Source organism: Argopecten irradians, chromosome 8 (assembly GCF_041381155.1).
Source record: "Argopecten irradians isolate NY chromosome 8, Ai_NY, whole genome shotgun sequence".
NCBI classification, from domain to species: Eukaryota; Metazoa; Mollusca; class Bivalvia; order Pectinida; family Pectinidae; genus Argopecten; species Argopecten irradians.
In genome coordinates, this window is record NC_091141.1 from 35330100 (window position 1) to 35401947 (window position 71848).

Sequence of the window (71848 nt, forward strand, 5' to 3'; positions counted from 1 at the left end):
TTGAATAAACAATCACAGAATGTCTGAAACAATGTATATCATATCTGAAAACATACTCCCACACAAATGAATCCTTTCATAATCTCATACCAACTTACTTTAGTATTTCGTATTCAAATAAAACGTTCTAAATAATATTTTGAAATAAAAACATGTTAGATATGACCAAAAACCCACATGCAGGTTTCTTGGTATAACTAAAACTATTCAGATCTCCTTCTTTTCTTGAAATATGACTAGTGCTTGTAACAAAAATGCACTTTGCTTTCAACCTGAGGATATGCATCCAAAGACGTTCATCATTTATAATACATATCAAATGCATCAAAGACACAAAACGGAGCACCATGAAATTTAATACCGATTCGTATTACGATTGTCATTTGCTCTTCTCTATCAGATGAATCCTGTCATTCATTTAATCAGCCAAATATTCACCTCCTTCGATGAATTGAAAAACTTATCAATATAAGTATACACACAGAAAACTACAAAAATGACAATTTTTATCAGGCTTATACACTATTGCGTCAACCTCACATGAGGTCAATATGGTTTTCGTGAATGATACGAGAATGTATGATCAATGTACAATTTCGGGTGTTAAACACACTCATATTTACACGTAAATGAGATCACAGATGACTTTCATATTACATATATAACAAGAGGCCCAGAGGGCCTGTATCGCTCACCTGGTTTTTTGTTTGTAATTATCACAAGACTCTGACAATTAGAAAAATAAGCAAAATTGACTCCCAAAGTTTAATTTTGAATCACAACCATACAATGATGCTATTGATACCATACAAATATGCTATCCAATACATAGGTTCAGAGACAAAGTAATTTATATGAAAATAGTAGCCTAATTGACCTAATGACCTCGCATCTATTGCCGTCTAAGGCCCCGGGGGTCAGCCCTATCATTTGTACAATTTCAAATCCCAACCTTATAAGGATGCTACCATTGCACTATAAGTGCTCTTCCATTCTTAGTTGCAGAGAAGAAGTCATTTATATGGAAATAGCTAAATTGACCCCTTTTGACCCCACCCTTCAGGCCCCCGGGGGGTCAGCCCCATCATTTGCAAAATTTTGAATCCAAACCCTATAAGGATGTAACCATTGCATTATGAGCGTAATCCCATGTAAAGTTGCAGAGAAAAAGTCATATATATATGGAAATTGACCACTTTTGACCCCGCCCCTCAGGCCCCCGGGGGGTCAGCCCTATCATTTGCACAATTTTGAATCCCCACACTATAAGGATACTACCATTGAATTATGGGTGCTATACCATGCTTAGTTTTCAGAGAAGAAGTCGTTTAAATGGAAATAGCCAAATTGGCCACTTTCGACCCCGCCCCTCAGGCCCCCTGGGGGTCAGCCCCATCATTTGCACAATTTTGAATCCCCACCCTATAAAGATGCCACCATTGCATTATGAGTGCTATCCCATGCTTAGTTTCAGAGAAGAAGTCGTTTATATGGAAATAGCCAAATTGACCCCATTTGACCCCGCCCCTCAGGCCCCCGGGGGGTCAGCCCCATCATTTGTACAATTTTTAATCCCCACCCTATAAGGATGCTACCATTGCATTATGGGTGCTATCCCATGCTTGGTTTCAGAGAAGAAGTCGTTTATATGGAAATAGCCAAATTGACCCCTTTTGACCCCGCCCCTCAGGCCCCCGGGGGTTCAGCCACATCATTTGTACAATTTTTAATCCCCACCCTATAACGATACTACCATTGCATTATGAGTGCTATCTCATGCTTAGTTTCAGAGAAGAAGTTGTTTATATGGAAATAGCCAAATTGACCCCATTTGACCCCGCCCCTCAGGCCCCCGGGGGGTCAGCCCCATCATTTGTACAATTTTGAATCCCCACCCTATAAGGATGCTACCATTGCATTATGGATGCTATCCCATGCTTGGTTTCAGAGAAGAAGTCGTTTATATGGAAATAGCCAAATTGACCCCTTTTGGCCCCGCCCCTCAGGCCCCTGGGGGGTCAGCCCCATCATTTGTACAATTTTGAATCCCCACCCTATAAGGATGCTACCATTGCATTATTGGTGCTATCCCATGCTTGGTTTCAGAGAAGAAGTCGTTTATATGGAAATAGCCAAATTGACCCCTTTTGACCCCGCCCCTCAGGCCCCTGGGGGGGTCAGCCACATCATTTGTACAATTTTTCAGTTAGTAGCCCATAAGGATGCTACCAGTCAAATTTTGTTGAAATCCGACCAGCGGTTATGGAGAAGAAGTCGATTGTTGACGGACGGACGGACGGACGGACGACGGACGACGGACGACGGACGACGGACGACGGACGCCGGACTTTCATTATTACATATATAAAAATACATTCTTTAAATTACTCGTGCATAACCATTAATAGGACACCGCAGATAAACATATATTAATTAGTGAGAGTTTGAGAACAGTCTTGATATGGCAAGAAAAACTCCTAATACATGTACTATACACAATTCATTGTAACATGAATAAACTTACCATCTCATTTATAAGTTATTCTATACATATATCACATAAAAAAATCAAGTTTTTGGTCTTGTGTAAATAAACATGTCAAAATCTATAAAACTGTCATTATTGCAAAAGTGATACAATTGTTACATGGCAATCTAATTAAAATTCGATATTCATTATCTACTCCGTAGTTATGTGATAAAAGTATCTTCAATAACGTTATACTCTTCAACTCTCCTGAATTTTCATTTCAGCTTGCCACTGTTCGCAAAAAAAAATTAAAAACAACAAAAAAAACAAAAAAAAACTTCTATTCTTTTCATAAATCTCACATCAAATGAACACTCGCTTAAGATGCTATATAAATGTATGTGTCGAAATACACATGTAATAACAATATAACTTACCATTATACAATCTTAAACATAAAATTGCAGGGGAAAAGTCAGCAAAATCACCTCAAAGTTAGAATGTTAAAGTATATGAAGAGGTAATCCAAAATAATGAATCTCAAAACTCAAAATATAAATCTTTGCTGATTAAATAATGTTGTAATAAAGTAATATTGGTCAAGGTTAAATAAAATTTAAAGAAAAAGTATACTCAAATGCAATGAACTGTGCATTTGTTACAAAAATAAAATTAAAAATAATAAAATAAATAATGGAGATTCTTAATTCATTATTCCAAACGTAAAAAAAATAAATGCATCATCAAGCTTTGATTTCATAAGAATGACACCATAACACCATTTTAACCAGGTATTCAATTGAAGTATGAAAGTTTACAAAGTGTTATATCAATTTATTTTGTTTAATTCTTCGTTACAGCAGAAAAATATTCACTTAATGGTCATACTGAATTAAAAATGAGGTTTTAGTTGTTTTTAATTGTCCTTTCAACGTTTAACTTGACATTATTTAGCTTAACAGAATCCCTGCAGGAAATATTGAATATAACGTGGAGATTTTGTTAAGTTATTATTCTGTATTCACATTTTATAGAGTTATCAACGGGTATGTATCGATTGTGTCGTCATGTGTTTGTGGGTGTAACGTCATATTTTTCATAGAAAACAACAGGAGTTTCACTTACAAAATAATACCACCACAAAGAATAACTACTCGCAAGGGAGTTATGTGTAAAATGGAAAGACGGAATACCAATCATAAATATAAAATAAATGAATGGTTGATTGTTGATTGTTTTGACATTATATAGCTACCAACAGTAAAACAAGAGGCTAAAAGGTCATCCAAATATTCACTCTTTTGACCCCTGGATGTGTGCAAAGACCAATTTACATGTATGTAAGTATCACACATCTGTATGATATACATTTCAATATCCAGCATCTAAACCGAAGATCAGATAAAACCAATCTGACATATTGTTCAACTGATATCCATGTAATTCTCACAAGTATATGTCTAATATTCAAGTGCCATCTCATACGTGTAATTCTCACAAGGATATGACTAATATTCAAGTGCCATCTCATACGTGTAATTCTCACAAGGATATGACTAATATTCATGTGCCATCTCATACGTGTAATTCTCACAAGGATATGACTAATATTCAAGTGCCATCTCACACGTGTAATTCTCACAAGGATATGACTAATATTCTAGTGCCATCTCACACGTGTAATTCTCACAAGGATATGACTAATTTTCAAGTGCCATCTCAATATCCAAGTGCCATCTCATACAGATAATTCTCACCAATTATACATGTATGACTAACTGTATATTAGAACAGATCACATATATTAAATGTTAAAATACCTGTTTTCCTTATACATGGCACATTCAAATCATTCACACTATGAAGGGTGTATCATCAATTGGAAATTTACACTTATTACACTGTTTACCACGAACGTTTCCCCTTTACACGTAGATTGTAATTATGAAACTGAGTTGCAAAAAATAACAACGCTAAATATTTACACGTAAAAATCATGAAAATAAACATCCGCTAATATATCCAAGTCAACAGTATCTGAGTTGATATTGTTTAGTTATTTTTGTTATTATACATTGTAAGTCAATTAACCCGTTTCGATCCCTTTCTATGTAGACCCCAGGGTTATTCATAACTTTTCAATACAATTAATGACCACACAACCTTCAATTTACAAAAATATTTTTATAATCATGGAAATAAGATTGTTTGAAATATTTCATTCATCAGTTAATCTCTTCTTATGACTCTTGGGGTGTTAATCTGATCAAATATCGATCTCACTATTTCCAACGGGGAACAGGGGGTTGCGACTTATAACCCGGAACATACAATAACGGGACTATTTCACGTACCACGAGATACCTGATAATATTTGAGCGGGAACATTGTCTCTTGGTGATGGAATGACGTCAAAGATGATATTTAGATTACAAATCGCTACGTTCCACTGGAGATACTAGTACCGCACAAACATTGTCAAGTATCACGTGGTATATGAATTAATCTGATTGATTGACGTGATAAGGTCATAGAACAATGTTTCTGGAAAATTTCATTGAATCTATGATTAATGGTAGTTTAGATGAAGTTGAATATTAATGTTTATTGACTTAAAGGATAGAAAATACGAGCCGTATCATATAACAAGGGAGGGGGGGACAAAACGAAATTAGAATAGGTCATATAATAAAAACACAAAATAGTCCAAGAAAAGTAAAGCAAACAATATTTAAACAATTGAAGCATAAAAAAATAAAATTTTCAATCATGTAATTAATAATGCTAACATAAACAAAGTTTTCTCTCATGAAAAACCTTTTGGGGAATTAATCAATAATTTTTGTTAAGTGATGTAGATGAGCTGCTTTTTTGACAGACATTACAAGATGAGGTGCTAATCAAACTAATTAATTTGATTATTCTTATAGTTACATCTCAACATGTTTTTCATCATAACATTTTGAATCTCAATGTATTATCAAGTGTCACAAAACCGATACAGATTCTATGGGACATCGTAACAACTTCCAGATCTCAACAAAATAGTTCTACCGGTTAATTAAAAAATGGCATCATCTTTCATTTGGTGTCCATAATATATGTCACAATTCCAATATTGATTTGATTTGTACCTCTTTTTGATTGTGAACAAATTTACAAAATTTGAAATTAGGAAATGTATTCCTACACGTTAGAATAACGTCCAGGCAATAATGACATCAAATATGCTGGTTATAATACTTATATATATCTACATGCTCTATCGAAAAGTAAATATTCTTGATTAACTCAAAATCGGTAGCCCATTATAAAACTGAATTATCAGCACACTAAAGCATATTTGAATAAATGGTGAACAAATTATATACATTTGTACTTAAAATATGGTCTTTGAGTTATCAAATACGAATTCTGAATTAGCAAAGTTCGCCTGTAATTATTAAAGTAAATATTTCCAAGTTTATCAGTAATTTCATCGGCAATCAGATTTAAAAAAAATAATGTATCATGTAGGACTAGAACAGACCAGGCAGAATTGTGTTGCCCAAAAAATTCCGAAATGAAATGATAAGCAAAGCTACTTCAGGTAAATGGTTTGTCTAAAAATAAAACAGTTGCATATTGATAAAAAGCAAAGCTAGTTCAGAACATATGATATCATAAAATATTTAATCTAATTGTCTATATAGCCAATATTCCTATATGTGTGTTGCTACAAATAAGTAGTGAAATAGGCTCTGGGTTTCTATCTGTAATAAAAACTAAACCTATGAAAATACAATATTGCAAAATATATTAACAACAAAATGAATTAAACAAAGGCACATCAAGTAACAAAACTTACACCAACAAAAAATGCACATTGTATAATATACACCCACTTTGTAATACCTGGTTTGAATTTGTATCCACTTTCAAATTCTGTGTCAACATAAATAGCTTTCATTAACTGCATAAAATAAAAAATAATTACAGAGGAAATGTCAAAGACAAGTTATTCTATATTTGCATATTATCTGTCCATGCGGGTACGTACTGATTGTGACACCATACAATGTATGTTTGCGAGCGTAACGTCATACTCGTCTAAGAAAACGACATTATTTGTGCTCATAAAGAAAAGACGTCACAATCGATACCTACCGGCAAAATAATCATTCATTGGCCCCAATACACAGTTTAGACTTTACCATCAAACATAATGTTACAAAATATTATTTCATTTTATTGGCAAAGGTTAAGTCTAAGATCGTTTCCAGATCCTGCTCTCTGATTTCCTGAAGGCCTTTTTTAATTGAAACTGTTTTGAATCTTGTTTTGGTTAATCTTAATAATCAATATTAAAGACAACACTTCATTTTAGCTCCCACTTAACACAAGATTAATCTTTTCATTGTTCAAAATTGATCTCTCCGCCATACAAAGTCATTAAGAGTATGACAGCAAAACCTAGGATCAAGCCGAGATTCTGAAGTATAAATATCCGAGCGGTCCCTAAAATCCGTTTGTTCTCCTCATTCTCTGCCTCACTGTTCATCTCTGGCATCTACACAACAATAATAAAACAATTCTTAATAAATGATTTAAATAAAAAAAAAAATAAGATAGAATGTCAGTAACTGGATGATTGTCTACCAATTTTACTTTTATCAATCAAAGGTGTACACATTAATGTACCAAAAAATACAAATTTAGTTGATGTATGTAAAAACGTTGTGATGCATCATCATTATCATCATCATCATCATCATTATCATCAACACTGTCTTTAACATCATCACCACCTTAATTATCTTCATCATCACCAATTTCATCATCACAGTCAATGTTGTCACCATTGCCGTCGTCATAATTATCAACAGTTTCATCATCAGCATCAGCATCATCGACGTCGTCATCAGGAAATTAAGACAAAAGACAAAAACCTTTTCTAATAATCCAACATTAACATCCTTGAGTAACACAATCATTATGACGATCGCTGAAATCATTATTAACAAGAAACTTTAACACATTAACCACTACATACCATATCAACCAATGAGATATAGAGAAACATCCCGCCAGCAATGCCGAAGATCCAGTCGTGTGCCGAGGTGTTTTCTCCTAACAGTGTTCCCACAATCAAACCAAGGTAACACATACACGCAGAAAGAAAGTTGTACATCAAAGCCTTTTTCATACTCATTCCAGCATTGATTAAAATAGCAAAGTCACCTACAAGAAATGATCCAAAAAATTTTGAGTGATCTGTTATGTATAATTGAATGTATTTATAAAAGTGTCAAAAACATGCATTCATAACACAGCTAGCTAGCCTACATTATACATATTTGTTTTTTTCAAGTGAAATTTAGCATGAGGGCAAAAGTGAATTCAAAACATAAAATATATACATAATAAATCCCACAGTAATCAACATAATCGATCTGTATTTCCATAATCGATCAGTATTTATATAATTGATCTGTAATTCTATAATCGATCTGTATTTCTATAATCGATCAGTATTTATATAATTGATCTGTATTTCTATAATCGATCCGTATTTCTATAATCGATCTGTATTTCTATAATCGATCTGTGTTTCTATAATTGATCTGTATTTCTATAATCGATCTGTATTTCTATAATTGATCTGTATTTATATAATCGATCTGTGTTTCTATAATCGATCTGTATTTATATGATCGATCTGTATTTCTATAATCGATCTGTATTTCCATAAGCTCATTATTTTTTTTATTTCTTGCATCACTTTGAAGGACATATACAGTATACACCTGTACATGTGCAATGTCACCTGTCTCTGATCTGGAGCCCTAACTATTCCAGTCTAATGGTATGAATTTTACTAATTCACCCCTGAAAAATTCATAATGAGCTATTCCAGCTTTGAATTGGAAGAATTCAAATGTGTCTTCAGGGGTGAATCAGTTAGTTAAACTTATAAAAAATAAAATCTGTAGAATGTATATGTATCCTCCAAAAACCTGTCTTGCAAGTTCCAATGACATCTGGTTTGGACATCTTGTATACTTAATACAAAATTATTTTTCTTTCCATTAGAATGCAGATGTTTTTACAATATATGCAAAAGACTGTTGAAGCAAACTTTTTACTTTTACAATTATTTCAAAGGAACTGGAGTATATTCAGACCAGGATTTAGACATGATCGATGTTTAAGCCACTTCATTGAATGGAAAGTTTCCGTGACACCAGATTAATGAAAAAATTACAGTCAAAACTGCCTATGAAGATCAGCTAAGTAGGAGCAAAAACAAATTTAATGGTCTTTTTAGCAAGACGGTCACAGTTCAAATCCTGTTGAAATATGTCACTAAGGCAGATTTGACTTTTCTGTTGTAAATCTACACACAGGTAATTACTCTGTTACCTAATTCATGTGGAAGATTTCCACAGATGATGGCCAGAGATACATGTATATATAGTGATGCCATTGATGTAATACTATACACAGTCTCAAATAAAACTTACCTAGTTCGTGAGGAAGTTCTTCGCAGATGATGGCTAGTGATATACTGATGCCTGCTAGGATGCTCTCGGTAAAGGCAGCTCCAATGGACAGTCCGTCGATAAAGTTATGGATACCGTCACCAAATATAATCATCCACGCCACAGTAGCTACGGGACGATCTGTGTGAGCTACTGCACCATTCTGAGGTTTGATCTGAATCAAGAAATTAAATATCTCAATAAGTCCCAATGATAAACATAATATTTCATCAAGCAATTCAATATCTCAGTAAGTCCCAATACTAAACATTATATTTCATGAGCTGTTGCACAATTCTGAGGTTTGATCTCAATCAAGAAATTAATATCTCAACAAGTCCCAATAATAAACATAATGTTTCATGTAAATCTTAAGAAACTTGCAAAGTATATTGTATAGTTCCTTTTAACTCCATGAGGAGCCGCCTTGGGGTCACATATCCTGGGAAATAGGGGAGGGGACAGGGGATTGTCTAGTTAATTATCAATTAAGATACCCTCCTTCTCTACATTGACATAGAGCACATATCCTGGGAGATGGGGGGAGGGGAGGGGTGCTGGGGTCGTCTATCTAGTTATCAAATTAAGATACTTTACCTCCTCTACATTGACAGAGAAAAACCAGCACGGTCTACCTATCCTGGGATTCAACCGCATCCAGTGGGGGGGGGTGCTGGGTCGTCTTTCTAGTTATCAAATTAGGAGGGGCGGTTTATATTTTACCTCCTCTACATTGACAGAGAGCACATTATCCTGGGAGATGGGGGGAGGGGAGGCGTGCTGGGGTCGTCTTTCTAGTTATCAAATTAGGATATTTTACCTCCTCTACACTGACAGAGAGCACATTATCCTGGAAGCTATCATCGTTGATTGGAGTCTCACTGTTGGATGTTGGCAGAGTACTTGGTAAGTTTTTCGGGTCTTTATAGCGCTGCGTTGTTGTGATCGGCGTCTTTGATTTGATGGAAGAGTACATATCTTCATCAGCGTCTGCTTCATTTTCTTGGTATTTAATCTCCTGTCTTTTCTGAAACCATCAACAAATTGTGTATTATAGAAATATGTCCTTTACAGACACTAGTGCTATTTGAAGGTTTAATTCAGAAATAACAGTGGAGCATGTCGTTACTCACTTGGATAACTTTGATTCTGTGGCTGATGCATTAACAACCAGTGTTTCAATACACAATCTGATTAAAATACAGATCCTTATAACCACTCCGTTATATAGAGGATCTGAAAACATCCAATAAAGGGTCATGTTCAGATGACCTTGATACCATGTGTACTTCAGATCACTTTCATTTTCTACACATTGCTACGTCAATTAATACCGTCATTTCATCAGTTTTTGTAGAGTACTGAAATCTGTCAATAATTACAAAATACATTTTACATGGCATTAATAAATGAATAAATTGGATGGAGTTACCTCCCTTCAAACTATATTGTGTATTAGAATTTACAATTCTTATATCTGTTGTTTATCAAGAAAACATTAAAACAGATGTCTTTTTATCTTTTTTTTCCAAATCATTTTTACAATTGTGGAATGCAAATCAGTCTTTCTGGTATTGGAAAGGTCAAATTTTAATAAACTTTGTTACAACATTAATAAATGTCATATTGTGAGGTCAATGAATATTGAAAAGTTTTTGACATAAGTTTGTTTAAAGAAATCAGGACCAGGCTACCATTTAACAATAACAAACACACCTGTCGATATCCTAGGACCATCTTGAGGAAGCGTTCTATGAGGAAGAACAGGTAAATCCCACCGAGAACAGTCGTTGTTTTCCACACATAGTTCCAGCTGATTTCATGATCGTTGATGTACATCAGTCCTAGTGTCTGAGGAAAATATTTATCAAGTGATAAAATATTAGTGCTGTGTATTGCGAGGTAAGTGACGATACCATACATATCACGATACAGGGTTCACGATACGATATGTATCGCGATATTTTGATAGACACTTCAAATGTTGTGGTGTCGTTGTAAATTTGTTGTTAGGTTGGTTGCATTTCTGGAATATTTTAACTTTTCCATACACTCAACTGAACACAAGTTTTGTTCATTTCCCATGTTTTGTTACTAGATTTTATAGACAGAAACTTAAAATAATTCCAGCAAGCGGCCTTATAGGCCACAGGCGCTGACACAAGTTTAGTGTTTTGCTCCTTGTGGATTTCCGCCATTTTGTAACTAACAAACGTTGGCCAAGGGAGATAATCCAATGTTCAATTTTTATTTTTAAGTATCACGATACTAATAAATTGCACACGATGCATCGATGCACCACCAAACGATGCAAAACATTGAAGCATCGATGAATCTTTATACCTCTAGTCTATGAAACATCAAAAACAGAATAGTAAACAAATTCATTTTTGTCTGTATCTGCATGGATTGATACACCAATATACGAGTACCAAATCAGTATCTAACAGCATTAACACAACATCATCATATAACATTGCTATATATCCTTTAACAATTACAAACTTAGATGAACAAAAAGAAAAACTCCAGAATTAAGAACCAACGTCCTGCTATAAGTTCATGTGTGTTGTGGTTCATCTTCTGGTCATCAGGAGGATCCTAATGAATACAGAGCCCTCTTAAAAACATAGTATGATCATCGAAAAAGTAGGAGATGCAACTCCTGAGCCAGGTACTAAATGGTTTATTCTAGGTTCATCTGGTGCTGCTGGTTGCTGACATGTTTCGGCCTTAAAGGCAGGCCGTCATCAGGGCACAGCTTACATGGTGTACAAATAGTACAGTATGACAATAGAGGTCATGTGATAACATGGACTTACAAACTTAATTATTCTCATTAAATATTCCTTTGAAATTTTGAGGTTTACCATTATTATCTCTTTAATAATTTCATTGAATTCCTCTTTAAAACACAAAACCAATACTGTATATCCTGAAATATTCATACCTTCATTCGCATTTTGAAGCTTTGATATCATTTATGGATAGCAATTTTTATGGCTAGTCGATTGAGCGATAGTGAAAATTACAAAAAAAAAAAAAAATTTATTGTTTTAATATTTGTGATTTCACAGCAACCATGAATACAACAAAAAATTTTATCTACACAACAAAATTTTCATGTCATACTGTATAAGAAGACCATTTGCTGTCAGACATGTGAATGTATTACCAATCAAATATTGATAATTTTACCTCTGGTATAAGTACGAGGAGTCCATTGGCTGCCAGACAGCCGACTGCCAGACCAATCATAAAGATCAACATCTGCTTATAAACAGACTTCTTCATAAACGGTAGAACCATAGCCCCAGCAAGGGAACAGATATTGATGATTGTCACAAATAGAAATCCATAGCCCCAAGCTGAAATGTACAAAAAAATGTCAATAAATAAATAAAAACAATTTCATATGAACATGTTACAGATATTAGTGCTCTTGTTGGCACAGATAAATAAAAATAAAACTTGATCTTAAACTTAACTCTTGAAAGGAAATGTAAAGCAATACTTGCAAAATCAATGTATTATATGCAATCCCAAGAAATCTCATCCCCAATACTCCTGGGGTTCCAATCACTCAACATCCCTGGACTATCTCATAATAGCAAAATTGAAGACCCTGGGTCTATCAGATGATCCAAGGGTGTAGAGATTGTAAGTGATAGGAACCCCTGGAGTATCGGAGATGAGGAAACTAAACAATATGAATTTTACTTTAGTTTTTTGGTACATGAAGTAACCTTTCAAAATCGGAACAGATGCCTGGATGAGTCCTGAACTTACGATTTTCCTGTGGGACTCACCAAGATTTGGAGAACCCACTATGTTTCCTTGTACGGTACAAAATTTGAAAGTTAAGTGTTCTGGACTCGCCTTAAAAATCCTACATAAATTGCTTATTAGAAAGTTGTGTTTGTACCTAAAGCTTAGCTTTATAAAACTAAAATTTTTGTATTGAAGGATCTGTGCTCACTCTATGGATAGCATTTTAGGCATTTTCCTAATAGAAGACACTTATTGCTAAGCCCTTTTTTTGGCTGAAGAAAGAAAATAAATTTGTAGGTTCATTTGTTTTTTTTTTTCATTTTAAATACCTGAGCTATCAAATCCATATGATTCAAGATGGAATTAAAGTTCCTAAACATTTGTCATTCCAATTGTTACGCTTTCTTTATCTAGAGTTACCAGAGAATATTTTTGTTTTTGTCTCAAGCGTTCTAAAACTGACCTTTTCCCATAGGGGGCCTGTGTCTCCTTTCTGAATTCTCTTTCTGAGACATGGTATGACAGGACTTAGCCCTGATGATGTCAGACAGAAAGGAAGATAACTGTTGCATATCATCTTGTGAGAGTGTGGAAGTGACGTTCAAGCCATGGAGTTGTAGGATGTCTTGGAATGTCAGGCACTTATCAAAATAAAAACATAAAATGAAATACAAAAATATGATATTTAAATAAAAAATTCTATAATAGACAAAATCATAAGTTATATTCTATATTTGCCTATTTGAGAGATGTTTTGCTGGGTAGGTAATGATTATAAACTTCATGAATTTGCCAGCACAGGATACAATTTAATATTTTACCTTTTGTAATATTTAAAGCAAACAGATACCAATGGGATTGTCTCCCTTGACACTGATCAGTGAACAGTACAATCAAATGTTTTAACTCAAAACCTTGTGAACTGTTTTAAAAGTAAAAAGATTTCTTCGTAAATTATCTCCCTGACAATAATTGGAGAGCTAGGACAATAAAATATTTTACCTTGTTAAATAAACAGTTTGTGGTGTTATTTCCCTGACACTGGTCAGAGATATTCCCAGGACCAATAAGTATCCACTCAGACACAGTTTGATAAACATCAATGGCTGTCAATCCACCTTGTTTTTTCTGTGCTTCATTTTCCAGCTCGGTGAAAATGTTTGAAATGTTTGTCTCGCATTCTGCTGTCTGTCCCAGATGAATGTTGGCAAGGAACACAACCAGCCATAATGTTATTTCTGCTTTAATCATTATGTCCTCCTGTAATTTTAAACAATGATTTACAAATATTATGATATATCTATTAAAATAATGGAGCAAATTACAAGTAAGAGCCACTCAAAAGTAAATTAAATGACACCAACATATATGTACATGTATAGAAAGTTTACTGATAAAATCAGATGAAATGACACATGGTACATGTATATGCATTGCCAATATGTGCAAAAACTAACAAGGTCAATTTGGAAAAAAAAAAACCACACATACACAAGAGAAATTTGATAATCTCTTTAAACCAGACAATGTACACTAAAAGTCTGTTTATATCATGATCATTATATTATGTAGCTTGTAATTAATCAACTAACTAAAATATCTACATGTAGTTGAAATTGAAATCAAATGATATTTACTACGTCATTTTCTGCAGGAAAATGCAATTTGTTTCAAATGAAAAGAAAAATGAGGCATGCGCTTGTGTAGAAGAACTAACAGAAAAATAAAAATTACTATTACATACTTTAACTACTTGGAATCGAACCTGCAAGTCTCTGGCGAAATCCACCAAAGTAAGAGTTGAGTAACGACTGAGGGAAAGGAGATATGCTCCGCCACCTGTATGAGATATACAGATACCAAATTTACTATTTAACACTCACAAGCTACAATGATCTGCCCCTTTTACACTTGTACTGTATATGTTAAATTATCACACAGTTGTCATAAATCATGACCAATGAATTACTCCCTGTCATAATAAACCTGTCATATCATTTGTTACAACCTGATCACAAGAGGAGATCTAGACTGACAAGGGACTATTTAGCTGAAGGGCATATAGAGTAATGTAGCCATGGGCGCATGACGGTCAAATAGATTATTCACCATCTGAATTAGCCACATGTTTTCACAATTTTGCATGTGCTGATTGTGCTCTGATCAAAATGACATTTAAACAGTACAGTAATTTATGAAGGTATCACAAATATAAACTAATTTAATGTTTGATTTTTTTAATCGACTTTAATTTATGACACTGTCCACAGTAGCACACGCTCACGGGATTGAAAAGTAGGTCCCACACGTGCACGGCGTGTTCATTTTACAGTGCTTTACATTTTATGTTCTCGTTAAATGATGAACTGATATCACTAATTAGATCAAAGTAATAATGTAGAATAATGCTTGCTCACCTGTAAGACGGACGAGTATTATTTTGGCGATTTCTTCTGCTCTGTGGACAGGTACGAAGAAGGACACCTTCAATATTCACAGACGACAAATCTAGAAACTATGACACCGGAACCGGAAGTGATAACACGTTGATGTTCACACTAAAATACGAAATGGGATCCGGAAAGAATCATTAACGTAACGATCGCAGGTTTTTACAGTAGTGTAGATTTCTAGTAATAATTAAATATCACGAAATGGAAAGTGAATGTAATTTATTTTCAAGAATAAAAAATGAAATTATGAAATTAAATACTAAAATCATTTCAGCACACATGTTGGTAAAATAATGTTTATCGTTCCGTGATCCGGTCTCCGTTTCATGATTCAACTTCTTTAATATAATAAATAATTCCGCTTTCCGTTTCTATAGCTACTTTCGGTTTTACTTGGCGGTATATATAAGTGACGGTACACACGTGTACGTTACTGTACGTAATGTTATGTATTAAGCAAATGTTTTGTGTATATTTCTGACCATGAACAACTTCCTTTCTTCTTTCTTTTTTGTTTTTTTTATTTTTTTAATTATGCTCTATATGGGCGATTGAACATCTTTAGAGATAAAAGATCATTAATAAATTAATTTATATATTTCTTAATTACAAGTGAAAAAATATGAAATAAAAATAAAGACAAAATAAGTGACCAACATTACCCCAAATATCTACATTGTGTTTACATACATTTTGTAAATTGTACCATGGTATCATTTTTTTCATACTTGAATCATATATTAAAGCGCCTTTGATATTTTATTCACCACTCAAAAGTTACCAAGATTTTGAGAATGGAGATACTTTTAATCCATAGATTTTTATTTAAAGCACGCATAGGTACAGTGTATGTAGACTGAATTATGCCATCTTCACCTTCTCGCGTTAAAAAAAACGAGTAAAAGCGAAAATTTAACATTGTTTTTATTTTCGTGGTTTTTTTTTTCAATACGAAAAGCCTAAAAAGGCACCATTATACACATATACAGTGCAGTGAAAACCTACAATTTATACGCCGGTCAGACCATGAATTTGTGGTATACAGTTTCATTTCAGTTATACATCTAAACAAAGTAGGCCTATTACATTAAAAAATAAGAAACAAGAATTTACAGTCCGTAAATACTATGTTGTTTACGAGACATCGTACATAATTATCTGTCCATTTGAATGTTTGCAATAGATTACAGAAGAAGACAAAAAACATGTCAAATTTCCACCCAGTTATATGGCACAAATAACTTTAAAATATCCATACAACCCTTTGGAATCGTTCTCCTTTCTTGTGCACGCGTTTCTCTCGTGTCGTCTCAACATCGAAAAAAATCTACAAGTATGTCATACTTTAAGTTTTGAAATAGATATACATATACTACATGTAAACACTACCAACAGTATATGTAGCTGTTGAAGTTATGAGGAGGAGAAGAAATGTTGAGGTGTGGTGGGCTGGGGTGTTGTTAGAATTTGTCTTTTTTTTTATTTGAATTTTTTTTTTTTTTATTTTCCATATATTATGGTACAGAGACCCGTTACAAAAGACATCATTTTCTCATTCACTTTCACAGTTGTAAGAAGTACTAGTTTGTTTAACCTGTTTTGGACGCTAAAAAAAATCAATTGCCTTGCATGTTGGATATGAGTTACAAAAAAATAATATTGTATGTATAAATGTCCAAAAAATCGTTTTTCTTTGTTCAGTATAGAACTTGCATGTAAAATCAGAACCGATGGACGTCAAAAATGGGAGTGTCACAGTTGCAGTGCTGGTCTGTAATTTTATCAAAGTTCTCTTTTTAAAATTAATGAATTGCCACGGTTACTCAAACGTGCGAAAGTCGAATAGTATCAAGTAGAAAATTACATTCTTAAAAAAACTTTTTTTTCTCACAATTACGAGAAAGGGCATATAGAGTAATGTAGCCATGGGCGCATGACGGTCAAATAGATTATTCACCATCTGAATTAGCCACATGTTTTCACAATTTTGCATGTGCTGATTGTGCTCTGATCAAAATGACATTTAAACAGTACAGTAATTTATGAAGGTATCACAAATATAAACTAATTTAATGTTTGATTTTTTAATCGACTTTAATTTATGACACTGTCCACAGTAGCACACGCTCACGGGGTTGAAAAGTATTGTCCCACACGTGCACGGCGTGTTCATTTTACAGTGCTTTACATTTTCTGTTCTCGTTAAATGATGAACTGAGATCACTAATTAGATCAAAGTAATAATGTAAAATAATGCTTGCTCACCTGTAAGACGGACGAGTATTATTTTGGCGATTTCTTCTGCTCTGTGGACAGGTACGAAGAAGGACACCTTCAATATTCACAGACGACAAATCTAGAAACTATGACACCGGAACCGGAAGTGATAACACGTTGATGTTCACACTAAAATACGAAATGGGATCCGGAAAGAATCATTAACGTAACGATCGCAGGTTTTTACAGTAGTGTAGATTTCTAGTAATAATTAAATATCACGAAATGGAAAGTGAATGTAATTTATTTTCAAGAATAAAAAATGAAATTATGAAATTAAATACTAAAATCATTTCAGCACACATGTTGGTAAAATAATGTTTATCGTTCCGTGATCCGTTCTCCGTTTCATGATTCAACTTCTTGAATATAATAAATAATTCCGCTTTCCGTTTCTATAGCTACTTTCGGTTTTACTTGCAATTGGCGGTATATATAAGTGACGGTACACACGTGTACGTTACTGTACGTAATGTTAAGCATTAAGCAAATGTTTTGTGTATATTTCTGACCATGAACAACTTCCTTTCTTCTTTCTTTTTTTTTTTTTTTTTTTTAATTATGCTCTATATGGGCGATTGAACATCTTTAGAGATAAAAGATCATTAATAAATTAATTTATATATTTCTTAATTACAAGTGAAAAATATGAAATAAAATAAAGACAAAATAAGTGACAACATTACCCCAAATATCTACATTGTGTTACATAAATTTTGTAAATTTTACCATTATATCATTTTTTTCATACTTGAATCATATATTAAAGCGCCTTTGATATTTTATTCACCACCAAAAGTTACCAAGATTTTGAGAATTGAGATACTTGCAATGCATAGATTTTTTATTTAAAGCACGCATAGGTACAGTGTACGTAGACTGAATTGTGCCATCTTCACCTTCTCGCGTTAAAAAAAACGAGTAAAAGCGAAAATTTAACATTGTTTTTATTTTCGTTTTTTTTTTTTTTTTTGTTTTTTTTTTTTTTTCAATACGAAAAGCCTAAAAAGGCACCATTATACACATATACAGTGCAGTGAAAACCTACATTTATACGCCGGTCAGACCATGAATTTGTGGTATACAGTTTCATTTCAGTTATACATGTAAACAAAGTAGGCCTATTACATTAAAAAACAGGAAACAAGAATTTACAGTCCGTAAATACTATGTTGTTTACGAGACATCGTACATAATTATCTGTCCATTTGAATGTTTGCAATAGATAACAGAAGAAGAAAAAACATGTCAAATTTCCACCCAGTTATATGGCACAAATAACTTTAAAATATCCATACAACCCTTTGGAATCTTTCTCCTTTCTTGTGCACGCGTTTCTCTCGTGTCGTCTCAACATCGAAAAAAATCTACAAGTATGTCATACTTTAAGTTTTGAAATAGATGTACATATACTACATGTAAACACTACCAACAGTATATGTAGCTCTTGAAGTTATGAGGAGGAAAAGAAATGTTGAGGTGCGGTGGGCTGGGGTGCGGTGGGCTGGGGTGTTGTTAGAATTTGTCTTTTTTTTATTTGAAAACATTTTTTATTTTTATTTTCCATATATTATGGTACAGAGACCCGTTACAAAAGACATCATTTTCTCATTCACTTTCACAGTTGTAAGAAGTACTAGTTTGTTAACCTGTTTTGGACGCAAAAAAAATCAATTGCCTTGCATGTTGGATATGAGTTACAAAGAAAATAACATTGTATGTATAAATGTCCAAAAAATCGTTTTTCTGTGTTCAGTATAGAACTTGCATGTAAAATCAGAACCGATGGACGTCAAAAATGGGAGTGTCACAGTTGCAGTGCTGGTCTGTAATTTAATCAAAGTTCTCTTTTTAAAATTAATGAATTGCCACGGTTACTCAAACGTGCGAAAGTCGAATAGTATCAAGTAGAAAATTACATTCTTAAAAAAACTTGTTTTTCTCACAATTACGAGAAAATTATATTGTTGTTTCCAGTTTTCTTTCGGCTTTATACTATTTAGCTTTCGAATAAACGAGCATGTGAAATACATATAGTTTATACATATCTATTGCCATATTAGCAACAGGATCAGGGCACAATTTAATTCTAACTTACAAACGCCATTTCCATTACATTTTTTTCAACACATATAATTATACAATAGTCGGGCAAAGAAAACCAGTCTAAGTGCATTCATTGGCCTTCCAAATGTTCTCACATATTAAAACGACGGTCAAGTTCTGCTTACGTTGCCCAGTTCTGACCATTGAAATAACTCTTTGAAAGCTAGGCTGCGTGGAAATGTAACCAAGGACATAGTCAGTCGGGAGGACATTTTAGGATTCCTAAACTATAAATTAATTTCTTCGCATGCAGAGAGGTTTTGACGGGGGATTTTATTTTTCTATTCCATAAGAAATTATGCCGGATACATTCACTCCATTTTTACAAACTTTAACTTTCCTTGCCCGACTGTTCACTTTAAGATGGCTTTTTATTATTAAAAAATATATCATTATTATTTTCTTAAAGGGAAACAGATAAGAGAGAAGAAAGAGACATGTTATTTACAGTCATTGAGACATGTTTCATATACAGTATACTAAAGTAATTAAAAAGAAACTTTGCACCATCCAGTACAGTCGACAATTCAAAAAAAACTATAACAATTAAAAACTTTCAACTTGTCTAATACCTATGTATAACATGATTTCTTTCGCTGTAAAATATAGTTTTGTAACAATATGTACACTAAATCTGTGATAAACTCCGAAAAGGAAATGATTTGTCTGACGTTTAGCGTTAGTTGAATCAACTGTCTTATTGTATAAAGAAAGATACTAGACGATAATATAGTATGCTGACAAAAGCATAGTAAATGCACAGGGACTTGTAACGTAGGTTGTGAGAAAGTCTGTTGTGTAACATGTGTACTAGGCCTATATACTATATAAAAGGACAAGGGAACCAACGGCTCGCTTGGAAGAGGTTAACTGCCTCTACAAAAGTCGCCCGTATTCGTCAAACATTGATAAATATGTACATAAATTTTTGACATGGAAAACACTACTTCAAACACGAAATAATATATTAACATACCTTTATTTCACTATTTAGGCCTAGTACACATGTATACACAACAGACTTTCTCACAACCTACGTTACAAGTCCCTGTGAGTAAATTAGGAAACTTCATTCAGATCTATAGTTACTTCCCTTAGTCTTCCCTTAGTATCACCGGCACAGGTTAGCAGTTTCAGAAGTCAAAGCACCATTTATCACAAAATGTGAAGAGTCAAAACATATTACGAATAGACATGTGCTTAAAATCCAAGAGTCAAATATGATTTTTGAGAGTAAAAACCACACTCTCTGTTGCCATTGGATGCCCTGAGGTCAAAATAAGGACGATTTAGATATAGCTACAATTTTACTTTTATTTTCAATATCAACGCCTCATCAACAATTTGAATCGATGTTTTCTCCCATACGATTACTGTTTACAAAACTTACCTAGCTAATTACATGTAGAGGATCTTACATAAGTGGCTTGATATGATAAATGTGAAAATGATTAAACGAGTTCAATAATATTGATAATGACGTCATAACTACTGTCCAAGTGACGTCGTAATAGTGTTATATTACACTTGCGTCTTACGATAATTATGACATGGCATGGTTGGACAAGCCAGCAATGAGATAAATCTACATGTATATAATATAATTACAACAGTTGAGAGAAAAAATAAGGCCTCAATTTTAGATGGATTAATATATATGGTGAACCACATATCTGCCCAAGATTTTATTATGACCTGGCCCCGCTTATATCATTAATGTTTTTTTTTTAATACACTTGAGGGATTTATTCATAAAGAAAATACGCCATCGTAGTTTGGATATGTCATTAATATATATATTAAATTGATATATTAATGGCATACATATTAATTTGATATTATGAATAGAAGTGGACCTAGGAGAGAACCTTGGGATACCCCAAGTAGATTTTATAGAAAACTAGCCTGATACTTTATATGTACATGTCCCAGACCAGGTCTACGCGCAACTCCTAATATATTAATTACGAACCAATGTTTCTTTTTTCTGAACAAACAGGTCACATTACATTATAAACCGAATGGACCTCTGGTTATGACGTTATCAAGATGGCGGAAATGGTCAATTTTGACCAAAAATAAAATAATAGAATGACTTTTTTTCGAATCGCTTTTTGTCAGTGGTCCGCATCCGTGCGTTTAAAAGTCATATTACCAATGTTTCTAAGAAAATACATAAGGGATACCTTTCATGCACACATTTGTATGTTCCCCTAGGACCATTGTATTGTGCATAATGCATTTTGGGATAGATTCGTCACCAAGATGGCCGACAGGCAGTTGGCATCTTGGATTTTGATAATTGAAGATTGTTATCGGTACTAATGAATCTGTCTCAAATTTCATATGTAGGCTCATCATGATCCCTATTTGTGCATACATGTATTGAATTTTGGGACTGATCCGTCAAGAAGATGGCTGCCATGTATTTTTAAATTTCGATATTTCAAATTGTTACCACTATTTTTCAGAAAGTACTGAAGAGAAACATATATACATAGAGATTGGAAACTCCTTCTTTGTCTTTGTTGACAGGCAGAAGGACCTCCGGTTTATAGGCATTTTGCCTTGGCTAACTACTTTTAAGTGTATTCTTTTAAACATGATTTTTTTGCATCAACATAAAGTTTAAACATTATATCATGGTTTGATGTGATCAGTTTTCCCGATTGCTGCTATTTAATATGATTTTTGAAAGCACGAAAATAAGCAATTTTACCTGGTTTTTCGAAAATCAGGCATTTAAAACCGGAAGTGCATTTTGTTTTATCAATAAATAAGTTAAAATATTATTTTTTCTATCCAATATCGTACTCAAACCATCTGAAAATTATTGAACTTTTACAACATATCAAAGTTATTCTTTTATATTCAACTATTTATGAGTTTATCTAAAAAACCCTAAGCACATACAGAGGTACATCTGCCGATCGTAAAATTGGAAGAGTTGCCAATCTCTATGTATATATGTTTCTGAATCTATCTAATGTCATGCATATTCTCCCCAAGAACCATAGTTGTTATGCATAATACATATTTGGATTGATCGGTCAGTGAAATGGCCGACATGTAGCCATCTTGGATTTTGATAGTTAAAGTTTGTTATCACTATTTTTCCAAAAAGTTTTGAAGGGATCTGTCTCACTCCTTGAACATATGTTTCAATTTGAGCAACATTTGGTTGTGTACATTGCAACAGGATGGATTTAGGCAGCCATCTTGAATTTTGATAATTTAATGTTGCTACTGCTATTTCTTAGAAAGTTCTACAGTTATCTTTCTCATATTCAACGTATAATTTCCCCCACTTGTGCATGTTATATTCATAATTATAAATCCCAATCCTGTTATTTGTACACCTTATTTGTTATATTAGATCAATAGATGAACACAGTCCATTTGCTATCCAAAATGAGAATAATTCTGCTTTGTTAAAATTCCTATATGTTCAATGAGGGTAAAGAGGGATGTTTTTCCTTTACACAAATAACTAATGCAAAAGTGACAAAAATACAATGGCCGCTGAGATGGCCACATCCTCGGTAATCCACTGTCAGCAATGTATCATATTAAAGTTAGTGTGTATATCGCCTGGGTTACTGAAGATGAGATGGCCGCTATTTTTATGATATCATGACCGAAAGTGCATCTTCTAGACAATTTTACCTGTTGATTCATAATCGCAGTGGAAATTCACCAAAAAATATCATCTCATCGCTCCGTTCATTTTTTGCGAATGATTTGTTTGTTTTTGTTTTGTTTGTTTGTTTGTTGCACTTCTAAGGAAACACACACATGAAAATATAAGAAGAAGAAAAATCAATCTTCAAAATTCAATCCTTCACACTGACAGCTTCAGTTTGCGGCCACCATTATTTTACCCACTGTAAAAAATCCCACCAGCGTGAATGCGATGCTTTGAAACACAGGGACCTGGCACGAAAATTTTTAACCAATAGTATACATACATATATTATAGTATCAAGGGTATAAACTCGGCGATCGAGAAAAACGGACCTATTTTTTTAAAACCATGAATATTTTAATAAATGGGTTCTATACAACATTGACGGATATCTTACCTTAAAGAGAAATAATTTATCTTTCCATTGAGTGATTGAGTGCTTGATAACCGTCACCGCCATGTTTCATTTGTTCTTCGGAACGCTTCTCGAGTTTACTCACAAGCACAACATTACATAATTTGCATAATGTAGTCACGATATGTAAAGTCGAGAAGCGTTCCGAGAGAGAAATGAACATGGCGGCGATGGTCAAAGTAAGTGAGCTACACGACTGTTTAAATGTAGTTTCTACAAAGTACTGGTCATGACACCTCCAAAGGAGATTGTGGATGAACCCAGTTATGGGTAATGTTTACCACCACAAGCGTAGATTTTGTGATTTTGGCTTGGTTTTTGAGGTACCCATTAGAGCCGAGACGACATTTCGACCGGACAGGGAAATGTCTACCTAGCATATTTTTCGTAAATTTCCTGATTCATCAAGCCATAACTTCGTCAATACTTGGCCAATTTTGTTCATCAAGCACTCAATGGAAAGATAAATCATTTCTCTTTAAGGTAAGATATCCGTCAATGTTGTATAGAACCCATTTATTAAAATAATCGCGGTTTAAAAAAGAATAGGTCCGTTTTTCTCGATCGCCGAGTTCATACCCTTGATACTATATAATATGTATATATGTATACTGTTAGTTTAAAAAATCGTGCCAGGTCCCTGTGCTTTGAAATGAGCTCATTATATAATCAAGCATTTCAAACGCTGTAATGATCCGACGAACGTAATCTTCATCCGACAGAAGTTCAGGGCTATTGCTCAATATTTGAAAGCGTTCTAGTGATAGACCACCTTCCAATAAAATCAGCTGACCAAAAACGGAATAGCTGTTACAGTAATAACATTTTCTTCCTTCTCTTATGTGGATTTCCTTCTTAAATGGGGGTTATGGGACAAGGATAGAGTGTGAATATATGAACAAAAAATAAACAGAGAATTCGGGTCCGTTATTTCCATTAATTGAACCTTTTAACAGTGCATAATTAATGGTAACTGAAACATCTAGCGGCGCCATATCTTCACTTATATTACAAGTGAAATGCATTCTGACCTGCCTAGAGCTTCTTCCCTTCGTTCATTCCTTAACTTTCAGTTCTGACAAAGATATAAAATCTGGGTAGATCAGACTGACGTCAATGGTATCAATTTAATACTCCATTTGATCCACAAATAAATAAAAAAAAAAAGTATGTGCCATTCTGTCGTTTTTGATCCAATTTCAATAAGTCATCTGGATACATATCCTATTCAAAACAATTTATATAATTATTAATACATTAAAACATTTGCCAAAATAATCAAATTTTTCGATTGGGAACAATTTGATACATTTGTTATGAAAAATGCTTGAGTGAAAGCCCTTCTGCGAAAGGGAAATACACTGCTTTTTTACATTTTTCATTGTTTTGTGTTTGTTTGCTTTTTTGTTTATTTGGAACTGATCATGAGTAGTCTCCCTTTTACTTAATTTATATGAGAGTTGTGTCCCATGAAATATTAACTCGAAATTAATTAAATATTTAAAGTAATTAAAAATATATATATATCAATTTATTTTGAAAAGATATGAATGGATGAGATGTAATATCAAGTAAATGATAAATATATATGAAATGAATGTGAAAGTGACGAAAGGTCCTTCTGTGAAAGGAAAACTTTGTTTTTGTTATATGCCTATTGAATATTTATTTTTTTAAAGAAAAATGCTTGAAACAGTTTGGTTTTATAGTTATCATGTTTTTTATTAATTTCTAATCCCATTTTATATGCATTATAACGGTTAATGTAGACCAACTTTGTTTCGCGACTATTAAATTCCGCGATTTTCATTTCAATACAATCTCGCGAAAATTCAAATTCGCGGATTTAGCAATTGAATAATAATTTATATCAATATAGATGACGTAGGTATTAATTCACAGTGATAAACTTTCGCGAATTGAAGTCGATCGCAAAATTCGCGAAAGTAAATCGCACGCGGATAAAAGTTGATTTACAGTATCTTAATTTGAATTATAACACCAGTGGCAGAGGGAAAAAAACTCAAACACGGATATTCACTTCACATATTTTACATGAAATACATTTTTACTGTCGATCGCCAACGAATTTAGTCATTAGTAATACAAACGATCAGTGTTTATGGATCACCAACTTTTCAATACAAAGAAATATAATACATGTTATCGTTAAGATACTTTAATTCACAATATAATCGCGAGATGCAAATTCGAACGCGCCGAATTCAAATGTTCCGCGAACATTTGCATGAATGGCAAAATGAATGAACGGTTTTCAATAGGATCCCTTAATGTTGAATATATGTATTAGCAAATATGTTGGAAATAGCGGTGACGCGTTCTGTATATGCCAATACATTGTGGTTTACTATACTATTCAAGTATGAAGATCAATAAAAACACACAATAGTTATTGAAAATTGACTATAAAAATAATTGTTTTTTATATTGCATCGTAAATGCATGGATCACATTGTTAACAAAAAAATGTACCGCCAAATGAATACACTCGACGAGTTGAAAGAAAACATGAGTGATCATTGGAAAAATCAACCTTTAAATTTCTGCATGACTGTTCCCGGACTGGCTAAAACAAGATGATATGACGGGCAATGATTGCAACCCACCTAATCCTCGAGTGGACATTGTCGATAGCAATAGGTTGCGATGCGCATACTCCTCGCATCGTTGTTAGCCATGCATAGGTTAATTGCGATCCAAATTATAACCTTTGGGTAACAACGATGAACTATATAAACACAATATAAGGGTCAGGTTTTATCTAGATTATTTTTTGAATAGGTTGCACGGAACGCCACAATGGCTGCTTGGTATTTACATTCGAAAGCACTCCTAGAAGTTTAATTAAGGAGGTTAAAAACGTCACTGACATCATTACCCTACCTGAACTTTGGACGCCAACCTACTCAAGTTCAACGAAGGTAGTCACTTGCTTTTTATATTAGAGTTGTCTCCCCTTACCTGACATATTTGATGGCAATATTATATTAATTACCTGGTATATATACACAATGTAAATTAATTATTTGCAATTACAAATATCAATTTATTTTAAATGGATATGAATGACTGAGACGTAATGATGAATAAATGATGAATATATCTGTAAATAATGTGAAAGCGGTGAAAGTTTGTGTTCAAGATTAGAATAATCTATTTAAATAAGGAAATTTGTGTGCTTGTCCTTCTGTGAAAGGAACATAATGTTATTTATATGCTTATTGAATAAAAAAAAATTAAAAATAAAGGTAGTCACTGGTCAAAGATTACGAAGGAGGTAATGTACGAAACTGTTCTTGGTCACCCGCATACATGTTTTGAAAGGCATAGAACGTCAAACCACTCCCAACCATTCTCGATGCTCCAGAGGTTCTAATCACTTTACGATCCCCACACCACTGGAGTATCTCAGAGGAAAATCTGAAACAATGCCAGGCCAGCAAATATTTCCTTTTCAGACTACAGAGGCAGCGACGCCCAACTTCAAAGCCACACAGTCAACCACAGTGTACCGTTATACGACTCTTTTGATGTGTATCAAAGGACAAAGTTACATGCTTTGTTCTGCTGCATCCAGGTTTGCTATGAGATCGTTCAGGGGTGTAGAGATCGTAAGTGATCAGAACCCCTGGAATATCGAGGATGGACGCCAACGTAATGATGAATAAATGATCAACGAAGGTCAACGAAGATCAACGAAGGTCAACGAAGGTGGTCACTAGCCAAGGTCTACGAAACTGTCCTTCGTCACCTAAGGCATATAACGTCATACCATTCCCCAAGCTACTCAAAATTTTTAATTACGTGAGATAATTTCATCAGGGACACGATTTCTTTTGGAACGCACAATATCAACTAATTTCAATATCCATAAGATGAAACACACAATAATACATATCCATGTAGTTATCAATTTATAATTTTAACTCGAATGGCTCCCACTTTAAAAATTTCTTATGTTTCTTTCCTATGATTTTTTCATACCCAAACAAAGTAAAATCAGGATGAAATATTGAATTAAATTTTTCTAAATCGTTTAACGGTACCGATTCATAAGCCATCACAATTGCTTGTTCTTTAGATAGCTCTTTATCAGATTGTGTCATAGGAAAACGCTTCATATAATTAGCTATTACGTTTAGAAAATCCGATTTTGTGATCTTTGGCTTTTTCTTGATCAGATCATAAGGAAAATCTGCCAGCTGACTTAATACACCTCTTATTTGCAGAACTTTCCATGCACGTTCTAGTGCCTGAGGAAGGGACATACATGAAGGTCTGCGTACGACAACATCGTAGGCTCGATCAACTGTTAACGAAATGGCTTCTTTTTCGTTGCCTTGGTTCATTTTTGAAATGTCAACAACTTCTTGGAGATTTTGACTTTTTAGTAAATTCTCCAGATCTTCCTTAAAAGATTCGATTTTTCCAATGAAGTCATATTGCAGTCGACATGGCCGACAACCGTCAAACATTGGATACCAGTGAGGATTTCGGTGTTTTCCGGATGTTTCTGACTCAATTACGTGCTGGATGAATTCCGGAAATGTACTGTCATGACCACATGTTTTTGATTTTTCTGATAGATTTTTACGGTGATTTTTTAAAATTATTCTTCCGGTCTTCTCCCAAAATATGAAGTTATTTGTGAAAATTTTATCGACATATCCAGAGAGCATGCGCGTATATGGATGACGGACAAACATGAACTTAGCGGAGCGCATTGACACCGCCAATGCCTCATCGAAGTGGATGTCCTGAAATGTTTTGAATGGTATTGAGTGGGCGGCATTTCCTGTTATACTAAACGGATCGTGAACATGTTTATGCCCGTATATGATATGAAGAACTTGTTTCAGAAAGGTAGAACCAACCTTTGGTAAATCACAAAACAGAAGATCTACTTTATCGTCATAAATGATATGTTTTCGCATTTGCATTTCCGAAAGAGTTCCTGAATAGTTCTTCCCTGGTAATAACTGACATTCTTTGAGCAGGTTTTTCCTACGCTGGGATTGAACTGGATCCACAAATATGTTGTTTAATGGCTTGGATGACTGTAAAATGAGAAACAAATACCAATATTAAGAACGAATCGTTATTTGTTTTTTAGAAATGGTATTATGAAGTTGTATCATAAACTGAATCAGCATGCATTCGTTTGGAACGCCATCAAAATTTAATAAAGATGGTTAATTCTGAAACCTCATGGTAAAGTAGTGTACATGTACTTACACTAGTTTCTTTATAAATAGAGCTACGTGAGTCGGAATCCAAACCATCGATGGCAAACGACCTTTCAGCTGAAATATAAAAACAAATACCCCTGTAACATTTCCAGACGATTTTTATGATTATTGAATGCACCAGATCTCAATAAATTAACCCTTACTGCATGAATATCTATAAATTTTAAATCGATCAATTACCAATCTTATTAAAGTTAGACTTGTTGTTCCGCTCCACTACGATACTCTACGGTTTACGTTATGCTTCAATACAAAGTCCAACATCTCCCTATTAGGGGTCACCTCAGCATGACCCCTGTGGTAAGCCAATCAACGTTTCGCGTAAGAAAATACGGTGTGGTTGGTGTGCTTGATTCTCTCGGAAGAATAAACGGCTATTAGTTTGCCCCGAGAAATTCCGATTCTATATCAGGGGTCATGCTCAGTTGACGCTTTGTTGGGGCGTTGTAAGATCTTGTATTGGAGCTGTAACATATAGAGCATCGTAGTGGACCGGAATTACAAGTCTAATTTTAATTGAATTGGAACAATTACATGTATAATTGAAAAAAATACCTTTCCAATACCCGTGGTCTTAAATTGTCTTAACACCAATGAAATCCATACACCACATTTTGCAAATATGTCGTTTTTTAATTTGTAGGTAAGATTATTTTTAATTGCGAGTGATTTCAGGCTTTTCTCACTTGAAAAATATTGGTATTGTATGTTTGCATTTAACTAAGTATTAAAGATGCTCCATCGCCGACAGAGCATAAATGATACTGATATTTTTTACCAATAAATGGTGTTTACCCATATAGATGTATATCTAATTAATACAAAAAAGTAATATAAAAATAAATTTGATCCAGCAAAATAATTATGTAATCGACCAGACGATCGCTTTAATACATTTTCTTTTCGCAACAAATCAAATTGCATGTATCTCTAATGGCCGAACGTACGGTCTAAATAACGAAAAAACACAAACCCGAAAGAAAGAAACAAAACAATAACTATATACACAATGTACCTAGTTGTACACGGGTTTTGAACGTGTCCTTTTTTTCCATCCATCTATTAATCTGTCTGTACACACGTCCTTACAGGCAGAATTTTACACACTGCATATGGCACACGAACATACTTCCACATACATGTATGATTTTATTAACTTAGACAGACAAACAAACAAACACACGAACAAATGACAGACGGATGCAGTGTTCTCCCTTAAGGATTTTTTTCCAGCTGGTCGTAAAGATCGGCTGACCCTTAAAGTTACTGGTCCTGACTGAAAGTTACTGGTCCTGACTGAAAGTTACTGGTTCTGACTGAAAGTTACTGGTCCTGACTGAAAGTTACTGGTCCTGACTGAAAGTTACTGGTTCTGACTGAAAGTTACTGGTCCTGACTGAAAGTTACTGATCCTGACAGAAAGTTACTGGCCCTGACTGAAAGTTACCGATCCTGACTGAAAGTTACTGGTCCTTACCAAGTTACAATTTATCCTTGTAGTTTATTTACTAGCAAAGTAATAGTTTTACTAACAAAAATACCCCAACATCTGTTTAGTATCTTGCGCTCTCGGCAAAGTTGGCTGGAAACCAGAATATTACCAAAATTTGTTTTGTACAGTTTGATCTTCAACCTTTCTACATTTCTATTTCCATTTTAATTTTGTATTTCGTCTATCTGGACCAAAACATTGCCGGTCAAAGGACCAGTTACATGGCAATTATTTTCAAAATGTTTGTCATGATGCAGTCTCGTAAATACATTCTATATCTTTGGTTTCAGTAATGGAAAGCCCTAATAACGTGCTTTACTTTTGGTGGATGCACAATCAGTGCAGGGCATTTAAGCATTGAAGGTCTTTCAGTTAGCATTCATAGCTAATATGAATGCCAATTAGACAGAGGCAAACTCAAAATGAAGCGTGCTATTTATTTATATTCACTTGAAAATTTCATTAAGATTGTTGTATATTTGATGTATCAGATGACTGAAAATGATATTTGGAAATCGAATATTTTTTAATCATATTTTTTATCTATTTCTTCTTAATACGAAAATGATCAAGATTTCAAAGTGGTACAGTGTACCCGAGGAGATGAACGTAATGGACTTCCTTCGTGAAAAAAAAATTGTGAATACCCGAGTACGATTTTATTTTATTTTTTTTTAATTATTTTTTCTTTTATTCTTAATACAAAATAATATCAAGACTTTAATTTGGTATCAGAAAAGTTGGATGCAATGTTCTTACTTTTCATAATCCTTTCATCCTCGTAGGAAAGGTTGAGTACGCCTTGTAGAACCAGTACAACGCCGCAGATGAAAATGACGAGAAGGGATTTCTCGGTAGACATTGGGCCGTTGACGAATCAAATCTCACAGCGGTATATCTTTCAGAAGCTAAAGTCTACATCCCGAGTGTCTGAAAAGAAAATGATAAAATATTCTTTTGTTCGGGATTATGTTTGTAAATTCTGTAAAGTCTTACTTAGGGAAACTGTCTTTAGCTGTTTATGAGAACAACACATACTTAAATATGCTTTTAAATATACGTTCCGCTCCAATACAAGATCTATTAACTCCTCGCTAGGGGGGTCATCTCTGCAAGACCCCTATGGTTAGCCAATCAGCGTTTCACCTACGAAATCTTTTATGTGGTTGATTCTCTCGTAACGTATCAACGATAAACAGTATGCCCCAAGATGTTCCAATTCTAGGCCAGGGGTCATGCTGAGGTGACCCCGAAAGGGGCGTTGTTAGATTTTGTATTGGAGTGTAACTTAGAGCATCGTAGAGGAGGGGAATCGCAAATCTAATTTTCAAATCTAATTTTAATTAGATTGATGAAACTAGTATACTCAATTCATTTCCCGATGAAGATTCTGGATCACGTACTGAATTCTAAACAGCTACAATATTCACGTTATATACCCCAGTTTCTTACCATTTATCATCATTAAGAATGCTATGATTTAATAAAAATAGTGTTAATAAGTTATATAGAGTTGTACCAACTGTAGTTTTACTTGACCAGTAGGTTTCATTAAAATTTACATTAAATATCACGTCTGTACCTTTCTTAGGTTGTACCAACTGTAGTTTTACTTGACCAGTAGGTTTCATTAAAATTTACATTAAATATCACGTCTGTACCTTTCTTAGGTTGTACCAACTGTAGTTTTACTTGACCAGTAGGTTTCATTAAAATTTACATTAAATATCACGTCTGTACCTTTCTTAGGTTGTACCAACTGTAGTTTTACTTGACCAGTAGGTTTCATTAAAATTTACATTAAATATCACGTCTGTACCTTTCTTAGGTTGTACCAACTGTAGTTTTACTTGACCAGTAGGTTTCATTAAAATTTACATTAAATATCACGTCTGTACCTTTCTTAGGTTGTACCAACTGTAGTTTTACTTGACCAGTAGGTTTCATTAAAATTTACATTAAATATCACGTCTGTACCTTTCTTAGGTTGTACCAACTGTAGTTTTACTTGACCAGTAGGTTTCATTAAGATTTACATTAAATATCACGTCTGTACCTTTCTTAGGTTGTACCAACTGTAGTTTTACTTGACCAGTAGGTTCCATTTAGATTTACATTAAATATCACGTCTGTATCTTTCTTAGGTTGTACCAACTGTAGTTTTACTTGACCAGTAGGTTCCATTTAGATTTACATTAATAATCACGTCTGTACCTTTCTTAGGTTGTACCAACTGTAGTTTTACTTGACCAGTAGGTTTCATTAAAATTTACATTAATAATCACGTCTGTACCTTTCTTAGGTTGTACCAACTGTAGTTTTACTTGACCAGTAGGTTTCATTAAAATTTACATTAAATATCACGTCTGTACCTTTCTTAGGTTGTACCAACTGTAGTTTTACTTGACCAGTAGGTTCCATTTAGATTTACATTAATAATCACGTCTGTACCTTTCTTAGGTTGTACCAACTGTAGTTTTACTTGACCAGTAGGTTCCATTTAGATTTACATTAATAATCACGTCTGTACTTTCTTAGGTTGTACCAATCTTAGGTTGTACCATTTACTTACAGTAGGTTCCTTTAGATTTACATTAATATCACGTCTGTACCTTTCTTAGGTTGTACCAACTGTAGTTTTACTTGACCAGTAGGTTCCATTTAGATTTACATTAAATATCACGTCTGTACCTTTCTTAGGTTGTACCAACTGTAGTTTTACTTGACCAGTAGGTTCCATTTAGATTTACATTAAATATCACGTCTGTACCTTTCTTAGGTTGTACCAACTGTAGTTTTACTTGACCAGTAGTTCATTAATTTACATTAAAATCACGTCTGTACTTTCTTAGTTACCAACTGTAGTTTTACTTGACCAGTAGGTTCATTGATTTACATTAAATATCACGTCTGTACTTCTTAGGTGTAACTGTAGTTTTACTTGACCAGAGGTTCATTTAGATTTACATTAATATCACGTCTGTACTTCTTAGGTTGTACCACGTTATGACAGTAGTTTTACTTGACTTACAGTAGTTTTAGATTTACATTAATATCAGTCGTATACTTACTTTCTTAGGTTGTACCAACTGTAGTTTTACTTGACCAGAAGGTTCCATTTAGATTTACATTAATAATCATTTATCGTCTGTACCTTTCTTAGGTTGTACCAACTGTAGTTTTACTTGACCAGAAGGTTCCATTTAGATTTACATTAATAATCACGTCTGTACCTTTCTTAGGTTGTACCAACTGTAGTTTTACTTGACCAGAAGGTTCCATTTAGATTTACATTAATAATCACGTCTGTACCTTTCTTAGGTAGTCATTTTATATACTGTAGTTTACATACGTGATGATATGTTGCAACAGTATTATCGTATTGAGGTATATGTAGTTATTTTTATATATATTATATTGAAAATGTGTTTATATTTTCTTAGCCAAGCCCTTGTCCGTATTTTACCAAGTTGGACTAGTGTAACGTTTAGTATCACTACAATGTATTACATGTATCTTGCGACGCATCTATGTAGAAACATGTATTAGAGAGATTGGTGACTTCGCCATTTCATTTACATATATTTATATACAGAAGATTAAATTACTTATTTAAAAAAAATCAGTTATTTTTAGATAGTGTGAGTGAGATTTTGGAAAGAAAACATAATGTTTTACTAATGAAATAAAATGCATTTCCTATTCGTATTTTCGTATCAAAGGTAGATTTCGCCCAACCTAATATTTCTCTAAAACCCGACAAACAGGAGAAAAGACACAAAAAACAGTATTAAAATACCCCATTTTCATTTTTAAATGCGTATGAAACGTCTTTTTAATACAAAAATGAAGGAAATCCTTAGATTATATACTATTTACTAACTGGATAGCATGCAAATGAAGCTGCGATGGTTTGGGTTGTCGAATTGTTGCGTACTATAACCCATATAAAATAAATATTATTTTTCATCTACATAATATTACATGAATACAGTTACGTAAATGTTACATATTATAATTAATAATACAAACGTGCCTAAGGCTATAAGTTCAATAACAAAAATGAAAATGCCACAACGACAATATTTACATTGTTGAAACGTTTTGCCTCAAGGTGCTCACCTGTTGATCTGATACCTGATTTAATTGCTGAATAGTAGATACCCAGTTTAATTACACTATAAGCCAACCTCGGGATGGTAAATTGCACACAAAGAAAAGCTTGTTGACAGAACTACATGATACCTGCTAATGAATCCCTTAACGTTATATATGTGCCATAGCTGGGCAAAAAAATTCAAATGTTTTTTTTTTCAGTAGTTTATTGAACCCCTTAAGATTTTGTTAATTAAGTATACTCAGTATTATGATAATTCATAAAATCATTTTGCTTATTCTATTCCAAAAACATTTTTCATATTATTTCTAATGAAGCTTCTCTCTGTCAATATTAACTACTTTGCTAGAGAGGCATGTCAACAGGATATATTTTCTTTTTTCTAATTACGCGATATGTTATGATAGTCGATATCGCTGTACATATACATAATAACTTATTTAAAGTTTGGTGATGAATTAATTAAGCTGTGACAACCATTCAAAGGCACGGGCAAAATGTATGATGTTTATAGACGTTAGTTACAACACAGAATTTATCAACCTTTTTTTTGGTTTGTGTATGTTTCGATGAAAACGTATTTTTAAAAAAAAGTGATCTTTAAGGGACAATTCAGTCTAAAAGAGTACATTAAAATTTGCACATATATCGGGAACAAACCAGTTCTATTCGAAATTAGATTAGCTGGTTTTACTGTGATATGCCAGAAAAGCCCACTGTAGTGAAATATATGTGAAATGTTCAAACTCGCTTACCGTCCGCCATTACACGTTTAACATGCGTGATTTTTGCTCGGGTATGGGTATAGCGGACATGTTGTACCTGCTTAATCGTATTAATCAACGATTTGTAATTACAATGGTATCTATCAAAATACTTAACAATATCGTGATATTTGTCAATATTTCTTGTTATATATTTCATAATGAATGTAGGACAATATATTCATGTCATATTTTGCTTCGAGGTTATGTAACAGAATTAACCTCACCGAATTTTCCCTTTAAAAGGACCTGTTACACCTACCATTGAATTTTGCCCACGAACCAATTAAACAAAACCCAGGTGTATTTTGTAGTACTATGACAGAGAACCTGTAAGATACCTTTAAAAAATCAAAAGGCCCCAGGGGCCTGCGCTAGGGAGGATTTAATGTTGCCATCCCGAGGTGTACACCAGGGTTTCCTTTTAGGTCCAAAACTATATCAAATTAATGTTCAATTTCGAAACCCGATATCATGTTATTAAAAGTATACATTTCCGCAAATTTTGACTGTACATGTGTAATTTGAAATAATTTTTTTTACAGGTTCTTGAAATCAAAAAACGGCTAAATTTTGAGGTCTAATTTTAGCAATATCAAATTTTCACCTAAATGGTACACCCACTTCTAGTTCTTCTACACCAAAAATATTAAGTAACATTTAAGTACACAACGTTAGAAAACTATATTCAAAATTTCAAAAAAAAAATCCATGACCGGTAAAGTTGTCATCTAAAAGACAAATTACTGTGGGGTAGTTTTTTCAAGAAAAATCATGTACATGTTTACTTATACGGCTCATATAATGATATATTAATGGGGCAAACTATTATAATTCTAGTATAATAATATGTTTTCATTAATGGAATGATTTTCTGTTAATATCAGGCACTGAAATGTTTTAATTTAGCCCATTAAAGAAAAATATTTAATCTTAAATCCCAAAAGATAGGGTGCTTTTATAGAAGATTTGTAGCTGAACAGAGTTTTAACGTAAGTAGTTTACCTACTTCCGGTTCTTGTACACCAAAAATATTGAGTAACTCTTTAGAGCATTATGTAAGAAACCAATATTCAAAATTTCAAAAAAATCCATGACCGGTAGAGTTGTCAACTGAATTACCGTGGGATAGTTTTCTCAGGGAAAATCATATATCCTTACATGTATATTGCTCATATAACGATAAATCAAAGGGGGCAAAGTAGTATATTTAATTTCTATTGACATGATATGTTTTCATTAATAGAATGAATTCTTGATAATTTTTTATATCCACATATAAAAGAGTTTTTTACTATTACATAACCCATATTTTCTAGTCTTGAGAAAGTTTTTTGAAATAGAGATGGATCGAAATTACATTGTCAAATATATTTAGGTGGTTTTAGCCGATTACGTACGTGATTCATACAAAGAAACATTAAAATTCCCTGAGAATCATTGGGGAATGATATACAATAAAGCTTAACCATGTTGACATACCACGGGACTTTTTCAGAAATTAACTTTCAATGTTATCACGTCGACTGAGGCGTAAAGAATGGCTATCTTTACCATTTAAAATTACGAAGTACTAGTATTCCTAAACGGTATATCACATTAAATATCATCCTCGATACTCCAGGGGTTCCGATCACTTACGATCTCTACACCCCCGGACTATCTCATCGTAAAACTGGAGGCAACAGAACAGAACAGGTAATTTAGTCCTTTGATGTACATCAAAAGAACCGTATAACGGTACACTGTGGTTGACTATGTGGCTTTGAAGTTGGGCGTCGCTCTCTCTGTAGTCTTCAAAGGAAATCTTTGCTGGTCTGTGATTGGTCAAATATTTTCAGCTGAGCTGCCTTCAATTTCACTATGAGATAGTCCAGGGGTGTAGAGATCGTAAGTGATCGGAACCCCTGGAGTATCGAGGATGATTAAATATATGTTGTACAGAGATGTTGGTTGTTTTCCTGGTTAATAATGCGTCACAAATTAAAAAAAAACAATGAATATAAGACTCTTTCATATGTGGATATGAAGGATAGGGATATTCTACCCAAGGGTCACAAAATGTATGAAAACCTGAGGCTTGGCGAGGATTTTGCTACATTTTGTGATCCCGAGGGTAGAATATACCTAGCCTTCATATCCACTTGTAAAAGAGTATTTTTCTTTCATACCTCGACGTTTTATTGCAATTTTACGACTATAATATCCCGCCATTTTGAATTAAATTCGAAGAAATTCACGACTGAAAGTCAATTTTTCATACATGAAAAATGACGTGATATTTTCAACAAAAATTTCGTTGTTTGCATCTTTTATAGTAAAACCAGTCGAGATTGTGGGAAAAAATGTAAAGTTTTTACAGAGGAAATAGAAATTTTGTTGACGCCGTGACGTCACAAGGGTTTATTGCATGAGTAGCCATGCAATACAATTATGTTGCTTTTTGTTCTGAAAATACAGCAAGACAGCTTCTTAAGTTTGATGTAATTTATTTGGCGTCCTGGTAAGAAGTGACAACATTCACAAGTACAATATAAATGACACAATACACATTTACACAATATCTCTAACACATTAGTGTATTGGGATAGCAGATATCCTATTAATACAATGAGTACCCTTTACAGAGAAATGAACTACAATAGAGATAAATGATGTACAAAGAGAATGTATGAAACTTTGCAATTATAGTTCAGAATTGAGGTTACACAATTAAAGAAATGTACATTAGAATGGGGAATAATTAGCTGAATCATTATAAGACAGAACTTTAAGATATGTAAATATACAAATAAGTTCTGAGGGGGAAAATTAGCTTTAGCACATAGAATTAAGTAATACAGAATTAAATGGTAGAACTGTACTTGGCATGTGAAAGGTAATACAAGACTATTAAATGATATGGAAACAACAGACAAATAATGACACATATAGAAATACAAATACACAACAATAACAAAATAATATTGCTTGGGGGCAACCATGTTTGTCATGGGAGCAGCCATGTTTGTTTACATTAGAGACAGACTTCCGGTCACTCAAATGGTGACATATATATAATAAGGACCACTTCCGGTCACAGTATAAATTGAAAGCGAGTTGAAAGGTCATATAAAATCATAATAAAAAGATATGAAATATTTATCATACAATACAATAAAAGTATTTACAGGAATCAGAATAAATGCTTACTCTTTGGAATATTGAATTAACTATTTCCTATAGTCTATAATATCAAAATCTGTATTATGAAAAAATTAGGAAGCAGCCCAGGGACATCCCCCTATACGGTAAAGCTAACTGGGACAATATTAGAAATGACCTAACTCACATCAACACGAAACTGGACGAACCAACAAACCAAACAATAGACGACCTCTGGAACCTTTTTAAGAACACACTTAATGACTCAGTAGATAAAAACATACCAAAAAATACATCACATATAAATCTAAACTTCCATGGATAACAAAACCCATCCGTCAACTCATGAAGAATTGTAAAAAATTACACGTACAGAACAAAAACAAACAAGACCAAGAACTCAAACAGAAATACAAAGCATGCAAATCAGAACTACAAAAACGCACTAGAAATGCATATCTAAACTACATAGAAAAAATGATAAAAGACCTACCAATAGATGAGCAACAACAAGAGTAACCACAAAAAGAGAAGAGAATACAACCCCAAAAAATTATTCTCATACATCAAAACAACAAGAAAAGAGAACACAGATATCACAGCACTAAGAAAGGATGGACACCTAATGACAGACACCACTTGTAAGGCAAACATATTAAATGAACAATTTAAATCAGCCTTCACAATAGAACAGGATCACCCCATACCAGATAAAGGACCATCACCACACCCAGCCATGCCTGAAATAAACATAACACAACAAGGAATATTTAACCTCCTTAAAAACATCAACCCACACAAAGCAACAGGACCAGACAATATACACGGCAGTCTACTAAAAGAACTTAGGGACATAACAGATTGGAAACACGCAAACGTTAACCCCATATACAAAAAGGCGACAGATACAACCCCACTAACTACAGACCCATATCACTCACCTGTATCACATGCAAACTTATGGAACATATCATTACAAGCGCCACAATGTCACATCTGGAGAACAACAACATACTATACAACTTACAACACGGCTTCAGATCATCCAGATCATGGTAATGAAATGTCACAAATGTTCACCTCCAATATCGGTTTGAAACAAGTGGAAAATTGCTCTCCGTTTTTGTTTGCTCTGTATTTCAAATTCAAATTCAAATTCTTTATTTGCATTAAGTTTTTCAACTTATTTGCTTTTTACAAAGAATAATATCAAAATACAATTAGCATACATACAGGATAAGTGGAGAATGGACAAATCATTACATTAATGACTTTCTCAAAATAGTTTTGCATTATAAATATATTTACTAAGAAAATTTAATTCTTTTATATTTGTAGTACTCAAAAGTTTGGTTAATTTAAATACAGATGGTTTTTCCCAATAATGTCTTTTTATAAATTTCTTTCTAATATCTTGATAAATTGGACAAATAAGAATAAAATGATATTCGTCCTCAATATCACGATGAGGGTCGCAAAACTTACAATCACGCTCACTTCTATCTAAATTTGAAAAAACGTCCAGATTCAATGCACAAGTTATGTGCCGATAACCTTATTTTTGTCAGTACAATACGATTTTTGTTTGGGATATACTTTGTCAAATAAGTTTGCAAAACAACTTGATCCACCAGGTGACGATATAAATAGCACTTAGAAGAGTTTTCTAATATAGATGACAGCTCTTGAAAAGCTATATCATTAATTCTTTGTTTGATTACTGGTAAAATATTTGAAGGAACAACTTTATGCTGGTTTACCCAAACATCACCAAAACCATGACTGTACAATATATCTTTAACACATTCTACCCAATTAAATACATTGTTCGATTTTGGTACATTCAATAAACATTATAGGTAGTGGTTAAAATACAGTTATTAGAATTTATAATTTTCAACCAGTATTTTATCATTCGATACTTTCTGGTGTAAACAAGAGGAAAACGCCGAAGTTCAAAATAAACCATTACATTACATGTGGATTTTTAACATGTAATACTTTTTTACAGAATTCAAGCTGTACCAATATCTGGAGCTTTGCAGCCACCCCAGACTTCCGATGCATAACTTAATACACTGTTAACATATGTATCAAATAAATTTAAAAGAGTAACAAAATTCATTTGCAAAGATTTACATTTTGAAAACAAAGCAAACAAAGCCTTTCATTTATAATAATAATATTGTGTTCCCTCACAATAAGATTGTGTTCCCTCACAAAACATTGTGTTGCCTCACAATAATATTGTGTTCCCTCACAATAATTATTGTGTGGCCTCACAATAAGATTGCGTTCCCTCACAATAATATTGTGTGGCCTCACAATAAGATTGTGTTCCCTCACAATAATCATTGTGTGGCCTCACAATGACATTGTGTTCCCTCACAATAAATATTGTGTGGCCTCACAATAACATTGTGAGGGAACACAATAAATATATATTTTGATGTGGCGCCAGACGGCTTCCGTAGTTGATATACAACTGAAGTTATTCAATTCATTAGTTACTCCAATATTTACGGCGGCACAGAAGTGACACGAAAAGTTTTTTTTTTTAATGTAGGACAAAATGTATATATTTTGTGTAGGGTTAAAATATATTTTTTACGTTTACGTGCTCACGTAAAACAGTTTGTGTAAGACAAGAAATATTTTTTAAAGATGCTCCACCGCCGACAGAGCATAAATGATATTAATCATTTGAACAATAATTGGTGTTTAATCGTGTACATATATGCCTAATTAACACAAAAAATAATATAAAATAATTTATTTCGCCTTTAGTGCATGCGCAATCAGTACTTAATTCCATATAGGATATAGTGTCACGGATTTTTTTCGGGATGCAATTAATTATTTTTCATATTTTTAACTTGAAGTAAAATTAGAAGCTCAAACTTTTCAATGGTGTTAATGGTGTAAAGTAAGTAACTTTTGTAACAGAAGAAAAATACTAAATCGTCTGCTCCTGTTTTTTATAGTGAAAAAATACCATTTGTCAGCGGTGGAGCATCTTTAATGTATGGTGATTTTTTTTTTTTTTTTTTTATATAGGACAAAAATTTTTTTTTTATGTAAGACGAAACATTTTTTTATGTTAAATACATTTTTTTTCTTTTACGTGTTCACGTAATACTTATTACGTGAGCACGTAAAAGAAAAAATATATTTCACCTTACATAAAAAAAATATTTGTCGTCTTACGCAAAAAAAATATTTTTTACCATACATAAAAAAATATTTCTTGTCTTACACAAACTGTTTTGCGTGAGCACGTAAACGTTTTACGTGCTCACGTAATATGTTTTTCGTGAGCACGTAAAAGAAAAAAATATTTTTCACCCTACATAAAATCTTTTTTTTTTGTTTTTTTTTTTTTTTTTTTTTTTTTTTTTTTGTCCTACATTAAAAAAAAAAAATTCATGTCACTTCTGTGCCGCCGTACATTCTACCCTCGGGATCACAAAATACTGTAAAACTCTCAAGGCAAGCCTAAAGTTTTTTATAACATTAAAATTTGTTATCCTAGATCGGGTAGAGTATCCCTATTCTTAATAAGAGTCTTACATTAGGAATTAGTGCTGTATGTCCTATTATATAGAAAACTGACTAATTGTCATCAAATACCATACATGTACTTATAGCAGTGAACTATAATCATTAACATATATATATCTTTTATTCAAAAGTAATTAAAGATCTGTTTAACGCATTCCAGTTAATTAATCAGACACAGATGTTGTCGCCAGCACATGAACTATAGAACAAAAACCTGACTCATGTGCATATCCGGCATGCACAAGAATTATATCACGGATATCGATTACCGGACTCAAGATAATATCGTTTGGTGCTATTTGTGCCATATTTGGGCAGACTGCCATAAAATAAGTACAGCGCGATCTTGAAGTCGTGATGTTATTGAAAAGGTGATTATGATATGAAACACCTATCATACACAGCCTAAGGAAGCCCTTACACACTACCCAAATTTTCTACGGGGAATGACAAAGAAGATACAATTTTAATTTGAGTGACATTATTCAAATGTATTAGGCACATTCATACTATTGAATCAAATACAACTTCAGCACTAGCAAAAGACAAATACTAGTACGAGAAGCTTTTCTTTGGATTCCTTTCTTTTAAAAATACAAAAAGGAATTGTATCTAGGTTTGAGGGATCAACATATCAATTAATTGATAACTATAAAAGACATGAATATACGAAAAGGAATCAAAATCATGAGTACGACCGAAAAAAACACACGGACCCATATTTATAAACAAGAAGATGATATAAAACGAACAAGTATTCAAAATGAACGGAGACATCGAGGGCAAAATGACAAATACTTTGAAGACAAAAAATACCAATACTTTGAAGACTACATAGTTACAAAATCACGTCGTACATGTCTACAGTTAAACCTGTCAATGACAGACACCTGATGATAACATGTCTACAGTTAAACCTGTCAATGACAGACATTTGACGAGAACATGTCTACAATTAAACCTGTCAATGACAGACATTTGACGAGAACATGTCTACAGTTAAACCTGTCAATGACAGACATTTGACGAGAACATGTCTACAGTTAAACCTGTCAATGACAGACATTTGACGAGAACATGTCTACAGTTAAACCTGTCAATGACAGACATTTGACGAGAACATGTCTTCAGTTAAACTGTCAATGACAGACATTTGACGAGAACATGTCTACAGTTAAAACCTGTCAATGACAGACATTTGACGAGAACATGTCTACAGTTAAACCTGTCAATGACAGACATTTGACGAGAACATGTACTACAGATGAAGCTGTCAATGAAAGACATTTGATGATAACATGTCTATAATTAAATCTCTCAATGAAAGACGTTTTCTTTAGGATATTGCCCGTGATTCGGCGTTTTTCTCCGGTTACTCTGGCTTTTCTCCACTTACAAACCGTGGCCTGACCACAGATCAGCCACGTTGATTTGTTAATGTAATAAAACAAAGTAAAACAGTTTAAGTTCGTATCTTTTCCATACGCCACCCACACACTCGGACAACATTCTATGAATTGATATCATAAACTAACTAACATTAATCATTTCGTGGTTTTTGCAATGAAATTCACGAAAACCATTCTATGCGAATATTTTTTTTTACATTCAAAGGAGCTGCAATTCATTATTTTTATTCTTAAATGAAACGTGTTTTGAAAGGGATATCATGAAATGTGGTACCAGTGGTAGTTGCTTTACAATGTAAAACAAAAGACGACACAAAACCTAAAACTTGCCTATTTCTCATAATAATACATCGTCACAAATAAGATATTTTCATACGCGAGAAGACACAAAAGGACGTTTTGGTTTATGAAACAGAAACATTGGATGCTTAGCGTTTTACAAACCAAATCAACTGTAAATAGACTTAACATAATCACATTACGTAATTTCAATACCGAAGAAGGAGAGAAACACGATTGACCGACGTAATATAGCCACGCCTCCATCTCGCAAAACGCACCGTGTTTCTAATCAATGAGCAAAACATCGTAGCACACATAAAAACAACCGGAATTGATATCGGGCACACAAAAACAATGAAAAAACGCCCGCCTTCAAGATGAAAATCGGCTGAAATTATGACATAAAAGCAATGCATCTTCTAAACCTATCGTGCGTCAAAGACAGTGTATTGTTAGAGATTCTATGAAGCTATTAAATATCGTCAAACTAGCTCAGATAATGCAAACACCTCGACACAATATTTTTCGACAGCAGGGATATCGGTCACATTTTATTCAATAAAACGTTAAAAGTTGTAAATAAATAAATTTTGCTGTCACAAAACCGTCCCGTTTACTAATATGTAATATATGACTGTTGAAAGAAAATATTTCATTCATTATATCTGCTTGTGGAGAAACATAGACGGTTCTTAATTAGAAATTATGAAAGTGATATCGGTCACACTTAGAACTTTAGGGGTAACGGTCACATCCAAAGTTGCGAAAACTGAATATTACAGCATTGTACATGTAGTCGTTATTTACGCATTCATGCAACTCCAATGGATACCCCGTCAAAATACTTTTATTGAATTGATCTTTTAAACCCACCATCAGCAAATGGTTGGCGAGCTATAAAAATAGCCTTCCCCCCATTGGTCGTCATCCGTCCGTCTTTTATTTCTGTTATTTCTCTGAAAGTACTGGAGGGGTTTCATATGTAGATCCAGTTATGTATAATATATTTCGGAATCAATCCGAAATCGATTTATTTCGATATCGTTACATGTATTTGCCAGAGAGTATTAAGGATCTTTTTCAAATTTCATGTTTAGAAAGTCATCTTTCTTGATTCTAATAGATGGACTTGTTGCTGTGGTTCAAATTCAACATGTGAGATACTTAATGAACCTTTCTCAGTGGCGTAGGAAGATTAATGGGCGGGGCAAAGGTCCTCAATTAAACCCCGCCCCCCCCCCCCCCCCCCCCCCCCCCCCCCGCCGCACCTACAGGAGGAGATTAATTCAACACACAACCATTATACTTTTATATACTTTTTTCATATATCATTAATATAATCCTTGTACACATTTCTAGAAAGTGGGGTCGCTAAAAGGAAATTAAACGAATACGAAAACTGGCCAAATTAGCGTGTGAGCGCCGAAGGCACGAGATTTTGGGGTCTGGGGGTCGACCCCGGGAAAAACATTACGATTTAGAATGGCTGAGATGAGTTTTACAATGTATTTTTGATGATTTTAAGAGCGCCCGAAAGCGCAAGATTTTGGTGTTTGGGAGGTTCGGGGGTCTTCCCCGGGGAAAAATATTGCGATTTAGAATGGCTAAGATGCGTTTTACGATGCATTTTGATGAATTTGCGAGCGCCCGAAGGCGTGATAAAATTTTTGAGTTTGAAGGGTCCGGGGGTCTCCCCCGGGAAAAAAATTACGATTTTAGAATGGCTGAGATGAGTTTTACGATGTATTTTAATGATTTTAAAGCGTTCTTACCATGGTGTATTTTCGATTTAAAGTAACCTGCATTTAGAAAATGATAATTGTGATAATTGTGTCGTCATATCATTGTGCAGCCCTGCTCGATCTGAACATACCGGCTTCACACCGTCAGCAAATTGTTTTGTAACTCAAAATAATAATGAATTAGTTGTCTTGCTAAGACATATAAACAAAGTAATCTTTTAAGAGACATTTTTTGAAATACAAATGCAGTACGTAGAATCCCTAATGGACATTTTAGTGTAGTTCAAGTGTATTGAATTATTACTATTAAAGGTTTGAACATTATGTACTTGAACGTTTTAGGAAATGCGCCGCGCAGAGGAATTTTTTTTAGAATGAATTACAAAAATTGTGCAGGAGGACCCTTTTTTCTTTCAAATATGCATTTTTAGAACATTTCAGTCGACGAAAATGGGGGGGGGGCAAAACGACATGTTTGCCCCCCCCTCCCCCCCCCCCCCCCCCCCCCCCCCCCCCGTCCTGGGGAACGGGGGGGGGGGGCAGTTGCTTTGCTTCAGCAAACATTCCACGCAAAGACAATGCAAGAACAAAGGGTGTGTACAAATACATGTATAGACAAAAACGAAACGTATTCAGAAAAAAAAATAGTTACGATAATAGTTAATGATGTATCATGTATCTCGGTAGTATTTCCTCTTTACCTGAATGATTAGTTGGGGAAAACAACGCTGCAATATTTCAGCAATCTTTACGAAGCGACAAACCATTTCAAAATCTTTGGATGTGACCGTTACCCTGTGAACGACATCCTTTTTAAAAACAACAAACCACCAACTAGGTTATACAGGTATGTCACTTTTGTAGCGGATAAAATGAACGATAGCTACTACTTGAAATATAAGGTATTTTATATCAGTAAATAACAATAAAGTTAAAAAAAATACACTTGACATATTTTCGGTGAATAAAATGTGACCAATACCACGCTTTTGGAAAAAAAGACGGACGGATGATGAGCAATAGACGAAAAGCGATTACAATAGCTCGTGAACCAATTGCTGATAGGGGTTTAAAAAGTCGTTTTTCAAGATCAGATAAATTCAATAAAAGTATTTTGGCGTCTTATCCACAGTTTTTCGTAACTTTGGATGTGACCGTTACCCATAAAGTTCTAAGTGTGACCGATATCACTTTCATAATTTCTAATTAAGCACCGTATATGATTCTCCACTAGCAGATATAATGAATGAAATATTTTCTTCCAGCAGTCATATATTACATATTAGTAAACGGGACAGTTATGTGGCAGCAAAATTTATGTATTTGCAATTTATAACGTTTCAGTGAATAAAATGTGACCGCGATATCCCTGCTGTCTGAAAATATTGTGTCGAGGTGTTTGCATAATCTGAGCTAGTTTGACGATATCTTATAGTTTCACAGAGTCTCAAACAATACACTGTCTTTGACGCACGATAGGTTTAGAAGATGCATTGCTTTTATGTCATAATTTCACCCAATTTTCATCTTGAAGCGGGCGTTTTTTCATTGTTTTTGTGTTCCCGATATCACTTCCGGTGACGTAGGTTGTCCCCATTGACAATACACATTGGGAAACTAACTTTACTTTTTAGCTTGCCCTGTCCATATTATATACATAAATATTACATCCCTCGATACACTTATAAAAAGGCAACAACGAATTTTTCTTACGGTCTTAATGGCCAGATTCAACCTTTGGGCTAAAAAATTCTCCCGGATGCGGTTTTTAGCTCCAAACTCGGGATATATACCCTATATCTATTTTTTGTAGTAAAAAACGTAGTAAAAAAACGTCACGTGCTTATACCTCATACTTGCCATTGGTCGGAATATACAATTGTTATTATGGGTAACTAGTGATCACGTGATTGTGTGTTTACTTACCAAATATGGTGATAGTTTGCTTGCCATTTCTTCAGGAAAATTGATTTATTTAAAAATATTTAGACTCCAAAATGTCATTAGTATTGCATGCATATCATTTTGACTTGCACATATGTACTGTTTTACTATAAATAATGAACTGAAATGAGTTATAAAACTGTCATTTCCACGTTTTGTAAATAAATGGTATAATGCGAATTGACCAATTCAATAGGTCAAACCGTCTAATCTAGGATCAGCGAAGATCGGCTGCTCCCGGCTATATTCGTAGAATTCTAAATTTATATTATATATATTATTTCCTGCTTTAGGATTCATAACAGATACATATAACAGAGAAAATAAGATCTTCGTCAAAAAGGCCAAAATTATACCAATTATATATACCAGGTCAGAGAAATCACTATATTTGGAAGTAAACACACACTCATGTGATCACTAGTTACCCATAATACAATTCCATATTTTATGATTCGGCCAATGGTATGAATGAGGTATAAGCACGTGACTTGTTTACTACGTTTGACTACAAAGAACGCGTGTTTTGTACCATTATGGCAAGGGGAAAATCCCCCGCGGATCGTGGTTTCATTTCCACCATTTGAAATTGCTAAGCAATACTATCATATCATTGTTTAATTTCCAAATTCTTTCCAAACAAATGGTTTTAAGCTTCCGCGTAGCACACTTAGCTTTTTGATTATCTAATACATGTACTTGTACACATACAAATGTACTAAGGAAAACGATGTGCATGCACGGGCTTATGCACGGGAACGGGCTTATGTGCTAAATTATTGAAACTAATAAGTTGATGATCAAATTTTCATTGATAACTTTTAAATGACGTTCAGCAATTTTGTGTGTATTTTCATAAATATTTATACGGAGACACCTGTTGTTAATTAGCCAAACTGTTGTCGTCTGCAACCTGACTTAACGTGACCATGCCCCGTTTGGTACACGACCCCTTTTGGTATAAAGTTCGGGTTTTCCTCTCTAAAATCCTAGTTACTGTGTTTTGTTATTTATACTATTGTGATGTGTAAATACAGGTATAGAATGACAAACATTGAATACAGGAATGCGTATTGAAAATATCGCGCAAACAAACATGTCAAATTTGTACCAAATGGGGTACAGTAACGTTACAGCTGCTCGCGATCGCTATGGCAAACTTCAACTTAGGAAACATTGAGAATATTTTGGGACAGGGTAATGATTTTGAAGGGTCCAATGATGAAATGACTATGTCACAAGAAATAATTGGTGTTTAATCAATAATTGGTGTTTAATCGTGTGTATATATGTCTAATTAACACAAAAAAAAATAATAATTTAAATTGATTAATTACTGCGCAATCAGTACTTCATTTCATATTGGACATAGTGCCACGGATTTTTTTCGGGATGCAATTATTTATTTTTAATATTTTTATCTTCAAGTAAAATTAGAAGCTCAAATTTTTCAATGGGGGTAATGGTATAAAGTCTGTAACTTTGGTAAATGAGGAAAATTCTAAATCGTCTGCTTTTGTTTTTGATAGAGAAAAAAATTACCATTTGTCAGCGGTGGATCATCTTTAAAGGGCCACTACCTTTCCGAAACGGCTTTTAATTTTTAAAATAGGAATGTAAAACGAAATCAATAATTTTGTAGAGTCGCAGAAGTTATTACTAGCACACTTATCATCACCTTCAGAACTGTTTAATTAGAATAAATAAAATGTTAATTTTCATAACGCGGGTCGTTTTATGTTTCCCGTCGTCGTCCTAAATGCCGCGCGGTAGTTGACTATCACTGCGCCAGACGGCAAAAAAGCGAAATGAATCTCCACTGTTATCGTACATAAGACAGGAAATCTTGCATATGTTTGGTGTTGTAACCTCATCTTAAGCCATCGATATAAATTTTCTTTTGTTATTAATGTTTTTTTTGTTATTGATGTTTGCTCCGGAAAGGTAGTGGGCCTTTAAATGGGAGCATAAAAATTGACATCGAAAGCTTTTTATGTGAAATCATGAAAGTTAACATTCTGATAATCTATTAATTTTACAATTTAAGAATATAAATTATCTGCCATCATATCATGGAGGCTGATGTGACAGGACCAGAATCTAAAGGTAGGAAGAAGGGAGACAACCTTCAGCGCCTGTCAACGCGACATTCTTAGAACACCTTAGCTTAATTCCATTCAACGGGAACCAAATCAGCAGCCAAAAAAAAGGTGTTTTGTCTGTGGGGCTGGTGAGGTGGAGCTGTATAGAGCACATCAGTGACGTCCTGCTCCAAGACGTCTCAGAAGGGAAACCACTTTCCATTGTAAACAGTTGTGCCAGATGTCAAAGTTCATGTACATCTAATAAAGCTGTGTTGTTGATATTATAATTGATGTTGACCAGGAAATGTACCAGTCTAAATTTTGATTGAAAAATACATGGAAAGTGAACTATAATCTTAACTTTTAGATTAAATATGTTAATCAAATATATGGATTAATTTAATTTGAAAGATGCTTGTTTTACTGAAAACTTGCAAAAAAAAAATAATAATATGAATACAAAATATTCATGATTGTAATTTTATTGTTGTTGTTTTTGTACTTGCTGTAAAGTGGCTGTAAAGTGCTGCCCTGCAGGTAGGGCGTTAGAATTGTACCTGCTGCCCCTATTGCATGATCGTAAAAGGCGACTAAATCTAGGATCTTATCTTTTCTCTTCTTCCTAACTGACTTTATCTTTCCTAATGCCTCCCTTGGCACCGCCTCACTTTTGGCCTTGAGTTGAGCGCTCGTCCCTGTGAGGAAGGCTCTGAGTACTGTCCCATGGCCGAGACACACCAAAGTCTATAAAAGTGGTAGTTTCTGCTCCTGCTTAGCAATTAGCATACAAGGATTAGGACGACTGGTTCGCCCGTTGTTAGTATAATGTGACCGGGTGGGGCGTGTTGCTTGGTGTCTTCGGCAGCATGTTTCTGTGATATAGCACTAAAAAAAAGACAAATAGTTCCACTATACAAGAAGACACAACACGAACATACCACAGTCTCCCGAAACACGCACCTCGCACTTCACACACGCTACACACCATATACATGGTAGGCCGTCCTTACACGACCATAGCTGTTAATAGAACGTTGATTAATCAAACAAACATACAAAAATGCTTTAAAGTGAGAAAAACCATGTTGTGGAGAAAAAGTTTGTTAGAATTTGAATTGTTTACAAATGGGAGAGAGTTGAGAATGAGCAGAAGGCAATAAGGTTATATACATGTATGTGTAACAGTCACGTGAATTCCGATATGCACAGTTATAATTAATGTTTTGCTTTTAAACAAATAATAAATATGTCTCAGCCCTGCGACTTCGGACGTAGGTCAAGATCATTCATTTGAACAAACTTTGTATCCCTTCATCCCAGCATGCTATGGCCAAATATTATTTCTATGTATGAGGTTCTTGGTTATTAAGAAGATTGTAAATTGTTTACAACAGACACCGGCCGCGGATGATGCCGGCCAAAAGACAATTGCAATAGGTCACTTGAGACTTCACTCCCACAGGAGGAGATTAATTCAACACACAACCATTAAATGCTTTATATACTTGTTCTCATAATTCACATCTATAGACAGCTAACAGGAAACTAATGAATATGCAATATGGCGTGCGAGCGTCGAAGGGTCGAGATTTTGGTGTTTCGGGGTCCGGGGGCTCCCCCGGAAAAATATTACGATTTAGAATGGCTGAGATGAGTTTTAAGATGTATTTTGATGATTTTAAAGTGTTCTTAATGTGGTAATTTTTCGATTTAAAGTTATCTGCATTTAGAAATTATAATTGTTAAATGTCGTCATATCATTATGCAACCCTGCTCGATCTGAACATACCGGCTTCAAACCATCGACACACTGTTGTTTAACTAAAAAATAATGAATTGATTTTAATTGTCTTGCTAAGACATATAAACAAATTAATATTTTAAGAAACATTTTTGAAATAGTAGAATTCCTTGATGGACATTTTCAGTCTTGTTCATGTGTATTGAATTTTTAATATTAAAGGTTTGAACATCACGTGATTGAACGTTTTAGGAAATGCACCGCAAAGCGGCAAAAGTTTCTAAAATGAAGTACGAAAAATGTGCGGGAGGACTCTTTTTCTTCCTACGCCCCTGCAGTTGAACATTAAAGTTTAATGGAAATGTTTTATAACATGCGAAAACTAAAAATGAAGTCTATATAACAGTAATAAAAAAAACAAAGCCACCTGTCAGCTATTTTTTTTTGTCATTGGTCACCTGAGTTCGGATACAGAATGAAACAAAGTCATATACTATATATAAGCACCATATATTGGCCTATCAGGCCCATGAAATCAGTCAGTGACGATATCAATTTAACCTTTTAATCTATGAAGAACATTTGATTCCATTATATCTGTTACATTTCCTATGAAAATTGAGCAAATAATGCTCATAAATTTGTTTCTCTATATCAACTATGGTAAATTTGACTCTCTCTCCTGGGGAAAAATCCGAGACCCCGGGCCATGAAAATCACAATTTTGGTCGAGGGCCTTGAGACATTTCAATCTATGAAGAGTATTTCTGACAAACAAAATGATACATTTTCTTGCGGAACCTACCGAAGCATAATGAGTTTAGGTCATAGGTCCCAATTTACCAGGCGCCCGTGCATGCACGTCATTTTCCTTAGTATGTGTACACATGTATTAGATTCTCAAAAAGCTAAGTGTGCTACGCGAAAGCTTAACTATTTGTTTGGAAAGAATTTGGAAGTTAAACAATGATATGATAGTATTGATTAGCAATTTCAAATGGTGGAAATGAGAGGGATTTTCCCAATAATGGTACAAAACACGCGTTCTTTGTAGTCAAACGTAGTAAAACAAGTCACGTGCTTCTCATTCATGCCATGGGCCGAAATAAATATAGAATTGTATTATGGGTAACTAGTGATCACATGAGTGTGTGTTTACTTCCAAATATAGTGATTTCTCTGACCCGGTATGAAGTATATATACTTTGGACTTTTGACGAAGATCTTATTTTCTCTGTGTTAAGTCTATTTGTTATGAAACCTGAAGCAGGTAATTATAAAATATAAATTTAGAATTCTGCGAATTTAGCCGGGAGCATCCGATCTTCGCTGATCCTAGATTAGACGGTTTGACCTATTGAATTGGTCAATTCGCATTATATTATTTCTTTACAAAACGCGGAAATGGCAGTTTTATAACTCATTTCAGTTAATTATTTATACTAAAACAGTACATATGTGCAAGTCAAAATAATATGCGTGCAATATGAATAACATTTTGGAGTCTAAATATTTTCAAATAAATCAATTTTTCCGAAGAAATGGCAAGCAAACTATCACCATATTTGGAAGTAAACACACAATCACGTGATCACTAGGTACCCATAACACAATTGTATATTCCGGCCAATGGCATGAATGAGGTATAAGCACGCCACGTGACTTTTTACTACGTTTTTACTACAAAAATAGATGCAGATATATCCCGAGTTTGGAGTTAAAACCGCGTCCCGGGAGGATTTTTAGGTTGAATCTGGCCATTAAGACCGTAACAAAAATTCGTTGTGCCTTTTTATAAGTGTAACGAGGGATGTAAATATTAATTTATATATATATGGTATTTTTCGTGATTCTTAAGAAAATAAAAAATAAAAAATATCATTTTTCATTCATTCTTTTAATATAGTATACAATATACCGTATGTACCACATGGACTTGGTACGAATGCTAATCCACAAAACACACACACAGCTTTTAAACGAATTTTCAACCCACGGTAATATATACATGTATTAATAAATGATTATGGCCAAGAGGATGGAAATTCGTTGTACAAAGCAGAGTCCTTTTGCACTCCTAACTTCTTCAGATCGGACTACCAGCTACATGTACAAATGTACGTACCCGCCGCTGAGGCTATAGCTGCATGGCTGGGATGTGCAGGATCACAATTTTAAATTTTAAAATCAAATAAATAAAAACCTGAATTTAAAAAAAAATCATACACAGTGCTTTATGAAAGGGTGGCCTTTGATTTCCACTTTCAAGACCAGATGTCGACATCTTTTAGTTTAGATGTCGACATCAATAACTGACAAGTCGGTGTCACACCCGAGCATAAACACGATTAATCGCCGAGTTACCGACTTTCTACATAATTATCTTGGAATCATTATGTGGGCAGGTACATGTGGTAAGTCGACATATTCTTCTGTTTATGTCGACATCTTCCTATATGATGTCGACATAATGCCTTAATCATGTCGACATCATTAAGTCGTAAGTCGGCAACTCGATGGCAAAAATATGCCACCATACATACTTATAATTATGACTCCACGTGATGAAAAAATATGTAGTAGAACACGGTAACGAGTTATCGCCCCTAGCTACTTCATTCCATCCGAATCGAACAAACCCGCAGAGTAAAGGGAGATCACTCTCAACCAAAATGCAAGAACGTTGTGATTATTCCTGTTGAATGTAAACAAACACGTTGTTTATGAATTTATTGGCAGGTAAGTAAGCTTTCAAATTGGTTGAAGTTAGTTCGGTTAAAGTAGGGCTATGTACTTAAACTACCTAACTAGAGAAAAGATGCGATATCACTTTTGAAGGGGATATGTAATCACCCGGTCTGATATCAACATGTGCGAATATGCTGGTCACCTAGGCTAACCCGTGCTAATTTGCTAATAACATCAGACATTTTATGTAAAAAATAAGGTGATACCAGTGGTAAACAATATGCTAATTACCTATTTCTGGCTATATACAGTACATACAACAGGTTGGGCACAACCCTGCATACTGTATGGGTAACAGTTACCCATTTGAGTAACAGTTACCTGCATCAATAAGTTACCCAATTGAGTAATTATGTGAAAAGAAAACGCATAATGTTGTTTTAAGAATTATTATCAAAAAAGGGTGTCATAATTTTTAGAATGCCTTACAACTGATCAAAGACTCTATGTTTCTGTGGGTGAAATATCAAATTCTGTCGTCTAACTTTGTTGTAAGATGACAATTTAGGTGCTCTCCATTGACTTCAGTGTATAGCTATCAGGGAAATTCAGTGCAAATGTCATGGTTGAATGAGTTTTCCCTGGTTTCTATTTTTAGCACCATAGTAAGCAATGGAGGTGGTTTATTTTGTGACTTTTACCAAAATTGAGACAATGAAGTTTGTCCCATTTTGATTAATAATGTACTATGTTATGTCAGTAATGGTGCCATGTCAAAATTATTATGCCTTTTTTTGATAAAATTTTTTTTAAAACAACTTCATGCATTTTTCTTACAAAATATTCCTCATTTGGGTAACTTATTGATTACTCAAACAGTTAACTGTTACTCAAATGGGTAACTGTTACCCATATGCAGGGTTGTGCCCAACCTGTACAATGTATAGCAAAATAAACTTTCTCAAGAACAGAACACAATCTGTCATCCTTGATGGCGAACTTTCCCCACCACTCCTTGTAGAGTCGGGGGTCCCCCAGGGGTCTGTTCTCGGCCCAAGCTTGTTCTTATATTACATCAATGATATGCCACTTAACCTCTCATCTTCAGTTAGATTATTCGCCGATGACACTAGGCATAACCATTACATCGAAAAAAGATTCAGAAACACTCCAAAATGATCTAGATAAACTACATATAGCTAGCTAGCTGACTGGAAAAAAAGGTGGAAAATGGAATTCCATCCCCAGAAATGTAATGTTCTTTCGATTACCAAGACTAAACCTTCAATCATACATAATTATTTTTATTATTAACAGTGTTGATTTACATAATTACAAAATTTACATAATTACATCTTCATGGTCACTGTTTGGAACACACTGATAAGGCAAAATATCTGGGCGTAACAATCCAACACGACTTCAAATGGGACTCCCACATCAGCAACATCACCTGCACAGCCAATAAGACCCTTGGCTTTATTAAACGAAACCTCAAAATTAATTAAATAAAAAAGATAAAATAACAAGCATACAAATCTTTAGTTCACTGTATGTCCCACACTTCAAGTCTTGAATATGCCTGTACAGTGTGGGACCCATACCAGAAGGGAGACATTAATAAGCTAGAAATGGTCCAACGTAGAGCTGCTCGATATGTCACTAACAAATTCCATAACACCTCAAGTGTTAGACTCACTGTTAGTGCTTGAACACCTAGAGTGGCCTAGCTCACTGTTAGTGCTTGAACACCTAGAGTGGCCTAGCTTATCGGTTAGAAGAAAAAATGCACGGCTAACTATATGCTTTTCAAAATCACTGACGGCATAGTAGCTATTAAAAAAGACCAATACTTGACCTAACAGTTACGCCCTACCAGACACTCCCATACACTTGCAAACCAAAAACATTACTGTAGAACTGATTCTCGCAAACACTCCTCCTTTCCCCGCACTATCCAAGACTGGAACTCTCTTCCGCCAGATCTTGTAATTTCAAAATAGCTTGACTCCTTCAAAACTCGTCTTTCATCTCTAAATTAATCATTTTCTTCTCTTCCCCTGTTCATAGCCACACCTTCAACAATATCGACATGATCTTCAATATGATGAAGTAGGTTGATTATTAGGTAGATGTGGCATTAACTCTGATATGCAGAACTATATTCTTACGGCAAATTAAGTTTAAAAAAGTACTTGGGAATGCGGGAATACCTCATGTGGCCTTATGAGTATATTGCATGTGCACCAATATGATTTAATTATTACATGTGAGCTTATATTACTGTATTTTATAGTCATTCAATACTACCGGGCATTGCACAGTATCTTTAATACAGTCCTAAGTACAGCAGTAAATAAATATTTGTCTTTTGTGATGATTCTTAAATTAATTTACATTGTAGACATGTAGACATAGTAAAACATGTAATTTATGTAAATCTTTTGTTTTTTGTTTTTTGTTGTTGTTTTTTTTGGCATTTTTGGTTATTTAAAATATTTGGCATAATTTACTGATGTCCGAATGAAGAAATATTGGTTAAATGTATATGTAGTTCTACGAATAAAAAAAGAATCATCCTGGGGATCAGATCAAGATAAACTACTGTTTTTTCTTTTTTCTTTTCAGCATAGTTGAATGTCACATCTCTATAAGCAGATGAACAAGACTAAGTGCTAATTTAAGAAGAAGTATAGGAGACCCAATTTAAGTTTCCATGTGAAGGCTATGTCTGATGTCGACTCTCTGTCCCCGACACCGTCGCAGGAAAACCTCGCCAACATCATGGACGCTTCCATGTACAATGCGATCGATACATTCATGGCACAAGAAGAACAATCATATGATAACTTCATGAAACAATTCACGCATCTTACACATGGTAACTTTCTTTTTAGCCCACCATCATCAGATGGTGGGCTATTCAAATCTGTTTTTGTCCGTGGTCCGTCGTCCGTCCTTCCGTCCGTCCGTCCGTTAACAATTCTTGTTATCGCTATTTCTCGGAAAGTACTGGAGGGATCATTCTCAAATTTCATATGTAGGTTCCCCTTGGGCCCTAGTTGTGCATATTGCATTTTGGGACTGATTGGTCAACAAGATGGCTGCCAGGCAGCCATCTTGGATTTTGATAGTTAATGATTGTTATCACTATTTCTCAGAAAGTACCAAAGGGATCATTCTCAAATTTCATATGTAGGTTCCTCTTGTTCCCTAGTTGTGCATATTGCGTTTTGGGACTGATTGGTCAGCAAGATGGCCGCCAGGCAGCCATCTTGGATTTTGATAGTTAATGTTTGTTATCACTATTTCTAGGAAAGTACCGAAGGAATCATTCTCAAATTTCATACATGGGTTCCCCTGGGGCCCTAGTTGTGCATATTGTATTTTGGGACTGATCGGTCAACAAGATGACCGCCAGGTAGCCATCTTGGATTTTGATAGTTAAAGTTTGTTATCGCTATTTCTCAGAAAGTACCAAAGGGATCATTCTCAAATTTCATATGTAGGTTCTTCTTGGGCCTTTGTTGTGCAAACTGCGTTTTGGGACTGATTTGTCAACAGGATGGCCGCCAGGCAGCCATCTTGGATTTTGATAGTTAAAGTTTGTTATGGCTATTTCTCAGAAAGTACCAAAGGGATCATTCTCAAATTTCATATGTAGGTTCCTCTGGGGCCCTAGTTGTGCATATTGCGTTTTGGGACTGATCGGTCAGCAAGATGGCCGCCAGGCAGCCATCTTGGATTTTGATAGTTAAAGTTTGTTATAGCTATTTCTCAGAAAGTACCGAAGGAATCATTCTCAAATTTCATACATAGGTTCCCCTGGGGCCCTAGTTGTGCATATTGTATTTTGGGACTGATCGGTCAACAAGATGGCCGCAAGGCAGCCATCTTAGATTTCATCGTTGAAGTTTGTTATCGCTATTTCTCAGAGAGTACCAAAGGGATCATTCTCAAATTTCATATGTAGGTTCCCCTTAGGCCCCAGTTGTGCATAGTACCTTTTTGGACTGATTGGTCAACAAGATGACCAACCATCTGCCATCTTGGATTTCATCGTTGAAGTTTGATACCGCTATATCTCAGAAAGTACTCAAGCGATCTGTGGTTTTTTTTTTTTTTTTTTCATGTAGTATTTTTTAAAAAGTTTTAAAAGCAGGGAAAAGATCCCTCTTTCCATTGTGAGACATAGATCATTCTTAGGTGGGCGCCAAGATCCCTCTGGGATCTCTTGTTATATATAAAGAGCTTTAAGCAGGGAAACTTTAATATATTAATATAACACTTTAAATTGTTTAACAGAAATTGAAAAGGACTCCACTTTTTTCTGAAAGTCCATTCAAATTATATAGAGTACTTAGAGAGACCCCATTTTATCTGAGAATGACCCAATTTCTTGAACACTAGGCGCGAGCCAAGATGTAAGAATGTCATTTTCCAATCCTTTTTGTTTTATAGATGATATTAAAGCAAAGTTACTGAGTAAACAGAAAGCAATGCTTCAGAAGGTACAGGTCCCCAGTACAAAGTTGGTAACCAAGGAAACTAAGGCTGGACAGGAGGACACCACCAGCGTCTCCAATGTTACAAGGGAGGGGGATGAGGATTTGGAGGAGGAGGTAAGTCTCTGCAAGGGAGGTAATCACGTCAATTAGGTAGCACAGTACAGTAGAATACATGGTTTATAGTAGTACCCCTGCGGTAGCAGACTACAGTAAGTACGTAGCTAGACTACACCAGGGTAATATTTCTATAAAGCAGATAATTCATGTTTCAAGTAAGGGTTTCAATATATTACAGGAGAGGCGGTACAATTGTAATTTCAAGGGGTACTTTTCTACTAGGTATACTATCTGTATACTACCCAATGTCCAAATCAGGCAGTGCTACGGCCAGATTTTCCAGGCAAAAAATATTGGGTACCAACTGATCTTGAAACCCCTGTTTAAGGTATACTATGCATAAAGTAAAGGGGAAGTATCCATGTTAAAAATCATGAAAGGTAAAGTGAGATAACTATATTAATAGATAGAACTAAGGGGAGGTAACCATACCAACAGTATTAAGAACTACTTGGATGTATGCTAGACAACACCTAGGATGTAATAGGTGTTAAACACTTAGAGAATAAGCATATCATATACACTCTTTTTGTCCTCTTACTGATGGGAGGTATTAAACCTAGGTAAAAACACCTGAAAGGGGGGATAACTATGTCATGAAACACAAGTTAAGGGGAGATCACTATATGAAACTCTCAATAAAGGAACATACCCGATAACCCTGTCTTAAAAAACTAGGTAAGGGGAGATAACTATTGAACATTTGATAAATGGAGGTAACTGTGTAACAGTAGAGGAGGAAATGTAGGGGCCAGACCGGGATTTGAACCTGGGACCCTCCGAACACTAGCCGAGTGCTCTACTGACTGAGCTACCTGGTCACTGATGATCAACCCAGTCCAATCCTGCTACAACTGTATGATGCATTAAGTAAGGGGAGGTAACCAATATCCATAACATGTAACACTAGTTAAGGAGAAATAACTATGAAATGCTTTGTAAATGGACATAGATATTTCATTAAAAACTAGGGAAGGGGAGATAAATATTAAACACAAGATAAAGGGAGGTAACTGTATGAAGTAAGGGGAGGTAACCGTGTCATGAAACTAGGTGAGGGGAGTAAACCATGTACTGAAACTCTAGGAAAGGGAAGGTAACTTTACTAAACTACTTGGCGAGAGATTTTCTTCCACTAACATATTTCTACAACATAGGATTTCTTTACTCAGGTCCTGGATTTCGGTACCACCAGTAGCATTATGTCAAGTGCAATCAATCCTGGGCCTACAAGATCTTCAGTTCAGGTAGGCAGACTCTCATGGATTTTCAGTGGTAAAAATATATTATGTCTATGGAAATTTTTAAGGTTTCAAATCATCAAGACCTTTAATGCATGCACAAAACATGATTTTCATATTAACCCATATAGATGCCTGTACTGTATAATAATCTCATCATCAGAGATTCAACTTAATTTAGGTTAGTTATCTTACAAGTATTTTTCAATTTGTTCATTGAGTTTATATTTAAGAAAAATTAGTTAAAGTAAAATGTCATTTTAACCATATTCAGGAAACACTGAAAGAAAGAGTTTCTAGACATTGCCATTTCAAATTTCCTTGGGACAGAGATAGCATGTTTCAGCATCATCATTTCAATTCTTATGGTCATTGAATATTGTAGCAGTTGACCATTTTGAACCAATTGGTCCTAACTTTAGCCATATCTGATAAAATCATCTGGTCATGACTTACCAAGAACTAATAAGTTTAGCAACAAAGTTGAAGAAATAAATAGATGATCTATGCAGACATGTGTAGCTACAGGGTCAGAAAAAAACCCTCAAATGACCACAAAGGCCACTGGGGCCTTTTGGTATATGATTGAAACGTAACTGGTCAAGTGGTCAGTAATTTGTGGTGTAATACTAAAAGTTGATATATTTTAAATTTTCAGTTTGACAATTTTGTTGAGATTGACAGCAACAGTGATGAAGATTTCCTAGAGGGTAGTGAATATGTGGCCAGTTTTGCTGGTCAGAACTCTGACCAGAAATCTCAATGTGTGTTTTCACATTATTATTTTTCATATCCTTAAAAACCATTTTGTGATATATTTTGGATAAGAAGGGTTATCAAAAGTTATAGAGTCTTCATCTATGACAACCTGAATCATCTTTTTTAATCTGTTTATCTTTCTCTAGCTCTTATCAATTATATTGGATCTTGAATAAATGTTTAAATGATTTTTTTTCTATAATATCTTAATTTCCTGGTATTTGAGTTATATAAATAGACTCAAATAGAAAAACATTTATATAGTGACTTGTAAAATTTGATATCAGGTTTGCTGTGAGAAATATGGAAAACATTTTGTTGAAACATTACTTTAATATATAATCATTGCTTAAAATGTATATGTTGAAGTGTAGAGCAGAAATCTTTATCATAAAATAAAATTAGAAATTATACCATTGCAGCATCACATTGTGAGCCTCCCACAAATGAAGAAGACAACCAAAGGGAGTTAACTCCTACAACTTTAAATGGAAACGAGAGACTTGCTGTGAGGGAGGTAACTCCTGCAGGTGTAAATGAAGACAACTCAACCGACTGTGGCGATCTGATTAATCCAGGAGAAGTTGAAGTCCTTCCTTCTGTCACACCAGCAACACAGAAAGATCGAATACTGGACTTCTCAGCAAGGGAGGGAACTCCAGTTAGCACAGAAAGTGATGACCAGGTATTCAATTTAATAATGACCAAATAATATCACAAAAAACATTCTATCTTTGAGTATACAGGATTTGGTATAGAATGATATATCCACTATCTAGTATTTAGATATACTGTAATATATCCACTATCTAGTATTTAGATATACTGTAATGTTCAAAATATCGATAATACCTGCTGGAAAGCCAAAGCTTACTTTTTTTTGAGTAAGTAATCTCAAGGTTATTTTCAAAGCCAGCTTACTTTCAGGTCTAGCTGTTTTCAGAACACATTGTAATGAAAATTTGTACTGCTCATTAAATTCAAAAACAAAAATAAGACAGAAAAGCTTAAAGGGATATTAGTTTTTAAGAAAAACATCAAGTTAATAAAATGAAATTTTGGCATCAAAGGGAGGGATTGAGTGACACTTATAGGGACAGAGGCCCCTGAAATTTCATAATAGACTGGTCTAGTCTTGGATTTAGAAGAGTCTAAACGTGTCTTTAGGGGTGAATGAGTTTATAATGTTTATTTGTAAAAGTGCAGAATTTCATAAAAAAAAATGTATGTTTTAATTTTTGAAGGTTTGGCGTGTATTCTTGCCTTCATTTCTCTAGATAGATAATCTTTGTCAAGAAGACACAAGCATTTCTATGGCAATATGTTCCATTTTATTAAAAAAAATTGTTCCAAATTATATATGATATAGAAATGCCATAGTTTGGTGAAGTTTAATCTCATTGTTTTTACTATCATCTAAAAAGGTCACATTGTTTATGATAATATAGCTACAGATTAGTCAAATCAATACTTTAAAAACATGTGCACAATTTCAGAATACCGGATCTTAATTTTTATTAGGTTAAACAAATGAGAATTCAGTTCAAAATTGGAGGGTATTAAAATTTCAAGTCACTTTACTTCAAAATTAGCATAAATTCAGCAGCGATGGAAAAGTGGCAAATTGTATTAATGCATTTGAGGCTGGGATTTTTTTCTTTGGGGTTTGTATTGTATTGGCAGTCAGGTGGTAATGCTATTAAACGTCACATGGTTTACATAAAAGGATATTAGATGTAGCAGGCCATGATCCCTCCGCTGTCACCACCATCCCGGCGAATTCTCCCATTAGACCTCGTACCATCACTTTGAGTTGTACAAACCGCCAGACAAAGGGAAAAGGGACGTGGTTATATTTTCTAAACTTGCACTTTAAAAAAGAAAATCAAATCAAATTGAAATACTGGTCTATAAATTTAATTTGTTTGTCCAGAACCTGGTTGTTTTAAAGTGGGATTCTGAACTTTAAATGATTTTTGTATTTTTGAAGGGCAGTACTTGACTTTAGGTGCATTTAACATGTGTGACCATAACAACTAAAGGTTTATAAGAGACATGTACATGTTTGGGGCCGAGTGGTTAAGATGTCCCGACATATCACCACAAGCCCTCCACCTCTGGGATGCCGGTTCGAATCCCATGTGGGGCAGTTGCCAGGTACTGAGCGCTAGTCGGTAGTTTTTCTCTGGGAACTCTGGCTTTCCTCCACCAACAAACCTGGAAGATCCTTAAATGACCTTGGCTGTTAATAGAACGTTAAACTAATAAACTAAACTAAATAGACACATGTATGAGACCTAGCTAGAGTGGGAAAATTTCATGTTCTGTAGATTGTAGATTGGTTGATGAACACCCAGGGTCATTAAGGACAGCCTTTTGAGTATGCTGTGTGTTTGTATGGGAAGTGTTTGCATATTTTGGGAGACTGCAGTATGTTCGTGTTGTGCATCTATGTAATAGTGAAACCTTTTGCCATTATTATAGTGCTATCTGACTGAAGCACAATGTCAGAGTCACAGAACAAGCATATCCCATCCAGTCACATTGTACAACGGACAAACAAGTTGTCCCACTCCCTTTATGCTGAGCTTTAAGCAGGAGCAAACACTACAACTCAGAACTTTTATAGACTACGTTCAGTGTATTTTGTTGATTTTCTCTATCATTATGACAAAAATAGTACCAGCATGAAGTTGCCCTACCTTTGTTCTTCCTTGAAATGAATGGAAAGTGGTTTGATTCAAATCCTAGTTCTTGTTCTTTTTCTGTATATTTTTTTGTCTAGATCATAGCTCTCACTAAGGTTTTTTGTATATTGTTTTGTCTAGATCATAGCTCTCACTAACTAAGGCGATTTTCTGAATTTGTTTTTTTCTTGTGTCTCAAATTACGGAAATGTTGATGCAGAACACTTTCACAAATAATCACAGGTGTAAGAAACATATGGGGACCAATAAAATTTCTTCCTTATAAAAATAGTTCATTATACACATACCGTACTACAAAAATCGTGAAAGATTCTTGACGGAGAATGGAAACTACTAAACAATAACCACAAATTTGTTGTTAGTGTGTTCATTATATGTGTGTTTTTACTGTATAAGTACATGTATAAGGACTGTCTTGGTAGAATTCCATTTGCAAATTAAGAGCATGGACTTGAAGGCACATTCTTAGTAGATATTCAAATTATCCTGAAAGAATTTGTGATTATTGACTTTGTACTCTATTGTTGCAGGTGTGTCATGATGAGGTTGAACCGTTCAGCTTAGATAAAGACTTTGATTACGATAATGTTATCCTGACTCCAAAATTTTCTGCTGAGGATGTTGAACTTATGAAATCACTAAGGGAGCAAAATCAGGGAGGAATGTCTCAAGGTTCAAACGAGCATGAAACTTAGGCAGAGAGAATACTTCTTCTACATTGAACACATCACAGAAGGCACATAGTCTACTTCTTCATTGAACATGTCACAGAAGGCACAAAGTCTATTTCTTCATTGAACATGTCACAGAAGGCACAAAGTCTATTTCTTCATCAAACACGTCACAGAAGGCACAGAATCTATTTCTTCATTGAACATGTCACAGAAGGCACAGAGTCTATTTCTTCATCGAACACGTCACAGAAGGCACAGAGTCTATTTCTTCATCAAACATGTCACAGAAGGCACAGAATCTATTTCTTCATTGGCCATATCAATTCTCTGGTATCTTGCCAGATATTAATGTCACAAAATTCTCAGCTTTTGAGTATATATTATATCTACTGATTGCAGGCACATGTATTTAAAGAAATTGAGTTGTTTGAAGAAAGATGATATAAAAGAGGTCCTACAGAATGACCATGCAAGGCTGCTGTTGAATTATCTTTTTTAAATGAAAGTGCCAGTGTTACTGACCCACTGCTTGGATCAGGGACTCAGGTGATGATATTTTTAAAGACAGCTTACACATTCCGCATATACATGTTATGTATCTTTGTTGTTATACCATTAATATACATATATGATTGATAGTGTCAATTTTTAAAGCATTGATGACACATTTTTACATTAAACTGTTTTCCGTCCATTCATGTTGAGAAATAAACATATCTGATCTGAAGTGCTATGACTTTAATGTTGTACTTATATTTTGTACTATATCCATTTAAACATAAGCTGAAACAACAATATACATGTAGTTAGCTTTCTAGAATTATCTATACATTTAAATTAATTTAATTATTGACTTACTTACACCTTGGACCTGACACCATTGCCTTTTGACCTCACACCATTGACCTCTACCAGGTTTTTATTTGATTGGTACAAAAACCTACACCCGTTGCCAGCCTGCAGACTCCATTCAATGTCATTGACCTACATTTATTCTGATCTCAAAATACTAATGACCTTGACATACTCTACAACTTGTGAACACTATACTGTTACCTTTTGTTTTGAGGTAATAAGTATTGACCTTGACCTATACCGTTGGTCATCAGGCTCAAAACAGTTTTGATGACTTTGAACCACCACACTTTACAGAATTAAGTTCATCCTATGACCTTAACCCAAATTCTTCTGTACTGACTCAATTAATTAGAAATGACCTTGACCCACATTGTTCTGTTCAAACTCAACTAAATGGCCTTGACCCACACTGTTCTGTACAAACTCAAGTCATCGTAATGACCTTGACCCACACTTCTGTACAAACTCAAGTCATCAAAATGACCTTGACCCACACTTTTCTGGACAATCTCAAATCAGTCGTGTAACCTTGACTAACACTGTTCTGTACAAAGTCAAATAAATCGTAATGTCCTTGACCCACACGTTTCTGTACAATCTCAAGTCATGAAAATGACATTGACCCACACTTTTCTGGACAAACTCAAGTCATTGTTATGACCTTGACCCACACTTTTCTGTACAATCTCAAATCAGTCATATAACCTTGACCAACACTGTTCTGTGCAAACTCAAGTAAGTCCTAATAATCTTGACCCACTCCGTTCTACAAACTCGAATCATAATGACCTTGACCCACACTGTTCTGTACAAACTTTTGTCAATTCTAACCTTTGCACACACTTTAATACGTACAGTCCCGAGTATTATATACAATTATGATACTGGTAGCAAGAAATCCGTGACCAGGGAATTTTGGTTCCGAAAGAAGGTATCGTTTTTTGTGTGGAGACGACAACGACAATGGTTATCATGGTGTTTCTGTAAGTTCTGTTTCCAGCTTGGCCACACAAGGTTGATTTTTTCATTCGTGTGTATTTTATTCCAAAAAAAAAGCTTAGTTAAAAACAAGTTTAATTCAAACACATTGAACACCTACGACTTCAGTATCATTATTTTTTTAGATATTGCATATTTATGTTAAGTGTTTCCAGCAGAAGCTACAAAAACTTCATCAATGTTCAACAAAGAATCCATCTTGGATGATTACAGTTTTTACTGTAGAAAGGACAGACTAATTCATTTATATAGTTGTTTTTTCATATCGTAGTTATATCAATTTACAACACCGTTGTTTTTTCATCTTAAATATAGATGATCAAACCAAGAGATCTGAGCATAATTATAAGTTACAGTTTACTGAAAATAAACTTTCTTTCGCGAGCGGTTAACTTTCGCTGCCCGATTAAATTCAAGAATATTGATTGATATTTCCAAATCCACGAATGTTGGTCTTTGTGAACTTATTTTGAAACAAAAATCGCAAAATTTAGAGGCTATGTAAGAAAGGTCGTTTACTGTATGCATACATACGTATACATATATTGTGTATGTTTGGGCCAATGCTAGTGTCTTATTACATGTACCAGAATCAGACGTTTAAACAAATAAATGGTATAATTCTTACTCTACAAAATGAATATCAATAGAAGACGAAACAAAAAATCTACCCCGCCTATGTTTATCGGTCAGAGATTTATATATCTCGTGGTTCTCTACGGAAATGGTTACTATGTGACCGGGTGGGTGTGTTGCTTCGTGTCTTCGGCGGCATGCTTCAGTGATATAGCAATATAAAAAGGGCAACAGCTCCACTATACAAGAAGACACAACATGAATATACCGCAGTCTCCCAAAACAAGCACCTCGCACAACATACACACAACACATCGCATACATGGGAGACCGTCCTTAATTGACCATAGCTGTTAATAGGACGTTAATTAATCAAACAAGCAAACAATTCATTGGAAAAATCGTCCTCAGTTAGTTTCTAGAAATTGTAATTTTAACTAGACCCTTCAAATATCTATTATTTAAATTACCATAGCTCTTAATAGAACGTTAATTAGTCAAACAAACAAACAATCCATTGGAAGCGTTTATATTATACAACCAACGACAAAACGGACACAAAATCGTCCTCAGTTGGTTTTTAAAAATTGAAATTTTATCTAGACCCTTCAAATGTCTAAATTATAAATGGTTTGTGGACTCCAGCAGAGGTCAAATTATACATAAAAATGTATAGTAATCCTGTACGTGGTCAAACTTTCTTTATTTTAACGCAAAGCATAATATTAGTTCCGCCGGGTGCGATAAAAAATCACCAAGATGGTTACGGATAGCAATACAACTGTACTTCGCAACAAATTGAATTAAACTGTTAAAGATATTAAACTCGCGGTCTGTAGAAAGAATGGACGTTAAAAAAGATTGTTAAAAACATACTTTTATAAAAGTCTGTTTAAGTAGGTTCTTTAAGCGGCGTTGGATTTCCCAAGAGAAATGTCCATTCGAGTCTTAGTAATATGGATACGAAGTTTAAAAAAATCAGTATCCATTCAAAGTGTGTTACATATAAAAACATTTTCACAGACCGATTCTGCAATAAATTCCGGTTTTATTTCAAACAATCTAGGCGCATTTTGATAAGTTTAGATTTGGTAAGTCGTCGTCTGCTGGACCTGTGGTTTTACAACTTTTACATATGCACTGGCGAAATAAATATGTCACCATCTGGTTCGTGTTATTGTCTCTATTTAATTGTCCGAAAATGTTACGTAAACTTTTGGACAACATTACATGCACGTGCAATAGCCGATCAATTCAAGGGGGGTTACTCTAAACTCGTACAAAAGAATGAATCGATAGTGAAATATCTTTAGAGCGCCTAGCGCTTTGTTTCCGAAAATTTTGCCGAAACATTTAATTTTCATATTGCAGTGGTCACGTATTTGGCTATGCTATAAAACGATATTTCATAATACGTATACGCTAACCCCTACTTATGAACGCGTGTGATACCTGTCCCTAAGGAACGCGTAAGTTGTGCATTTCGTTTTAGGATGTATGACAGTGGTCCTCAGAGATATACATCGGCAAATCTGTTTAATAAATCGCGAAATTTCCTAAACAGAGTAGCCATGGTGTTAGTCTCGTGCGCACGTGAGGTCTAGCTGTACTGGGTTGGGGCTGTCGAAGGAATTCTGTCTAGGAACCACGTACATCACGGACCACTGTATGAATTCAGATTGCAATTTCTAGGATAATTGTCAAGCCTGATTTTCTGTTCCTAATCATTCATAAACGTTTCATAACTTAACGTGGAATTGTCTACAATAGATAATTTCATATTTTCAACAGAAACAGTTCTTAATACAATTTTTTAACGAAATGCGTCCAATTAAAAACCCATGTATTTCATTTTGACATGCATACTTGTAGTATTTAATTACATACACTTGTATTATCAAGACAACCGTAGTTTTAAGTTACAACATATATTTCTGTGCATTGTTAATGAAACAGGATGTTTTTTTCGTTTAGCTTAATATCATAAGACTCCTCCAAATGTGGATATGAAGGATAGGGATATTCTACCCGAGGGTCACAAAATGTAGTAAAACCCGAGACTTGCCGAGGGTTTTAAAACATTTTGTGATCCTGAGGGTAGAATATCCCCATCCTTCATATCCACTTATGAAAGAGTATTTTTCTTTCATACCTCGACGTTTTTTTTGCAATTTTACAACTATAACATCCCGCCATTTTGAAATAAATTTGAAGAAATCCAAGACTGAAAGTAAATTTCCCATACATGAAAATTTACGTGATATTTTCAACACAAATTCCGTTGTTTGCATCCTTTACAGTAAAACCAGTCAAGTTTGTGGGGAAAAAATGTTAAAATTTTACCGAGGAAATAGAAATTTTGTTGATGCCGTAACGTCACGAGGCTTTATTGCATGGGTAGCCATGCAATACAGCCTCATGCGACATGAGTGTATTGCCCTAGATCAGCCAGTATTACACCCGTAGGTCTGAAAGAAATATATCTTTGTATCCTCGATACTCCAATGGTTCCCATCACATATGATTACTAAACCCCTGGACTATTTCATAGTAAAATTGGAGGAAGCTCAACGCAAAACATCTTAACCAGCCACAGGTGTGCAAAGACTAAAGAGCGATGCCCACTTTCTTAGCCATACAGTCAACCACAGTGTACCGTTATGCGGCTCTTCAAATGTGTATATAAGGACTAAATCCCTGTTCTATTCTGATCTGTTGCCTCCAATTTTACACTGAGATAGTCCAGGGGTGTAGAGATCGTAAGTGATCGGAACCCCTGGAGTATCGAGGCTGCGCCACAAGTAAGAATTGAAACATTTTATTGTTGAATAACAAAAGGATTGGACACGGGTTAAATAAACTGTTTCTGTCATTATTATACAAATGATATCATATTCTAACAAAGAGAAAGACATGTACAGGCGACAACTCTAGAGAAAGTTGGAAACCGGCACATGCAATGAAAACCTTAATAAATCGTTCCATGCTTATTATAATTTATGATTTAATTATCAATGTTTGTAACAGTTAAAAACAGATTCCGGCCAGGGTATGCCCGTACAGCGCATCACAAATATTACTTGACGTGCGTGCTCAAATGATATGGGGTTTTTTAAACTTAATTCTACAAATACAACCATACGACCTTTCGGGTTTGAATTGTTTTTATCCACGTGTGTGCAAGACTGCCATTGGCCGACGGCATGGTAGCTGATAGATAATCATATTCTCGGCAAAGGAGTGATTTTTATACCACATGCAAAAATGCATGTCGAAGCGGTAGATAGTTTGAAAACAATTACAATAAGGCGATACATCCCCTTACAACGTATAAATAAACCGCCGTGAAAGGTCGAGACTCCAACCGTTAAAGTTCTCATCTAAAAATTAAACGAAAGAAAGCGATCAAAATTTGGTAAATTGAAATGGATTTGAACTCGTGTGAAATTGGACCCCGAGTAGCTATATTTCTCAAGTATTTGCTCCCTACGGACAGCAACATAATCAACAATGATAATAAAGGTAGTCACAGAGAACTCGCTATAATTAAACTGTCGCTACAGAAATTTATAATGGTGAAACGTTTCCTATTTAAACGCTTTCGCCGTGATAAGCGATTTAAACTGCTGCAGTGTATCTCGCCTCGCTCGTGACTCTCGTCGTATCATCCACACCCGAATCTAGTTAAACATCAAGGTTTTATGTACGTAATTAACTCTCTTAACGAATTTCCTTTCTTCCTCTGCCCCTGTCTGGGCTGATTTATACTCTTCACCGTACACGCATTTTCCAATATACTTGTACGGGCTTACCTAAGGTATTGCCCTATATTACTTAAACGGGTTCAAGTAGGAAGCCAGATTATGGAAACTGCAGTTACCCGCATCTATGATGGAGACACATCTAGAACATTAAAACGGTCAATGAATTGCGCTGTTTACATGTTCATCGGGTGTAGTCGAATTTAACACCACAAACAATATGTGGTCCCGCGTTGCACTTATTTCATTTCATATTTTATTTATTTATTATTTGTTTGTTCTATGTGTATACTTTTTTCTTTGCTTTTTCAGTTTTCATTTTCAGTTTTTTGTCATATCAAATTTGTAAATTTAAGTAATTCATTGTGTTATTTGAAGTGTAAGTAATTAACTACTGATGAATGATTTCGAATTTTATGGGTTTGAAATATTAATGCTGAGAAAGAGGAAACAAATTTATCACTTTGAATTACTTATATTGATACTAACACAAAGCTAAACCCAGATTGAAATACACACACAAAAAAAGAGATACAAAAATTTCTAATTGGTCGCTTCTATTTTCCACACCTCTTTGCGAAATAAATCAGAGAATGTCGCGCAAACCTTTTTTTTTTCATACATGTACCTCTACTTGAAAATTAGTGAAATCAACTCTTGAATAAATTTTCATTATCGAAAGTGCTTTAAATGAGCGCATTCAAACATGAAACGTGTACAAAATTGTCTGTACATTATTCTACGAAAGACTTTACTTTCGTATAATTTACTGGTACATTTTTTCCGAACTCAATATTTCTTTTTTTATTTTAATATATCGTTAGGCTAGGCTAGGTCTAGTTTGTATGGAAATGATTATAAATCTCTATTTTTTGTGGATGAATATGTTTCCGTAAGTGTGGGTTAATTACGAACATTTCCTAATTATTTTGTTCACTTTTTACGAAAATAAATTAAAAAAAATCCTGTTCAAACGATGAAATGGGCAATCGTTAGCAGTACAGTAAATTTACCGTGGTGCAATATATATTTGATACAGCGTGAACTTCTGTGTAATGCCACTGATAAAAAAGCGAATAAAAAAAGCGTTTTCTTTAAATGAAATTCAATTGATATAATTCGACAATTGATAAAGTGCGATAGCTGAAGTAAGAAGTCATTAATTATAAGTATTGATAAGAGCTAACAAAACATTTTACAAAGCTAGACATTTAATTTAAAAATTGGTATTATGCTACATATTGGATAATGCGCGACATCGCTATGTAACAAATGGGACACGAATTCACAGGTTTTTTCCTCATGCATCGAATAGTGTGGTTTGGCGACAGTAAGGAATTCTGATCGACGTTTTTGCTTACGTCATCGATCGATTTATATGTTCTTTTCTCCGTCATTACTATGTTACTATAGCTCGAACTGTAAATTACAAAAACCGAAATATAAAATCGATGAAATGATAATTCGATACAGATATATTACTTACCATTTTCTAAATAAACAGTCTAAAAGTTCAAATATATATATCAATAAATATGTCAAAGGAGACCTGAGACAAGAATCTTTAAAAACAACTAGAACTGACGGCAAAAAGCTATATAATAAATGTATTTATATTACAATATCAACTATGAATCCATCTTTGTCGCGGTCTGTCGGTGTTTTTGAGATACCAGTGACTGATAAGTAAGTTTGAGCCGGGTGTGTATCG

General features: G+C 34.4%; 3 protein-coding genes across 4 annotated transcripts; 1 reads left to right on the forward strand and 2 right to left on the reverse strand.

Moving 5' to 3' along the window:
* Nucleotides 1–2351: 2351 nt before the first annotated feature.
* Nucleotides 2352–15376, reverse strand: LOC138330224 (metal cation symporter ZIP14-like). Of its 2 annotated transcripts, XM_069277687.1 has the most exons (10): nt 15180–15376; nt 14507–14601; nt 13765–14022; nt 13226–13403; nt 12190–12359; nt 10708–10842; nt 9812–10018; nt 8974–9166; nt 7503–7690; nt 2352–7019 (listed from the first exon to the last, which is right to left on the reverse strand). In XM_069277687.1, exons 3-10 carry the CDS (start codon nt 14011–14013, stop codon nt 6864–6866), a joined length of 1476 nt encoding a protein of 491 aa, XP_069133788.1. In that variant the 5' UTR covers nt 14014–14022; nt 14507–14601; nt 15180–15376; the 3' UTR covers nt 2352–6863. The 2 variants fall into 2 exon arrangements, with proteins under 2 accessions (XP_069133788.1, XP_069133789.1); XM_069277688.1 differs by lacking the exon at nt 14507–14601 and having other exon boundaries at nt 15180–15300.
* A 10018-nt stretch (nt 15377–25394) lies between these two features.
* LOC138330225 (carbohydrate sulfotransferase 14-like) lies at nt 25395–31411 on the reverse strand. The gene is made up of 3 exons (XM_069277689.1): nt 31220–31411; nt 28955–29022; nt 25395–28776 (listed from the first exon to the last, which is right to left on the reverse strand). Exons 1-3 carry the CDS (start codon nt 31320–31322, stop codon nt 27634–27636), a joined length of 1314 nt encoding a protein of 437 aa, XP_069133790.1. The 5' UTR covers nt 31323–31411; the 3' UTR covers nt 25395–27633.
* Nucleotides 31412–53873: 22462 nt separating this feature from the next.
* LOC138330226 (intraflagellar transport-associated protein-like) lies at nt 53874–64670 on the forward strand. The gene is made up of 7 exons (XM_069277690.1): nt 53874–53987; nt 56565–56817; nt 58398–58558; nt 59734–59808; nt 60461–60566; nt 60984–61246; nt 63800–64670. Exons 2-7 carry the CDS (start codon nt 56664–56666, stop codon nt 63962–63964), a joined length of 924 nt encoding a protein of 307 aa, XP_069133791.1. The 5' UTR covers nt 53874–53987; nt 56565–56663; the 3' UTR covers nt 63965–64670.
* Nucleotides 64671–71848: the final 7178 nt, after the last annotated feature.

Bases quoted from the DNA above. Each gene is read 5' to 3' on its own strand.
- LOC138330225 (XM_069277689.1), bottom strand. From the start codon at position 31,322: ATGTCTACCGAGAAATCCCTTCTCGTCATTTTCATCTGCGGCGTTGTA. The intron at 29,023-31,219 runs GTAAGAACATTG...TTTATATTTCAG, and splicing joins GGATGAAAGGATTATGAAAA to CTGAAAGGTCGTTTGCCATC. The intron at 28,777-28,954 runs GTAAGTACATGT...CTCATTTTACAG, and splicing joins CTATTTATAAAGAAACTAGT to TCATCCAAGCCATTAAACAA.
- LOC138330224 (XM_069277687.1), bottom strand. From the start codon at position 14,013: ATGATTAAAGCAGAAATAACATTATGGCTGGTTGTGTTCCTTGCCAAC. The intron at 13,404-13,764 runs GTAAAATATTTT...TATTTTGATAAG, and splicing joins CAAACTGTTTATTTAACAAG to TGCCTGACATTCCAAGACAT. The intron at 12,360-13,225 runs GTCAGTTTTAGA...TGTACATTTCAG, and splicing joins CAGGCCCCCTATGGGAAAAG to CTTGGGGCTATGGATTTCTA.
- LOC138330226 (XM_069277690.1), top strand. From the start codon at position 56,664: ATGTCTGATGTCGACTCTCTGTCCCCGACACCGTCGCAGGAAAACCTC. The intron at 58,559-59,733 runs GTAAGTCTCTGC...TTCTTTACTCAG, and splicing joins ATGAGGATTTGGAGGAGGAG to GTCCTGGATTTCGGTACCAC. The intron at 59,809-60,460 runs GTAGGCAGACTC...TTAAATTTTCAG, and splicing joins CTACAAGATCTTCAGTTCAG to TTTGACAATTTTGTTGAGAT.